The 68,983-nt window shown below is 50.0% G+C and overlaps 5 protein-coding genes and 1 long non-coding RNA gene across 6 annotated transcripts in view; 2 read left to right on the top strand and 4 right to left on the bottom strand.

Annotated features, from left to right (window-relative positions):
* Nucleotides 1-9,752: 9,752 nt before the first annotated feature.
* Nucleotides 9,753-11,120, bottom strand: LOC123600956 (histone H2A type 3). The gene has a single exon (XM_045483506.1). It carries the CDS (start codon nt 11,060-11,062, stop codon nt 10,670-10,672), a length of 393 nt encoding a protein of 130 aa, XP_045339462.1. The 5' UTR covers nt 11,063-11,120; the 3' UTR covers nt 9,753-10,669.
* LOC123600963 (histone H2B type 3-B) lies at nt 11,103-13,163 on the top strand. The gene has a single exon (XM_045483520.1). The coding sequence runs from the start codon at nt 11,375-11,377 to the stop codon at nt 11,753-11,755; it is 381 nt and encodes a 126-aa protein (XP_045339476.1). The 5' UTR covers nt 11,103-11,374; the 3' UTR covers nt 11,756-13,163.
* A 2,901-nt stretch (nt 13,164-16,064) lies between these two features.
* LOC123600953 (histone H2B type 3-B-like) lies at nt 16,065-17,603 on the bottom strand. Its single transcript, XM_045483494.1, has one exon. It carries the CDS (start codon nt 17,148-17,150, stop codon nt 16,503-16,505), a length of 648 nt encoding a protein of 215 aa, XP_045339450.1. The 5' UTR covers nt 17,151-17,603; the 3' UTR covers nt 16,065-16,502.
* A 30,227-nt stretch (nt 17,604-47,830) lies between these two features.
* RNF187 (ring finger protein 187) lies at nt 47,831-51,225 on the top strand. Its single transcript, XM_045483485.1, has 4 exons — nt 47,831-48,809; nt 50,244-50,336; nt 50,538-50,759; nt 50,901-51,225. Exons 1-4 carry the CDS (start codon nt 48,747-48,749, stop codon nt 50,901-50,903), a joined length of 381 nt encoding a protein of 126 aa, XP_045339441.1. The 5' UTR covers nt 47,831-48,746; the 3' UTR covers nt 50,904-51,225.
* A 3,522-nt stretch (nt 51,226-54,747) lies between these two features.
* Nucleotides 54,748-56,945, bottom strand: LOC123600937. The gene is made up of 2 exons (XR_006713889.1): nt 56,491-56,945; nt 54,748-55,429 (listed from the first exon to the last, which is right to left on the bottom strand). It is a non-coding gene; the product is annotated as an uncharacterized LOC123600937 (long non-coding RNA).
* A 10,154-nt stretch (nt 56,946-67,099) lies between these two features.
* Nucleotides 67,100-68,983, bottom strand: part of LOC123600930 (butyrophilin-like protein 10) — an 8,917-nt gene continuing 7,033 nt past the window's right edge. Inside the window, exon 6 of the mRNA XM_045483467.1 lies at nt 67,100-67,769. Within this exon, the coding sequence (XP_045339423.1) occupies nt 67,171-67,769 (599 nt within the window). The 3' untranslated portion in view covers nt 67,100-67,170. The remainder of the gene's footprint in view (nt 67,770-68,983) is intronic.

Genomic DNA, 68,983 nt, shown 5'->3' with positions numbered 1-68,983 from the left:
GTGTGTGTGTGTGTGTGTGTGTGTCTTAATCTCTTTTCAAAAGGGCACCAGTCATGGGGCTCCTGGGTGGCTCAGTCGGTTAAGCATCCAACTCTAGATTTCAGCTCAGCTCATGATCTCCCGGTTTGTGGGTTCAAGCCCTGCTTCAGGCTCTGTGCTGACGGTGCGGGGCCTCCTTGGGATTCTCTCTCTCTCCCTCTCTCCCTGACCCTTTCCTGCTCTCTTTCTCTCTCAAAACAAATAAAACAAAGGCACCAGGCATACGGGATTTGGACTCACCTTAGTGACCTCAGATTTCCTTTAGGCAGACCTATATTGTCAACTCTTTCCTGGGTCCCCAGCCTGCCCCATGGATTTCAGAGTCACCACTATCACAATTACGTGAGCCAATTCCTTAAAATAGATCTGTCTGTATATATCCTATAGCTTCTGTGTCTCTTAAGAATCCTGGATTATAAAACCTAGAATCAATGGTCTCTTTTGTCTTTCACCCCTACTAGTAAATAAGCCAAGATCTTTTCTGATCTTGTTATTATTATTAATATCCTGACTCACATGTTCCCTGTCTGGCATCGGGGAGCACTCTTCTCTGGGGCGTGTGGGTCTCTGGTGCAGGACAGGAGCACCTGGGTCGCTGCACCAGAAGCCCTTGCTCCAGAAATGGGGTGTGGTCCTTCCCCCCCCCCCAACCTGCCGGCAGCCAGGGGGAGCCCATGGTGGGTCAGCTTCCTGGAGCTGCCCTAAGGAACTACCACAACCTGGGGGGCTTACAACAGGGGCTCCCCTACCCTCCTGGGCTTGGGGGCCAGAAGCCCAACATCAAGGTGTCACAGAGCCACGCTCCCTCTGGAGGCTCTAGGGGTGAGCCCTTCCTGTCTCTTCCAGCTCCTCGGGGCTCCCTTGGCTTGTGCCCACATGACCCCAATCTCTGCCTCCATGTTCACCTTTCCACTTGTGTGTGTCCACACTCCCTCTGACTTTCTCCTACCAGGAGACATGTTGGGAGGTGCCTGGGTGGCTCAGTCAGTTGAGCATCTGACTCTTGATTTTGGCTCAGGTCATGATCTCATGGTTCATGAGTTCGAGAGCCCCGCATCGGGCTCTGTGCTGACAGTGAGGAGCCCGCTTGGGATTCTCTCTCTCCCTCTCTCTGCCCCTTCCCTGCTCTCTCTCTCAAAAAATAAATAAACTAAAGAAGAAGAAGAGGAAGAAGAAGAAGAAGAAGAAGAAGAAGAAGAAGAAGAAGAAGAAAAAGAAGAAGAAGAAGAAGGGAGACATGTGACTACATTGAGGCCCAGGATAATCTAGGGAAAGCCCCTCCTCTGGAGATCATTGATTTCCTCCCTTCTCCCACACAGGGTAATAATCGTGGATTCTTGATAAAGAGAATATTTGGCTGAGGGGCGGTTTTTTGGGCCTGCCACCCGTGGCCACACCCCAGGTCAGCGGAGCAGGGTGGCTGACTCCTGGGAGTGAGGCAGGGGTGGGGGGGGAAGGTTACATATGGGGGAACATTCGCTGAACTCAAAGCAGCACAGGGAGATTTAGCACAGGGTAGACCCACCTGCTGTCATGATCGGAAACTAAGTAAACAGCACATTGGTGACTTTTCTTGAATCTGTATTGCTAAATGGAGCGAATCTGAGGACACAATGTACACGCGAAAGGCCACATAAAAAGTCATGTGGAAGAAAGGAACGTTCTTTTTTTTTTTTTAAGTTTATTTATTTGAGAGAGACAGACAGTCGACTGGGGGAGGGACAGAGAGAGGGAGAGAGAGAAAATCCCAAGCAGGCTCCGCCCTGTCAGCACAGAGGCTAACTCAGGGCCCCACCTCATGAACCTTGAGATCATGCCTTGAGCAGGAAGACAGAGTCAGATGCTTAATTGCTGGAGCCACCCAGGCGCCCCAAGGACAGTTCTTGTCATTGTTGGTGGTTTTGTGTCAGGGAAAACTGCATGGGTGGCAGGAAAACAATGGCAAAGTGGCAGTGGTCTCCTGGTAATGACGAACATGTCCTTTCCCTTGAATCAGTGGTCATGCGCATGCGGACATGGCCTCCAGAACTGTGGGCATAGAACTATGTCTCCTTTGGGACGCCTGGGTGGCTCAGTCAGTTAAACGTTTGACTGTGGCTAAGGTCATGATCTCGCGGTTTGTGGTTTCGGGCCCCACATGGAGCTCTGTGCTGACAGCTCAGAGCCTGGAGCCTGCTTTGGTTCTGTGTCTCCCTCTCTCTCTGCTCCTCCTGCATTCAGGGTGTGTGTGTCTCTCTCTCAAAAATAAACATAAAAAAAAAAAAAGAAATATGTCTCCTTTGTTTCTACCCTGTGCTCACTTGGGTCGACCAGAGGTCTGGAAATTATAGAGGACCCCCCAGTGATTACAGGACTCTGGAGATCAATCTGTCTTCATAGGAGGGACATGCACGTCACCATGAGGAGAGGACAGTGAACAAGAGGAACAAGAATGGCCGAGTCAACATGCACACATATCATGGACCTGACAGACGCAGCACTTACTACTGCCCTGCCCCCAGAGCCACTGTCAGGTGTGCATCCAGCTCCTGGACGTCATCTGTGTTATTAATTGTCATGAAGGGGTGCCTGGGTGGCTCAGGCGGTTCAGGGTCCGACTTCGGCTCAGGTCCTGATCTCACGGTTTGTGGGTTCGAGCCTCTCGCTGGGCTCGACAGCTCAGAGCCTGGAGCCTGCTACGGATTCTGTGTCTCCCTCTCTGCCCCTCCCCAGCTTGCACTCTGTTTCTCTCGCTGTCAAGAATAAATAAACATTTTAAAAACTGAAAAAAAAAAAAAGTTAAACGATGTAAGAAGATTGTGTTGACTTGTTATCGATTTTGGTATAAAGGAAAGCGTTGATACATAAGCGTATTTGGTTCTTAAAAATGTGTGCATCCACAACGTTCAGCTGTGCACATGCGCGGATTCCTCCCGGGAAGGAACCAGGAAAACAAAATGCGCGCGGAGCATAGGGGAGGAGGAGGTAGATGCACGGGGGAAGCGGCGAGGGGACAGCCGACCTGCAGGGGGCGTGCTGGGGGCGCTCCATCCCTGCGCGCACTGGCGCAAAGGCCTCCGCCAGCCGTCCGGACCCGCCGACCCAGGCATCCCTTTCGGGGAGAACGCACCTAGTCATTTGCATCCATGGAATGCGCGCCCCTTCGAGAAATCAGAGACCTCCAGTCTGCACAATGCGGTCAGCATCCGGGATTCGGAGCCCAGAGGAGCAGCGGCGAGGCGGTCAGCATCCCAAGGCCACCAGGGCGAAATCGCCTCTAGGGCGGTTGGCCCCAGGGCTTTTGAAACGACCAACCGGGACACGTGCCCGAGCATAAACAGGGGCCTCAAAGGCTTCGGGTCTTCACCCAGAGACTAGGACCCGGAGCCTCCGAAGCCACTGTCAGCCTCGGCGCGCGCGCTCCAGCAGCAGTCCGCGACCGTCCCCTCCGCCCTCACGTGCAAGCAGCGCGGAATCCCCAGCTCCCTGCTCCCCTGCACCCCAGCATCCCGGTACCCCTGCATCCTTTGTGCCGTTGTATCCCCGCCCCTCTGCATCCCTGCCACCTGTCACCATCACCGCGGCTCCCCCGAGCCGCGCCACCCCCAGGAGTTCGCCAAGCCTCCCTATGGCGCGCTGTCTTCCAGGACCGAGGACCGCGAGCTCGAGCCTTACCGCTGTGGCACCACCGGCGGGAGGCGCTAGGCCGGCCAGGGTACCACCCCGCGCGGCGCGTCCCCGGCACGCCCGGGGACGCCCAGCGCATGCGCTGCATCCTCTGGGAGCCGCCAGGAGATGGCGACCCCGGCTTCCAACGACACCATCAAGCCCATGTCCCTTTTTGCATTTCAGCAAAAACACTGGAGTCCTCTCTCCCCGATGGCCTCTGAAGAGGCCGCGCCTTCTAAGTCCTTTTGCAAACCGCTCTGTCGCATCTGGGAGCCTGCAGGAGGGTGGCCCTCATTCCTGAGGCCCTGATGTTCTTTTCTGGGTGACTTCCACCCACACCCGGAGTCGGCTCCTGCTCTGGGCAGTGCACAGTCTCTGGATGGCTTCCGTGCAGTGACTGCTTTCAAGGGCTTTGTTCCCAGGGAGCTGGAGCTCTTCGGGCCACACACGTGGCGTTCTCAGATGGCATTTCACAAGCAGGAAGATGGCCATGTGTCACACGCGGACGCCTGCGCGCCTGGTACACCTGTTTGGGGACCGCGACACCCAAGTGCACGGGTGTCCTCGGGAATCAGGGCAGACAGGGTTTCTCCTGCTCTCGGGGGGCTCTGAGAGTCGCCCACACTATCCAGTGCAGTGAGGGGAGGAAACACAGCGCTTCCATTTAAGTGGCCTGTCGCGCTCACCTGCCTGGGGGTAGCCTCCAACCACTGTGGAGGGACACTGGAGACTAACGTGCTCCCCAGTTCCCTGCAGGGCTTAGCGTGGAAGAGCTCTCAGGCCTGTCAGAAACCTCAAACCAGGTGGTTTATTAAACCCATTTAAAAGACCCAGAAAAGAGGCGCCTGGGTGGCTCATTTGGTTGAGCGTTAGACTCTTGATTTCTGCTCAGGTCATGATATCACATGATGACATGGTTAAGGAGTTCAAGCTCTGCTTCGGGCTCTGCGCAGAGTGTACAGAGCCTCAGAACCTGCTTGGGATTCTCTCTCCCTTTCTTTCTGCCCCTCCCCATCTCGCATGCTCTCTCTCTCTCTCCAAATAAATAAATAAACTTAAAAAAAACAAAAAACAAAAAAACAAAAACTCCCAGCAGAAGCAAGGTAGAAGACATGGGGTGAGCTGACAAACTTAGGACAGATGTCAGGGAGCCACAGGAAGTCCTGTGTCCTGTCACTCCCTGCTGCCTCAGCCTTCTCGCTGATGGTGGGGTCGCCAGGACAGCTGGGCTGATGCACACAGGTGTGGTCCCCCAGGGACAGGCTCACCTGTGGAGAGCCCCAGATGTAGCTGATTAAGACCTAATGGAAACCGAGTGCCTCAGGGGTCCCGATTGCTGAGTGTCTACTAGTATACTTGGTGATCATGAATATTTAGTGCCTCACGTTTAACTACCTTGTGTCGTGGTCCTCCGGTCTCTATTATCCTTAAGATCCACTTACTCTACTCAGTTAAAAAAAAATTTTTTTTTTAACATTTATTTATTTTTGAAAGATAGAGATAGGGCACAAGCTGGGGAGGGACAGAGAGAGAGGGAAACACAGAATCCGAAGCAGGCTCCAGGCTCTGAGCTGTCAGCACAGAGCCCAACACAAGGCTCAAACCCACGAACTGTGAGATCAGGGCCCAAGCCGAAGTCGGACACTCAACTGACTGAGCCACCCAGGCGCCCCTCTACTCACTTTTATCTACACTTACATCTTAGGAAATTCATCCATCTCTCCCCACCCTGCCCTCCCCCCCCCCCCCCACTGCCACCTCTATTTCCTTGTCTTCTCCACCAGAATCGAAGATTCTACTATAACAAAAAGTCACTCCAGGAGGTGGCAGCCAGGCTGAGAGAATTAGGATGCAGGGAACAGGGTGAATGGCAAAAGAGGGGCCTGGCCTGTCCACAAATCAAAGAGTGATTTTTTCAGCGTGGAGTTCTGAGAGTTCTTTGCGTGGTCCAGATGACCACCTCATCTCAGGGCCCTTAAGTTACACTACAAAGACCCTTTCTCCAAATGAGATCACACTCACAAGTTCTGGACATTAGAACGGGGTCATATCTATTTTGGGGGAGGTGGCACTAGGGGTGGGACTCGGGACATGGAGACGAACTGCATCCCGAGACTCCCGGATTGCTGATGGTCTCCAACAGGGCATGTCTGCCTGGGGAAGACGAGGAGGTGCCGCCATGGGGGGTGAGGCAGAGTGCAGCCTGGCTGCCAGGAGAGGATGGAACTCCCAATCAGGAGGTGATAGCCTGTGGCTCCTGGAAGACAGCTGCTGTGACTTTCGGGCCCCACTGATGCCCTGGCTTGAGAGCAGGAGGAGAGAGGAAGCCTCGTAGCTGAGCCACAAAACCCGTGGTGGATGGCAGCGTGGCTCTTGATGTTCCCAGCACCGTGGAGTGAGACTTGTTGTGAACCCCAGCATGGGGTATGAGTCACAGTGTGCAGGCTGAGCCTCAGGGGTCCAGGGGACTCTGTCCTCCAGGGATGGTGTAAGGAAGCCCAAATTAGCCTTGGAAAGAGACTGTATACAAGAAGAAACAAGGTACCCAGCCATGTGAAGGAGGCCACCTGGACCAGTGTCTTCCCAGCTGACTCCACATTGACCTACCAGATTAACACCACCCCCCACCACTGACCCTTCCCCTGACCCCCTAGATAACCCCCTCAGATGATACCCTCCCAGCTGATCCCAAATTCCCACAATCTGGCCTTCAGCATGGTCACCAACCACCAGCTTTCCTGGGGAGCCCGGCTGTAACCACTGATTCTCAGACCAGCAGCTGGGACATTTTGGGCTGATCCATCATCCCACAGGAGAGAACGGGCAGATCAGGCCCCCAGAAGGGCTGCCGGGGGCTGTGGCAAGCTGAGGACAGGGCAATGGGTAAGAGAGGGTGTCCTGAAGGGCAGCACTGGCCGGAGGGGAGGTCATGGGCTCCACTGTCTTGGGGAGGAGGGAAGCATCAGGACCTGGCCTCCCCAGAGACCTGTCCCCCCAGAATCCTGCCTGGGACCAAATTACTCATGAGGAAGGAAGTGGGCAGAGAGAAGGATGCACTTTTCAAGCTTTTGCTGGGGTGGGGGGAGGGGCATGAGGGAAAAGCAGACCCTTGGCAAGGCTTGGTGAGCAATGCATGGAAACTGCCCTTCCTGGGAACATGAGGGTAAATTCTGATAACCAGGTCTGGGACCTCCATGTGACAGAGCAGCGTGCGGGCAGAACAGCTCAGGGCAGCCCGGACCTGACAGCTCTCAAGCTGGGTGACCCAGTCCACCTCAAGGCCTGTACCCAACGCTCTTACTCAGGCTCTAAGCCAACACAGAAATTGAGGGGGTCCTTCATGATTGCTCACTTGGAAGATTCTTGAAAACGTCGGTAAAAAGACGAGAATGAGGGGCGCCTGGGTGGCTCAGTCGGTTAAGCGTCCGACTTCAGCTCAGGTCACGATCTCGCGGTCAGTGAGTTCGAGCCCCGTGTCAGGCTCTGGGCTGTTGGCTCAGAGCCTGGAGCCTGCTTCCGATTCTGTGTCTCCCTCTCTCTCTGCCCCTCCCCCGTTCATGCTCTGTCTCTCTCTGTCTCAAAAATAAATAAACGTTAAAAAAAAATTAAAAAAAAAAAAAAGACGAGAATGATTGGATGTGGGGCTGGGGCTGGGGCCAGACCCTTGCCCAGGAGAGGGGCAAGTTGAATTATGGGACCTGGATGAGGTGAGTGGAGAATTCCGGAAGCTGGGAGCAGTTTACTGGCAGGGGGCATGGGTGTTTCTGCATTCTTCCTGTGGGACCTTGTACATCTTTGGTTCACCTTTCTCAGTAAACTGCTCATACCACAGGGACGTGGGGAGAATGACAGAGACGATCTGGGGATGGGGAAAGGGAGCATGTGACTTGACGCAGTGAGCATGGAGAAGGTGTTGAAGCTCTGTAGAGGCTGGCAGTCTCCCCGCCATCTTCCCCACTTCCCGAGAATCCTCTGGCCACCACTAATCTGCTTCCCATCTCTATGGCTCTGTCCATTCTGTTTCTGTAAAAAAAAAAAATTATTTTACATTTATTTATTTTTGAGAGACAGAGTGAGACAGAGCACGAGCAGAGGAGGGGCAGAGAGAGGAGACACAGAATCCAAAGCAGGCTCCAGGCTCTGAGCAAGTGTTTAGCACAGAGCCCGATGTGGGGCCCAAACCCATGAATTGTGAGATCATGACCTGAGCCAAAGTCAGACGATCAACCGACTAAGCCACCCAGGCGCCCCCGTTCTGTTTCTTATAAGTGCAATCATACCCTGTGTGACCTTTCTCTCTCACAGAACATCATGTCTTTGAAGGTCATCCACGTGGTAGCATGTACCAGTGCTGCACTCCATTTTATGGCTGAATGCTGTTCCACTGTGCGGACAGAGCACATTTTGTTCATCCATTTGCTTGGGCTGTCTCCACCTTTGGGACATGAGGAATAATGCCGCTGTAAATGTGCGTGTACAAGTAACTGAGTCCTTGTGTATACCTGGGAGTGCAATTGCTGGGCCATATGGCTCTTCCTTATTGAAGCGAGGGTCTGATGGGCTTTCTCCTGCATAGGCAGGCAGCTCTGGATATTGCATCACATTCCTGAACCAGATAACCCCCAAGAGACGATTAAACTTTAGACCAGAGCTGTCCACCTGACCTTTCCATGATGATGGAGCTTCTCCACCTGTGCTGTTCCATGCGTTGGCTGCTGGCCACACGTGGCTAGGGAGGCTAAGAAACTGCATCCTAGAATTTAATTTAATTTATTTAAAAAAATTTTTTTAACGTTTTATTTATTTTGAGAGAGTGTACATGCGTGAGAGAGGGGCAGAGAGAGAGAAAGGAGGGAGAGAATCCCAAGCAGGCTCTATGCTGTCAGAGCAGAGCCTGTCTTGGGGTTCCATCTCATGAACTGTGAGATCGCAACCTGAGCCGAAATCAAGAGTCTAAGGCTCAACCAACTGAGCCACCCAGGCACCCCTTGTATTTAATTTTAAATCATTGAAAATTGAATAGTCTTTTGGGCACCTGGGTGGTTCAGTCGGTTGAGTGTCCAACTTCAGCTCAGGCCATGATCTCACTGTGAGTTTGAGCTTTGCATCGGGCTCTGTGCTGGCAGCTCAGAGCCTGGAGCCTGTTTTGGATTCTGTGTCTCCCTTTCTCTCTGACCCTCCCCGGCTCACACTCTGTGCCTCTCTCTCAAAAATAAATAAACTTAAAAAAAAGATTGAATAGCTCTTGTTGCTTGATGTTATCTCCAGGGGACAGCTCAGCCTTAGAGATAACAGATGAAGGGCTGCTTCTGTGAGCACCACCCACCTCACTGCCTCCCTCTCAATGTCCCATTTAAGAAATTAAAAATTGGGAACTCCATGGATACGTGGCATACCTAACCTTGCTGGCCCTGAAAAAACATTTCCTAAATACCACTGAGGGGTTTGACGACATACAATGGCCTACATGAACATCAGTGCATAAACAAAAATTTATGCTACAATTGAACATAATGGATCCATCTCCAGAAGGCTCTATGGTCTCTTGGACAGTCCTTGCTTGTGTCACAGAAATGCTGCCCACTCAGCAATGTGGTCCACTACCTACCTCTGCTGCAGGAGACTCCTGTGTTTAGATGCACACCGTCAGAGCAGGGTTTGTAGATCCTTGGTGCGAATACTTTCACAGCACTAGGATATTTTCTCAAGACCAGCAGATGTGTGGTTAGCTCCAGATGGTGTCTAGGGAGCCCTGGTTTGAGTAGACCTAATTTTACTAAGTTTAATATAAATTATATAATATTCCTGAATTGTGTTACTGGCCTGCATTTATTGCGATAATAATAAAAAAATTAATGAAAATGGCAAAGATCTTGATACTAGGAATAACTAGCAGTTATCAAGCTCTGTGTGTGTGTGTGTGTGTGTGTGTGTGTGTGTGTGTGTGTATGTCGAGCACATGCCAGACATTGTTTTAAAGGAATTATTATGAATTAACCACTTAATCCCTCTCCCCCATGAGGTGGGTGCTATTAACATTTTGACGACTTCGCCAGGATCCTTGGGAATGTCCAACTCCCCTTTATTACAGAGTGAGGAGCTCGTGTAAACAGTCATCTTCTGAAATATCCACTCATATATTACATAATCTAATCCTAACAACCTGGTCTTCCTGACCAAACTCAATGTACAAATTATTTTATTCTCTAACTTTAGTTATCAGGTTAAGGGACTCGAATTAATGTTTGACCAACCCAGACTGAACAATTTAAATCCTTTTGGTCATTCTACTTACAGTAAGATTTTCTTTAAAAAGTTTACACTTCGTTTAAAAATACAATTTTCTTTCTGAATGTTGTAAACGCCTCTAGAACAGACTCTTTACAAGACTTCAATCTCCAGATCGTAATTCCCAACGACCTCATGTTTCCTAAAACTTTGCAATATCCACTCCCTCAAGCACCCATACGTTCTAGAATGTAAATCTTTAAGGGTTACCCATAAGAACCGCAAATAGCGCATTCTAACAACTAGACTTATTTTCAAAGGCAGGTGAATCTGCCCTGTTATCCAGGCCTGGGATAAGCAGACAGCCTGTACTTGGGTGTCTAAATGTGACCGAACGACACGTTGCAGAGTGCAAGGCAACTGGTCACCGATAACTACAGATACCTTCACGGTGAGCGAGTTAACTTAAGACCCCAGGCGCAGTTTAGGAGTGAGATTCAAACGCAAAGGGCGGCTACGTGTCCGGTAGCATTCCCTGCGGCAAACGAACACGGGAGGCCACGGTGCGCATACCCGCTCCCGGATTGTGCCTCGGGCCCGGCTCTCCGTGCGCCCGGGAGGACGCAGCCTTGGTAAGACAAAGCTGCGTGGTCAGTGTGGCTCTTTTCTTGAAACCGTGGGTGGCTCTGAAAAGAGCCTTTGGTGTCACAGGGCCCCCGGGGCACACGGCCGTTGCCGGCCCGCCTCCGCAGCCTCACTTGCCCTTGGCCTTGTGGTGGCTCTCCGTCTTCTTGGGCAGCAGCACGGCCTGGATGTTGGGCAGGACGCCGCCCTGCGCGATGGTCACGCGGCCCAGCAGCTTGTTGAGCTCCTCGTCGTTGCGGATGGCCAGCTGCAGGTGGCGCGGGATGATACGCGTCTTCTTGTTGTCGCGAGCCGCGTTGCCCGCCAGCTCCAAGATTTCAGCAGTCAGGTACTCCAGCACCGCCGCCAGGTACACCGGCGCGCCGGCCCCGACCCGCTCGGAGTAGTTCCCTTTGCGGAGCAGCCGGTGCACGCGGCCTACGGGGAACTGCAACCCCGCGCGAGAAGAGCGCGACTTGGCCTTGGCGCGCGCCTTACCGCCCTGTTTGCCTCGGCCGGACATTGCCAACTCGGGCGCGGAGAGAGAAGAAAGACGAGAAGACAGACCCAAAATAACGAGGCCGCCAGCCCCACTGAGCCCTTATATATGGTCCGGAGGTAGTGGAGCTGACCTCATCTGATTGGATAGTAATGGAGACCAATCAGAAAAGGAGTCCATCATCCCCTAATTTGCATGCACCTTTTCCAGTGATTACGTTAGGCGGCGTTCGAACCTATCAGATACGAGGACCTCTGGATCCTTCATTTGCATACGGGACGTATAAATACAGTTGCTCGGGCCGCACGCTCTTTTTGTTTGGAGAGACTTGCCATAATGCCTGATCCGTCTAAATCGGCACCCGCGCCCAAGAAGGGCTCCAAGAAGGCCGTCACCAAAGCGCAAAAGAAGGACGGCAAGAAGCGCAAGCGCAGCCGCAAGGAGAGCTACTCCATCTACGTGTACAAGGTGCTGAAGCAGGTGCACCCCGACACCGGCATCTCGTCCAAGGCCATGGGCATCATGAACTCGTTTGTCAACGACATCTTCGAGCGCATTGCCAGCGAGGCCTCCCGCCTGGCGCATTACAACAAGCGTTCTACCATCACGTCCCGCGAGGTGCAGACGGCCGTGCGCCTGCTGCTGCCAGGCGAACTGGCCAAGCACGCTGTGTCTGAGGGCACCAAGGCCGTCACCAAGTACACCAGCTCCAAGTGAGGCGCGCCGGGCGCCCTGGAACCCAAAGGCTCTTTTCAGAGCCACCCACATAATCGAAAAAGGGTTTTGAACACGGTGAAGGGTTGTCCTGTGAATCAGTTCCGTTCTGTGCACCTTAGTGGTTTCCTGGTTACTGGGTCCGTGTGTGTGTGTGTGTGTGTGTGTGTGTGTGTGTGTGTGCGCGCGCGCGCCATTGTGTATGTGCGTGGAAGGCGAGAATATGTAACTGCTTCTTATGGAGGTCTGGGATGGTAACCGGCCTGGCGGTCAAGGATCCGTGTCCACCCTCCCCGCTGCGGAGGGCTGTTGATGCATCGCCCCCCTAAGTAGACACCTTGAGTTCTTCGTCCTTTGGTGGCTGCAAGGGTGCATCCCCGGCGCTTGCGCGCGTAGACTCCAAGACCCAGGCCTGTCTGCGCGCGGCGTGCGTCTGTGGGTGAAGGGCGCGGGTCACCTCTTTCAGGAGGTGCCAATCCCCCCACCCCAGTGTCTCTGATGCATGGGCTTGGAAGTGAGGTCTCCGGTGTTGCGCGGCCCCAGGCGGTGTCGCCTGCAGCTGCATCCTTGCCTCGACCAGACATCTTGATCCTGAAGCAGTGAACATTTCTGGGAGAATGTTGGCGTGACTGGACCTTACAAAGGCAAAACGTTTGAAACGAAAGGGAAATGGAAGCGTCTGGTGTGCGCGAGCCACATGTAACAAGCCGATTTCTGCTGCGGGTAGCTTTAGCCTATGTGGGGATGGGGGAGATCAATTCAGGAGGAAAGTAATTCCCCTTTAATGTAATCCCCCCTTTTCTGGACAAATAGCTCCCTCTTTCAGCCACATCATTTTCTGTGAAGCATTAGTGACGCAGAATTACCTCTTTTTTCGAATTTATGGCATTTATTAAGGGAAGTGTCATCTTGGCTCAGGGAAAGCGCTTTGGCACGAAGAGCCTTTACTTGGAAAAGGACATCGCTTTGGCTTTTCTTCGTTGTAAATAGGGGATTCCTAACAAGCACTTCCTTGAGCCACTCTGAGATTTAGATGTACCGATTGGTCGTGTCATCCGCTCAGGCAAGGAACAAACATTTAATGAAAGGTATCAGTCATGTTTTGCAAATCATCACCAGAGGAAGCTGGTCGAAGCCGGGCTGGGCGGGAGGGTCTGAGAACGTCACAGTCGAAGCTCCCTCCGCCCCAGCGTCTGGAAGCCCACCCACCCTGTTCCTTCTCCTGCGTGGGTCCAATCTAAAGGAATTTAAAATCTGACACGTTTTTCAGTTGGCATCTAAAATATTTTTATCCTTAGTTGTTATAGTTACAAGGGCGCAATTCCCAACGTAGGACGTTGTAAAAAAGCAAAATGGTCACATCAAAGAAATTAAAATAAATTTTTAAATAAAGTTCTTGAGCTTTGACACATTTTCAAATAATGCTCTTATAAAAATCTTTCTTACTGAAATATGGGTGACACGATCACATCAATCTTTTAAAGGTATCTATTGGAATAGCAATTCGATACTGTCATCAATTCTTAGAACACATGATCAAATTCTTCCTTAACAGTGAGATAGTCTACATGATCCTTTTTTTCCTCCCTGAACTCACCCCCATTGTACTTCTTCCTGAGAATTTCATCCAAATGTAAGCTATATTTTTGAGTGTTTTTATCTATTACCTTTCGTTACACACACACACACACACACACACACACACACACACCAACGTAAATTGAAATTTAAAAATACTCGCAGGTGACAAAAAGTGTTTTAAAAGTCATCTGGGCAGTACACATTTATTGAAAACATAAGTTTTGATAGCTAGTTATCACAGATACATGATCATAAGTAATTCTCAGTTAGAATTTTAGTGAAACCTACCTCATTTATTGGGATTGATGGTGGTTCCTATTGCCTCACTTTATGCATCAGTGGACATATAGAGTATTGTCATGCTTACAATGATAGCAGTGTGCATCATTTCATTTCCATTATTAGTGTGTATCCATAGATACACACTGAAATATTTACAAAAACAACACAACACAACTCATAGATACGGAAGTTTTGCCACAGTTATTTTACTCAATTCTTTCCCTGCTAGTTATGATCCCCAGATTTGAAAACAGTAATCTACGTCAAAATCAACACCTTTAATCTTCTCAAGAGCTGTCTGATTCTTCTTGGAAACTACAGAATCCAGTCCTACACTATGAAACAGGGGCCTCCTGATTGGGTCTGAGCCCTCCTCTACCTATGGAAGGAAGGAGATTAGGCATCACGATCTTAATGAGCACTTCTGGTAACAGGAAACTAGTGTCCCAGATCCAGGTCATTCTCTGCTTTAATAATAAGCGTCACAGGGCGCCTGGGTGGCGCAGTCGGTTAAGCGTCCGACTTCAGCCAGGTCACGATCTCGCGGTCCGTGAGTTTGAGCCCCGCGTCGGGCTCTGGGCTGATGGCTCAGAGCCTGGAGCCTGTTTCCGATTCTGTGTCTCCCTCTCTCTGCCCCTCCCCTGTTCATGCTCTGTCTCTCTCTGTCCCAAAAATAAATAAACGTTGAAAAAAAAATTAAAAAAAAAATAATAAGCGTCAGACCTAGGTTTAATAAAATGCAACTTGTCTCCAGTAGTGTGGGACTGTGCTAGCAGTGAGAAACAACACAGTTTATTTAGTCCCTAAAATAAAATCAAGAAGCAGAATAAACATAATTCCCAAATACAGTTGCATGAAAATGTTTTGTTGTGGGTAATGTAAAATGTCGATTGATTTCTCAGTCCCTTCATTCCTCAGACACACAGAATTAGTGTGAAGTAAAAGAAGGAGGAGAAGGAGGAGGAGGAGGAAGGGAGGAGGCTGTCTCTATTTGCTGAACAGTGTGGAGGATGCTGAGGCAGCCCCAGGGGAAGAATGGGCCTGGTTGGGCCCTCTCCTACCACGGGAGTGAGAATCTATTAAGGACGATGCAGAGCAACAGAGTTCCTGCCCTTGAGAATTTATAATGAAGAAAATGGAGAGAATCTGAATACAGAGCCCAGTCAATAATACTACTACAACAAAGAGAAATGTTATTTGCATTAAGTTGGAGGCTGAAGGAAGGGGTTCACTGAGTATTTAAAAATGCTTAGACTCACAGAGTAAGGAATCAACACAATGGAAGACTTCTCTAGGCCTGAAATACCAAAAGTACAGGCCAAAGAGTAAGGCTCTGGAAAGCACTGGAGGGATTTTTGCAGGTATCCCATCTGAGATGTATTTGAGAGGGTCAAATACCTGGGTGGCTGAGTTGGTTAAGCCTCTGACTCTCGACTTTGGTCATGATCTCACGGTGAGTTTGAGCCCCACATTGGGCTCTATGCTGGCAGCGTGGAGCCTGCTTAGGATTCTGTCTCCCTCTCTCTCTCTCTGCCCCTCCCCTGCTTACTCTCTATCTCCCTCTCAAGATAAATAAAAATAAACTTTAAAAATAAAATGCATTGAAGAGACTCTCTCCTCCCCACATCTCAGCCAAAAATTTTAAGTCCAATTTGCTAATTACTATGGAGTAAACCAAAGATGGAGAGGGAAGGGCTATCTCTTTAATAAAAAAAGTACAAACGCAAAACAAAGAATTTAGTGTAGGAGGCTAAGATTTGATGAAAGCGTGACATCACCAGAGATGGACACCCCTAGGGGCCAGGAATCAGAAGGCCTCTGCCCACCTCTTGGGACTGAACTGGAAATCCAAATCCTGGGAAGTGTTTTGCTTTCAGACTGGGATGCTCTTGTGGTGGTTTTTGTAGTCTGGGGTATTTTTTTAGAGCGAGAGAAGCCTGGGCCACAGTCAAGCATGCTGCTTCATTATAAATAAAGTGGGCAAATTAAATCCACCTTGCATATGGTTTACTTGTGTGTATGTGTTTAAAGTGCTCCATTCGTTTTGTCAAAAAGGCTCTATCACCATTTACAAGGCTTTCGTTAAAAGTATATACCAAAAACAGACAAAAAACAAACAACCAAAATAGGGGCACCTGAGTGGCTCAGTCCGTTGGGCCTAGACTTTGGCCTAGGTTATGATCTCATGGTTCTTGTGGGTTGGAGCCCTGAGTGGCCTGGGACTCAGAGCCTGGATCCTGCTTCAGATTCTGTGTCTCCCTCTCTCTCTCTGCCCCTCCTCTGCTCACGCTCTCTCTCTCTCAAAAGTAAACATTAAAAATTAAAAAAAATCGATAAACCAATCTCCTAATATGAATGATTTTAACAGAGTATGATGATGGAGGCCACTACCTGTGCACCCGCTGTTCTGATTTTTCAAACAGGAACTGTGGTGCCCACAAAAAGCTGCTTAAACTGAACACTACTTTCGTGTATTTGACAACAGGCAAAGGAGGGAAGGACCAGCCCAAGTGTCACCGCCAAGACTGAGCCCAACACCCAGGGCCTCATCGAACCCCACATCCGTCCAGCGCACGCAGACCTAATCCATTAAGAGACACGGTGTGCTAGTAGGGAGGTTGGCCTGAGGCCTTCCTGGAGGTGACCGGGTCTCTGCCTAAAGCTAAGGCCGTGCCCTCTCTGGTTGCTGGCTGGGTAGATGCTGACTCAACGCGCCTTTGCGGGTCTGCGCCTTTGAAGGTCCAGTCTCGCTTTCCGTGGCGCATTGCAGCGCCCCCCAGAACCCTGCCGGAGCAGCACATCACAACCAGAGCGTCTGGCAGTCTCCTTTCTGAGCACAGAGGTGGCTCTGAAAATAGCCTTTGGGTTCCAGGGCGCCCGGCGCGCCTCACTTGGAGCTGGTGTACTTGGTGACGGCCTTGGTGCCCTCAGACACAGCGTGCTTGGCCAGTTCGCCCGGCAGCAGCAGGCGCACGGCCGTCTGCACCTCGCAGGACGTGATGGTCGAGGCAGGGGCCTCGCTGGCGATGTGCTCGAAGATGTCGTTGACAAACGAGTTCATGATGCCCATGATCTTAGACGAGATGCCGGTGTTGGGGTGCACCTGCTTCAGCACCTTGTACACGTAGATGGAGTAGCTCTCCTTGCGGCCGCTCTTTCTTCTGCGCTTTGGTGACGGCCTTCTTGGAGCCCTTCTTGGGCGGAGTGGGAAGGATCCGGCTTGGCCGGGCAGCGCCGGGGTGGGGGTGGGGCAACGCGGCGGTGGGGACTCCGGGCTCAGGCAGCGCGGGCACAGGGGCTCCAAGGGGGGCGCAGATGCCCGGGTGGGGGCGGCGGGGGCGTCGCAGGGACGCGGGCTCCGGGCTGGCGGGGTACGCAGGAACGCCAGGAGGCGGCTAGAGTGGAGGTAGCTGGGGTGCGAGTGTGCGGGCGAAGGGGCAGGGGGCCGCGGACCGGGCACCGGAACCCGGGCGGTGCGGTCGCAGGAACCGAGATGAGTGCGCCGAACGCAGGCAGCGCTATTTATTGTGTCCATATTCAAATGAAGCCTCCAAGTCGCGGGAATCTGATTGGACGGCAGGCTGTGAGCCTCTGGGACCGCTAGGAGTTTATGTAAATAGCAGATGCTTGCTCTTCTTTCCTATTGGATGGCAATCCCACCAATCCGAAGACGCAGGTGCCTCGTGCTGGGAGTCAGGTTGAGCATCTTTGTTCAAACCGGGAGAGGACGGGCCTTTGTGTGGTCACCGGTTCTGGATGGGGTAAATAATAATAATAATAAAAATAAACATAAACAATAACAACAATAATAATAAATAAGGAAATAAAAGTCGGTTTAACGCTGCATCTCCATCTTCTCCGGGCAAGGAGTAAACACGTTTCTGAGGCCCAAAGCTAGGGAGGACAAGCTGATGCTTATTCAGCAAAGGGGAATGGGAATAACTTAACTATTTATTTCCCATCATTCCCCCAACAAAAGGCTAATGTCAGAATTCAGGCGTAAATCCAAACGGCTGAACACTGAAAATCTGTGAAGGCACTCACATTGGAGGTGTAGCAACAGGGCAGACTTGCAAGTGGAAGGACTGATGAAGGGGCTTCTGGGGAAACAGTCCTTTGATTTCAATGCTGACTAATTTCTTTTGAAGTGATCGCTGCGTGCTAAGTACTCCGTATCTAGGGTCTCATCTTGTCTGTGAACGCATCAGAACACAGGCTTATAGAATTGTTAAAGGCTAAACTGAGGCCTACCAAAAATATTAAGAATCTATTGAACAAAAGTTGCTTAGAATCAGGCAACATCCAATTTAACAGATAGAGAAGATTTCCATGGAGTGGTACAAAATGAAAGACTTGTATCGGCAGAACAGAGAGGGAACAAAAAGTCACAGGAAAGGAAAAATTGCATTATTGCAAGGTCACTTTCTTTTAGAGAATGGAAGAGGCCTATCAGACTGATTACCTCACTAGTGCTGATCAGTGTTGTGACTGGCGCAACAAACACCGAGATCAGCGTCCTGAGGGTAGGGGAATGTAAGGAAAAAAAGAGAGAAGAGAAGACAGTTTGGGAACAGGACGGTCCCCCGGGCTGATGGCCCAAGTGAAGGCTTTATTGTTGCTGTACACAATCTTTTATATCAAGACTCATAAGGGTCAGGCCATTCGAAGAATAAACAGGTTTCACATAATCGCTGCCAACCAAAACATTTAGTTCTGTGTTCCTTGTGAATTTTCTAAACGGGTCACAGCAAGACCTTGTTGATAAGATTGCTAGCAAAACACAGTTCCCATGTTTGTTTCTATTTGACTCGGGGTAGATAAAGGGGAGGTAACATTACTGCCAACACCCACAGACCACAGGCTTCAGGAATTAACTTTCTCAGCCTTGACAAGGCTTTCGTATGCCCTTGAAAATGGGGGAATAGGAGGGGGAACCACTGGGTTGGCTGAGTCAGCAGGGAACCATTGCTCGACCTGGTCTCAGCCTGGCACCGGGGCCCGGCCTCCCACAATCAGGGGATTCCTGATTCACTGGAGCTTAATGCTCCACTTCTGGGACAGCTGACGCTTGCAATAAATTCAGTCTTGGTTCCGTGACATAGCACTTAGCATGAGGCACTCCATTTTGGATATGTTGTCTTGTTTTCACCAGAAGTTATCAGTCCCTGAGTTGCCTCCCCCATTAAATTAACTCCTATAGATATGAGTTAAGGTCTCCTATATGTTAAATGCCAAGATGGAAATATAAGGTGTTAAGAATTTACTTACTTGAGCATCACACCTGGGAAGCTCAGAAATGCAGACTCTTGGGGTGCCTGGGTGGCTCAGTGGGTTGAGAGTCCGACTCTTGATTTGGGCTCAGGTCATGATTTCATGGTCTTGAGATTGAGACCTGTGTTGGGTCACATTGAGCATGGAACCTGCTTGGGATTCTCTTCCAATCTTTGCTCCTACCCTGTGCAGTCTCTCTCTCTCTCTCTCTCTCTCTCTCTCTCTCTCTCTCTCAAAATAAATAAATAAACATAAGAAAAAATAGAAATGCAGAATCCTGGGCCCCATTTCAAAGGTATTGACTCAAAAGTTGTATTTTTTTCTTTTTTTAAAATTTTTAATGTTTATTTTTGACAGAGAGAGACAGACAAAGCATGAACGGGGGAGGGGCAGAGAGAGAGGGAGACACAGAATGGGAAACAGGCTCCAGGCTCTGAGCTGTCAGCACAGAGCCCGACGCGGGGCTCGAACTCACAAACTGCAAGATCATGACCTGAGCCGAAGTCGGATGCTCAACCGACTGAGCCACCCAGGCCCCACTTTTTCTTTTTTTTTTTAAGTTTATTTTTATTTATTTTGAGAGAGAGAGAGAGAGAGAGAGAGAGAGAAGGAGAGAGCAAGTGGGGAAGGGGCAGAGAGAAGAGGGAGACAGACTCCCAAGCAGGCTCCACACTGTCAGCACAGAGCCCGATGTGGGGTTCAATCTCAAGAACGGTGAGAGCATGACCTGAGCTCAAGTCAAAAATTGGACTTTTGGGTACCTGACTGGCTCAGTCAGTCAAGTGTCTGACTTTGGCTCCAGTCATGATCTCACAGTTTGTGGGTTTGAGCCCTGCACTGGGCTCTGTGCTGACAGGTCAGAGCCTGGAGCCTGCTTTGGATTCTGTGTTTCCCTCTCTCTCTATCCCTCCCCCACTCATGCTCTGTCTCCCCAAAATAAATAAACATTAAAAAAAAAGAGTTGGACACTTAACCAACTGAGCCACCCAGGTGCACCAGATGTATTTTAAACAGACTCAGATGCATATCACACTTTGAGAAGGTCTAAGGTCTGGTCTGGGTGTCACTTACCTGGCCACTGTAACCATCCAGAGCATTATCCAGAGGCCAGGAAACTTAACGGTGCCCCCAACAGACAAAATGGATCACAGCTTCAGAACAGTCAGCAAGATGCTTTCAAGATACCCACACAAATGCCCTCTATGTGCAAATACGTCTGTACAAACATGTCTTGTGTGTTCACACATGTCCTGTGAGATCCATGGGCCTCTTGAGATTGTGGGTGCCTTGAGGTGCTTTGGATATACTCAGCATTGACCATTTTATCTATTTACCTTAAAAAATGGAGTTGATTTAACGAACATTTCTATAGAGCTCATTATCATCTAGGTAACTATTTAATACATAATTCACATTAGTGCTGATAAGACCCTTTCCTGGTATGCACTATTATCAACTCCATTTTATGGATGGGTAGCAAAAGGCTGAAGAAAATATGTCTCGAGTTAAACACGTGGGAGGCAGGAGCTGACCCTGAAAATCAGGCTGATTGGTGCCAAGAAATTTTAAATATTTGGATAGTGAATTGCACTCAATTTTGAAGAAGGAACACTACTTATGATGTGGTGTGTAGAAGAAAAATAGTAAAACACCAATGCATCACTCTGTGTTTCAGTTTCTGACAAACAAAAGTCCAAAATCTTATAACTGGTCTCTCCTGGAAAGATGAAAGTATTGTAGATGAAATTGTACTGAATTCTACAATCGCTGACTCCATTAAAAGAATAAAGCCTTTGAATACAAGGTGCCTTAAGGAAATAGAAAAAAAGGCTTGTTTCTGGATCATTACCCCAAACCACTTTTGTAGCCATCATTATTTTTTTTCTGTGGGAGTTAATGAGTATAAAAATGATTAGTCTTGCTTCCCAGCACCAGTGGGAGACGTCAGAAGCCCGATCTTGCACACGAGGTGCACTCCAAGCAAGAATCTCTTTCCTTTTGCCTGCAGATTTCGTGAGCACAGACTTTTCTGACATAGTCTTGAAACTCACTGTTTGGAGAAGGTCTTTCTGTCTCAGTGAGGCTCACTTCCGGTGGATATTGAAGCTCTAACACATTTATAATGTTGGGGAGGAAATGCTTTCACTCCACCCTCCTGGCTTTGATAGCTGGTTCTGGGAAGTGAACCAACAACAGGCAGATTGACAGGAGAAAATGTGTATGAATTTATTAATTTTTATTATTACATGCATGGGGGACTCCCAGGGGAAAAGGGTGACTATCTCCCAAAGCGGTGAGATTGGAGAGCTTATATACCATCTTTTTTTTTGAATGTTTATTATCTTAGAGAGAGCACGCACACACGAGCAGAGGAGGGGCAGAGAGCAAAAGGGAGACACAGAATCCGAAACAGACTCCAGGCTCTGAGCAAGTGTTCAGCACAGAACCCAATGTGGGGCTCAAATCCACAAACTGTGAGATCATGACCTGAGCTGAAGCTGGACACTCAACCGACTGAGCCACCCAGACGCCCCTTGAGAGCTTATATACCATCTGAATTGGAGCAGGGGAGGGGGCTGTGGGCCTCTGAGGGGGACAGTGAATGGTGTTTAGGAAAGATGAGTGGGCCCTTTGGAGAATAGATAGCAGGTGTGATAGTCTGTGGCAATGTTTGTCTGGTTGTGGCGTTGACTTCTTTCTTCCCTCCTGTGATGAAACCCCAGGAGGGGATTGATGGCAGTTAGGGTCTTTTTTGGGGGGAGGACCTGTTTTTTGTTTTTTGTTTTTTTTTTACATTTGATTTATTTTTGAGAGACAGAGAGACAGAGCACAAGTGGGGGAGGGGCAGAGAGGGAATGAGACACAGAATCTGAAGTGGACTCTAGGCTCTGAGCTGTCAGCACAGAGCCCGACGCGGGGCTCGAGCCCACAAACTGTAAGATCATGACTTGGGCCGAAGTTGGACACTCAACCGACTGAGCCACCCAGGCGCCCTGGACCTGTCTTTTTTTTGAGAGAGGGAGTGAGCACTTGGGAGCATGGGAGGGTCAGAGGGAGAGAGAGAGAATCCCAAGCTGACCCCACACCCAGAGCACAGTCTGATGCAGGGCTCAATCTCACCAACCATGAGATCACAACCTAAACTAACATCAAGAGTTGGATGCTTATCCAACTGAGCCACCCAGGTGCCTCTAGAAGAATAATTTGAAAAGGGGGTCGGATGATAAAAAAATAAAAAATAAAAACTTTTTTTTTTTCTTAATGGTTTCAGTGCACAGTACCTGGTGCTGGTAGCAATTCCTTAACTATGTGGAACAAATGATGGAGCCAGTGAAAGGAGCCCATTTCATCATCCTGAATTCCTGTGCCCACCACGGACACCATCCTTTTTCTCTGCTGGGATAAAGATGCTGTGCAGTGTTTTTGCCCCACCCCAGCCTGGTGTCTTACACATTCCCACCAATGAGCATTGCTGTAGATGAAATGTTGCAAGCCCCCCGCCACCAACAGCTACAGCAGCACTCACTGCTTATGGATCCTGCAGGGGTGTGGGGTGGGGGGAGGGCTCTGCGGGGAGGCAGCACCCTGCAGATGCAGGAAGGGTGCCAGACCATAATGGTTGGGGCTGGGAGCTGCAGGTAGGTGGGTGCCTGCAGTGACAGTGCACGCACACTGGAGCTCTGCAGAGAAGAGGTAAACCTCCTTGCAGGCTTTGCAGGTTCACAAAGCAAAGAAGGAAGGCAGCTTGGCTGGCCTTTGTCCTGGAGACAGCCTCCAGCGTGCACCTGAGACAAAGGCTGTGGCGGGGGTGCTGGGGCTCCTGTGGCCGCCCTTGCGTACAAGACCCTGGAGGAGACAGGTGCTAACCCCGCACCCATGCAAGGTTTTGGGGTTGCTTCCCAGGCTGGGCCCGTCCTTTTCTTCCTGTGCTCATTTCCATGTTGTTTCAGCAGGCAGGAGAGAGGGGGTCTTCAGTCAAATCCCAGCTCCAGGTGGGAATGAAAGGCTGGAGACCACGGTGGAGGGGAGGTGGGGGGCGGGTCAGGGAACTGAATCTGGTGTTGGGTGAGCAGCTTGTGGGATGGATCATTGCCATCTCAGTGCGCACACAGACATGCAGACACAAAGGCCAGATGTGCTGGCCCCTCAGCCCCTGAGCTGCACAGCTACCCATTCCCCACGTAGGACAGGTTTCGGGTGCCCCCAGGGGCTGGGGTCAGGGGACAAAATGCTCTGGAGGCCACACAGGCCTTTCTGGTTACTTGTTCCTCCACGAGAGTGAGCTCCCGTCCTCATGCGTATATAGTATATTTCTCTTACTTCCTGTGTACATACAGATATGCAAAAATCGTGTGGGGAGCCTGGGTGGCTCCATGGGTTGAGTGTCTGACTTTGGCTCAGGTCGTGATCTCAACCGGTTCCTGAATTCAAACCCCGATGCGGGCTCAGTGCTGACAGCATGGAGCCTGGCTCATATCCCCTGTATCCCTCTCTCTCTGCTCAGCCCCTGCTCACACTCTCTCTCAAAAATAAACTAAAAAAAAAAAAAAAAAAGTAAAAATGTTGGGGCACCTGGTAAAAATGTAGGTTAAGTGTCCAACTTTGGCTCATGTCATGATCTCACAATTTGTGGGTTCGAGCCCCGTGTTGGGCTCTGCACTGACAGCGAGGAGCCTGCTCAGGATTCTCTGCTCTCTCTTTCTCTCTCTCTCTCTCTCTCTCTCAATCTCTCTCTCTCAAAATAAATAAATAAACTTAAAATGAAACAATCAGGAATCACCCTGTCCCACTAATCTGACTGATAGGCCCCTGCTGTCCCCTCCCTAAAGGAAAGTGACCTTGCAATAATCACCCACCTTTGGCCCCGTATGACTTCCTTGCTTCCCCCCTTTCTGCCTATAGAAGTCTTTCATTTTCAGCTCCTCCGAACACCTTCTTATCTGCAAGACTGGGTGCTGCCTGATTCAAATCAGTCTTTGCTGAAATACACTCTCACAATTTTCAATATACCTCAGTTTCTTTTTCAGCAGTGCTGGTATCAGAAGTGGGACCTCAGGGAAACCCCTGTCAGTCCCAGAGCAACCGGGAACCAGGCACAGGCACCTGCTGAGCCCCTCTGAGCCCATGGCTGTCTTGCCGCCTCCAGTGGTCATGGGTAAGTCCTGGTTGGTCCTTGTCCTCCTGTGTTATGAGCTTTCAGACTTTATCAGAGCATGTCTCTTTCCAGACTGGAAATCGGCTGAAGTCAGACTGGGTCCGACTTAGAAACTGGGCTAGGTCTGGGGTTGGATTGGGTCCTATGTGAGGCCTCAGGTAAATCAGATTTTGTTTAAAGGCTGAACAAGCAGTTTAACATTACCAGAGATAATCTTTTTCCTTTTAATTTTTAATTTTAATTCCAGTTAGTTAACATACAGTATAATATGAGTTGCAAGTGTAGAATTGATTCAACAACTCCCAGTGCTCATCACAACAGGTGTACTCCTTCATCCCTATCTCCCATTTAATACACCCCCGACCCATCTCCCTTCTGGTAACCATCAGTGTGTTCTTTATAGTTAAGAGTCAGTTTCTTGTTTTGCCTCTCTCTCTCTCTTATTTTCCCTTTGCTCATTTGCTTTGTTTCTTAAATTCCACATATGACTTAAATCATATGGTATTTTCTTTCTCTGACTGACTTATTTCACTTAGCACATAATACACTCTAGCTCCATTCATGTTGTTGCAAATGGCAATATTTCATTTTGTTTTCATCACCGAGTACTATTCCAATGCATGTATATACCACATCCTCTTTACCCATCATTGGTTGATGGACATTTGGGCTCTTTCCATAATTTGGCTATTGTTGATAGCACTGCTATAAACATTGGGGTGCATGTACCCCTTTGAAACAGCACACCTGTTTCCCTTGGATAAATACCTAGTAGTGCAATTGCTGGGTCATAGGGTAGTCCTATTTTTAGTTTTTTTGAGGAACCTCCATACTGTTTTCCAGAGTGGTCGCACCAGTTTGCATTCCCACTAGCAGTGCAAAAGAGATCCTCTTTGTCCATCATCAGTTGACAGACATTTGGGCTCTTTCCATAATTTGGCTATTGTTGATAGTGCTGCTATAAACATTGGGGTGTATGTGTCCCTTTGAATCAGCATTTTTTTATCCTTTGGGTAAATACCTAGTAGTGTAATTGCTGGGTCATAGGGTAGGTCTATTTTTAACTTTTTGAGGAACCTCCATACTGTTTTCCAGAGTGGCTGCACAAGTTTGCATTTGCACCAGCAGTGCAAGAAGGTTACCCTTTCTCCACACCCTTGCCAACATCTGTTGTTTCTTGAGTTGTTAGTTTTGGCCATTCTGATAGGTGTGAGAAGGTATCTCATCCTGGTTTTGATTTATATATCCTTGATGATGAGTGATGTTGAGCATCTTTTCATGTGTCTATTAGCCATCTGGATGTCCAAAGATAATCCTGAGACACAGTGGCTACAGTGGAGAACTTTTAACCTAGATGAAGAGGTGTCCCAGAGAAAAAGGGGGCTCAGCCAAGTAGTCACCATAAAGGCTCGATAGAAAATTGTTTTTCCTCCTTTACAGTTTCTGGTGACCAAGATGAGACCTGCTGGGACACCAGGCTCACTCCAGAACCTGCAGATGATGTCCTGGGAGTAAAAGCAGGAGCTGGCAAAGGGTGAGAAGTCTTAGCAGATCTCCATCTGTGGTGCCTGATGGAGAGAGGAAGGTAAAATCTCACGTTGTCCCTTTCTTTCCAAATTCGGACTGGCAGGAGAAAAACATTTTTAAAAATTAGATCTTTGTTTTTTTTTATTGAATTTTTTTAATGTGTATTTATTTTTGAGAGAGAGAGACACAGAGCATGAGCAGAGGAGGGGCAGAGAGAGAGGGAGACACAGAATCCAAAGCAGGCTCCAGTCTCTGAGCTGTCAGCACAAAGCCCGACATGGGGCTCAAACCCATGAACTACATGATCATGACCTGAGCCGAAATAGGATGCTTAACTAATTGAGCCACCCAGGCTCCCCTAAAAGGATTTTTTTTTAAACATGGCTCTATCATCACAGGTTGGCCAAACTGGAAGCTGATATTCAGAGCCTGCTAGGAACTTATTTTTAGGCCTCCTCTCCTAAGTTAAAATAAAGCTCTGTACACAGAGATAAAGGAAAACATTCTGAAGCCTTTTGTGCTGAAGCATGTACTGAAATATTCCAAAGACACACAGCTGTAAATCTAGAATATAGGAATCTTTTGCTTTCCATTGTAGTTGGAAATGTCCCTGATATCACGAAGCAAATTGAGCATAATATGGCTGGATGGCTGCATCAGCGCCTTGATATCACTCAGGCTCTAATATGATTCTTTGGGGGAATTAAAAGCCACTGTCCTTATCCCATAAGGCATTTTGCTTTGCAAAAGCAGAAATGCAGCTCTAGAAACGATTCAAAGTCCACCTGTCTTTACCATTCTCCAAATGTCCTGTATCCATTTCATGATGCTTGCAGATACCGTAAAAGATCAGGATTTTGGAGGGGCACCTGGGTGGCTCTTGGGTAAGGGGCTGACTTCAGCTCAGGTCATGATCTTGCTTTTGTGGGTTTGAGCCCCACATCGGCCTCTGTGCTGACAGCTCAGATCCTGGAGCCTGCTTCAGATTCTGTGTCTCCCTCTTTCTCTCTGCCCCTCCCCTGCTCATGTCTGTCTCTCAAGAAAAAATAATAATAATAAATAAAATTAAAAAATTAAAAAAAAAAAAAAACCTCACAGAGGACAGATGTCAGACACCAAATCAAAGACACATTTTCAGGGGCACCTGTGTGGCTCAGTCAGTAAAGCATCCAACTTTGGCTCAGGTCACCATCTCATGGTTTGTGAGTTTGAGCCCCATGTAGGGCTCTGTGCTGACAGCTCAGAGCCCACTTCAGATCCTCTATCCCTCTCTCTCTCTTCCCCTCCTCTGCTCATTCTCTCTCTGTCTCAAATAAATAACTAAACTTAAAAAAATAAGAAATTATAACCAGGATTTTTTTTAACATTTAAGTAATCTGCACAGACAGCAAAGGTTTTGTGTCCTACTAAAATACCTTACTGTGTTTCATGTTGTCTTTAGCAGGTCTTTGATTATGTAAGAAAATCCAGTTTTCTCATCTTAACGCCATACCACCCTGAATGCGCTTGATCTCATCTGATCTTGGAAGCTAAACAGGGTCGGGCCTTTAACATCTTCAATTGCCACTTTGGTCGAGTAAATGAGTAAGTATTATTTCATAATAATCTGTGATCCTATTTAATCAAATGTCCAAACCTTCTGACATTTTCCCCAAATCAAATTCTAAATGGAGCCTTAAATTTTTTTTAATGTTTATTTATTTTTGAGAGAGAGAGAGAGAGAGAGAGAGAGAGAGAGAGAGAGAGAGAATAAGCAGGGGAAGGGCAAAGAGAGAGGGAGACACAGAATCTGAAGTGGGCTCCAGGCTCTGAACCATCAGGATAGAGTCTGACGTGGGGCTCAAATCCATGGACCGTGAGATCATGACCTGAGCTGAAGTCGGACACTTAACTGATGAGCCACATAGGCTCCCCGTATTATCTTTAAACTTAAAAAAAAGCATGATCAGGGGAGGGACAGAGGGAGGGAGACATGGATCCGAAGCAGGTTCCAGGCTCTGAGCTGTCAGCACAGAGCCCGACGTGGGGCTCAAATCCATTGACTGTGAGATCATTACCTGAGCTGAAGTCGGTGGCTTAACCAACTGAGCCACCCAGGCGCCCCTGGAGCCTTTTGACCTCAAAATAACTTTGACATTTCCCAGAGGGATCCTGGAATATCTCAAAGGACGTGTGTCTCACCTTGTTAAAGAAAGACGTCAGACCAGTTAGCTTGATTTGATATGCAATTATGGTATACAAATCATGCAGCAAGCACCTTCAAACACGTTATGGTAAACCTTAAGTTGTATGTGTGGGTGTATGTTACTAATACACCATGAAATGCTCAAAGTACATAGAAATCTGTTGATACTCTCCTTGTCCAGCTAGCACCTTAAATTGTATGCCACAGAAACATCTACACTTCCTTATCAAAAGAACACTCACCAAATCTTTGAGCATGGGCATTTTTTAAAGTGTTTTTATTTATTTTTGAGGGAGAGAGAGACAGAGTGTGAGCTGGGGAGGGGCAGAGAGAGAGGGAGACACAGAATCTGAAGCAGGCTCCAGGCTCCAAGCTGTCAGCACAGAGCCTGGTGTGGGGCTCAAACTCGTGAACCACGAGATCATGACCTGAGCTGAAGCCGGGAGCCCAACTGACAGAGCCACCCAGGCACCCCTGACCATGGGCATTTTTAACTTTTGCCATTTACAGACTGTTGTTTTACTCTGACGTTCTTGCAAGAGCAAGATTCAGCAAAAGGACCCTGCTGAGTACTCTTGACCACGGACCCCACTGCCAAGCCACCAGGTGTCGAAACTTGGGTGCATATTCCAAACTGAGGAAGGCTCCTCTGCCATCTGGTCATTTGTAAACACCGGATAATGCCACTGGCCACAAATCTCGGGCCATTGCTGAGGGGGATAATCTAACCTCCAATGTCTGTTGGATTCTCCACGATGCGATGCTGGCAATCCTGTCATTCTGCCAGGCACAAACCTTCCCCTTGATTTCCAATGCCTCAGCACACACCTCCTTACTCAGTTAAGAGATAATCAAGACTGACTGTGGCCAGAGGCTCAAGGGGTTTTTGCTGGGCAGCTACTGGTTCAGTAGCAGAATCTGCAACATCAAGAGTGAAGGGGAGGGGGAGCCTGGGTGGCTTGGTCGGTTAAGCCTCAGATTTGGGCTCAGGGCATGATCTCCATGCTGCCAGCTCAGAGCCTGGAGCCTGCTTCAGATTCTGTCTCCTTTTCTCTCTGCCCTTCCCCTGCTTTGCTCTCTCTCATTCTGTCTCTCTGTCAAAAATAAATAAACATTTTTTTAAAAATGTAGGAGGGATTATTAAAACAAGACTCCAGACCCCAAATATGGAGTCACTTCTAAGCCCCAGCTCACCAAACTGAAAAAATCAATGACAGTGTTAGCTCTCCCAGAAATGGGAACTTCGACCAATCAGGATTCCCTGGTCAGCACTGGTGACAAAATCTGCCTGGTAGGCCCCTGCCGTCCTTTCCCCAAAGGAAGGTGGCCTTGCCATAAGCCACCTGCTTTCTTGCCTGGAATTACTTCCTCATTCTTGCACCCTTCTGCCTGGTTAAGTCTTTCATTTCCTACAGCTTCCTGGCACTCGCTGCTATCTGCTGGGAGACTGTGTGCTGCCTGATTTCAATCAAGTTTTGCTCAAATAAATTTGTAACATTTTTAAGAGGCCTCAGTTTACTTTTTTTTTAAATTTTTTAATGTTTATTTATTTTTGAGAGAGACAGAGACAGAGCATGAGCGGGGAAGGGGCAGAGAGAGACACACAGAATCCAAAGCAGGCTCCAGGTTCTGAGCCATCAGCACAGAGCCTCACGCAGGCCTGGAACCCATGAGCTGTGAGATTATGACCTGAGCTGAGTCAGATGCTTAACCCACTGAGCCACCCAAGCGCCCCAAGAGGCCTCAGTTTACTTTTTAACAGAGGAGATCTAGAAAACGGATCGCACATATGTCCGAAAACACAAAACTTGACATTTTACGAGAACGATTTTCCTATACTTGATGTATTTGATAGGTTTTGAGTTCTCAGGAGAGGTGGTCTGCATCTGGGAAGGGAGAGCTCTGGAGAGATGTGCACGAGGGTGTTGGGAAAGGAGGATGGGGCAGATGGAAGGGTGTAGGGAGGAGGCTGGGGGCTGGGGAGGCAGCAGGCCTCACCCACAGGACCGTGCCCTGGGGACACCCCAGGCCATGAGGTTTTCTCCAAGGTTCCCCCTCTTCCCCTCCAGGGCAGCCGCACTGCCATTGTCACCCGCATGCTAGGAAATCGCGAGGATGTCCAAAGACAGGGGTGAAAACATTAAGGCACAAACGTGGACAAAACACAACAGATTCCAAGCTCAGACACCAAACTGAGAGCGCAGCAAAGGCGATTGGGAAAGGGAAGCTTTGGAAAGCTCCAGAACGTGCCTCAGCCAATCGGGTAGGATTGTTTGAACCAATCCAGATGGGCTGTTCTGGTAAATACCAGAGGCTTGGCTCTTCCTGTTCATCTCAGGGGCCTCCTGAGACTGACTGTGTGCCCGAGGGGTGCCCCCCAGGCGGCTGTGGGCGTGAGGGAGCCCTGAGGCGAAGGTCCCGCACCCCCAGCCTCTGCGCATCCCGTCACCGCCTGCAGTATTGCGTCCCCGCGCCCCTGTGCTACACCTCTGCACATCCCCGCACCATCTGCAGTTCTGTGCGCCCCCTGTCTCCCCCCACCTCTACACCTCCCAGCACCCGCTGCAGTTCTGTGACACCCCCCCCCCCCCGCCTCCCATCAACTCTGCAGGTCCTGACACCTTCTGCAGTTCTGTTCCCCACCCCCCCCACCTCTGCACGTCCCGGCACCTTCTGCAGTTCTCCATCCCCGCGGCCCTTGTGCCCAGCACCCCTACACCTCCAGGCACCGTTTGCACTTCTGCGCTCCCACCCCAACCCCCTGCGACCTGCACCTCTGCACCCCTGTACCCACCCCCCGCTTCCACCCGGCCCACCCAGCGCGCTGGAAGGGCGGCCGGGGGAGGGGGAGGGGGTTCCGCGGTCCCCCACCTGTGCGCTGTCGTCGCCCCGCTCGCCCCGCCCGGGGACCCCGGGGGGCGGCGCGGGCCGACGATAGCCACGGGGGCCACCAGCAGTGCCAACTAAGTGACTTTGTGCGGGGTTTTCCGACGCCCTTGGCTCTCCGTTTGCGGTCTTGGGAGAGAGCCAGCTTTTCAGACTCGCTTGGGAGCGGAACTGTGGGAGGGGGGTGGCGACGGGAGGCTCGCGTTCAGAACTCCGCATCCACCAATCCGTGGTAGGCCTGCACTGGAATCCGGCTGCCCAGGGTCAGCCCCTCCAAGGCTCTGCCTCGTCTCCTCCTGCTGTGGGCTGTCTGCAGCCTCAAGCTGTCTCCGACCTCCGTGGCCAGCCCTCTTCTGGGACAGCAAACGCATCCTAGTATCTGAGAGAGGGAACCACCTCCAGTAATTTCTCCAAAGTGGGAATGGGCTCAAGAAATGCTTTTCCCAGGGGCTGGGGGAGGGGGGTGGTGGCGGGAGCTTTGGCTGCTGTTTCAGCCTCCTTATTCCGCGTACCCACGCGAGCCCCTTCACACCGCAGGCCTGCACCCCGGCTTCTCGCTCACCTCGCCTCCCCACCTGTGGTTTGGGTTCCCATCTGCATAACTCCCATGAGTTTTCTCTTGTTAGTTACACAGATTTTGTTGTTTGTCGGTTACTATTTGTTTCACAGCGTGTGATTCTGATATACACAGATTTATCTCGTGTTCCTTCAGGGAAAAGCTCCAGTTCTTTCCCAAAGCTACCAGCATACACTATTACTGAATTCAACTTGCCTCCGTGGGTTGATACTTTTTTTTCAGTGGCTTGTTTTTTTCCTACAATCAATGACTGGTCTTGACTTCAGAAGTCAGAGACCTGAATGCTTTTTGCAACTTCCACTCATCATAGAAAGTAGTTGCCTGCTGCTGTTCCCAGAAAAATAGATAACCTGGCCTCTGGCTTCGCTGCCTCCTGCAACTGGGCCCTGGGACCTTCTGGAGCCTAGTCACACCTCCTTCCTGCATAAGCATTGGCTATCTACATGGCCACCTAGCATCCACCCATAATGTGCCCCCCCTTCCGCCTCCCATGGCCACCCAACATCCACCCATAATGTGCCCCCCTCTGCCTCCCACAATCCACCCATAATCCTGAGCTTGCAGCCCGGCTGTGGCCTCTACTGCCTCTTGCTGTGGGTCATTTTTTGCTATTTTAAAATATAGGGGTCTTACTATTATTATTCAGGTATGCTGAGATGACCACCATCAGAGAGACAGCTTTTGGGGGCGCCTGGGGGACTCAGTCGGTTAAGCCATCTGCTCTTCATTTCGGCTCAGGTCATGGTCTCAAGATTTGTGGCATCGAGTCCCACATCAGGCTCTGTGCTGACAGCGTGGAGCCTGCTTGGTATTCTCTGTCACCCTCTGTCTCAAAAACAAATAAACATAAAAAAGAGAGCTAGAGAGTGCTGTGACAGTCAGTTACCCAGAGGAAGGGGCACGTGGCTGCACATGACTGCATGGGGAAGCCCTGGGTCTGCAGGACCTGCAGCCCTGGGTCTGCACTAAAGGTCTTGTGGGCAAGACCTTTAGTGCATCTCTGCAGGACAGGTGAGTGTTGGCCAGTTTGAGTGTTTCAGTGGGCTGTGAGGTGGAAGGGCTCTCCCATTGTCTGGCACCTGCCTGGGGCATGAGGGCACAGCTTGGTTAGAGGAGGCAGTGGGTAGGCCTGTGAGCTTTGGGTTGGTGAGTTTGCATATGAAAGGCACGCCTCTGGGTGAATTATTTCCTGTCTTAGGAACTGGTAGCCATGGCCTGGGCAGTCCTTGCTGGAGCCCCAAGGCCTCAGATGTCAGGGCTTCAGGATGCAGAAACTAGGAGGCCATGTGCTTCTAGGACTTTCTGCCCTTCCTTACAGGAGTCAAGTCTCCTTTCTTCCTCAGGGGGCTACTTCTGTGGGTTCCCAGGGCTGGGTCTGTTAGGGAACCAGGCTGGTACACTGGCGGAAAAACCAAGCGGCACTTGGAAATCTTGGTGGATCGGAGACTTATTTAACACCGGTGGGTCAGAGGAGACCATTTCTCCAAAGATCTGAGCCCTGAATGTGAGCGGGAAGGGTAATTTATAGTTATCAGCCTCCATATTTGTGCGGGGGTGGTTGGTGGTTTGCACATGCAGCAAACAAAGGAAGAAGAACCCGGAGGAGGGGTCTCTAAGCTAGAGACCAGAGTTTGCTTTAGCTCAATCAGCCATCTTTGGTGTACTTTATCCACTTCTCCAGCATTCCCCCCTTTGATGCCTTTTAAAAAAACTTTTAGTAGGCATCACCTTTCAGTTTTACGGGTTGGTACTCTCAGAAGGCTAAGATATGTGCAGTCGTTTGGCGAGGAACAGTGTTTTCAATAAAATGTACCATGGCATTCAGTATACAAGGGCCGATGGATATAAGTAAAATTATGGAGATGAGGGGACCCGCCAGGGCAGGAAGCCAGGATGCCCAATCTGTGAGATCCCATCCTTTCCATTGATACTTTCCTGTTGTCTAAATTGAATTCGTTCCTTGAGTTCCTTAACCTTAGTTGTAACTATTCCTGACTGGTTTAGGAAATAGCAACATTCCTTCCCCAGAGAGATACAAGTCCCTCCTTTTTCTGGAGTGAGGAGGTCGAGGGCTTGCCTATTTTGGAGGGTCACTGCCGCCAAGAGTTTATTTGGCTTTGTAAGGTTACCAGAGAATCTGCCACCTGTTCCACCCATTCATTTAGCTCTTGAGATAGTCTATGGTATAGTCCTATGGATGAACCTGTGCCCCCTATTCTGGTTCCTATTCCTGTCGCAATTCCTGCTCCTATCAGAATGGGTAACAGGACTGCCCATTTAGCCCGGGACTTGGGGCTAAAGGCTGTTAGGAGCTGATCTTAAGTGTATATGGATATATCTAGGGTTAGGAAGACGGAATAACATATCTGAGCCCAGGTGGCCTCTAAGCATCGGTAGGACAAATTAGAACACAGATAGAACACTCCAGGGGTTAAACACAGGGTTGCATTCCTCTTTAAGGTTATATTTCTTCTGCATAGAGAGGTACTGTTCATACCTTCAGGGACTGTACAGATTAGATTCTCAGCATTTGTGAGACAGACCCCAGTGGACAGGGATCCAATTAAGACAAAGGTGTTGGTTTTGAGATTTTCAGGAGCTTCCCAGGTCGAAGGGATAGGAGTGGCTAAGTAAGCCCTCTGGCTGAGGGGAAGCACATCCAGCAGGTTTGGGTGTGATTATCTATTTTGTGGAGGACTGGTAGAGTGGTGTTAGTCCAATGTTGGAGTGGGGAGTTGGTAAGCATCTGATTGAGGGCTGAAAGGTTCAAACCTTGGTAGGCTGCCGGGGGAGTGGTTGCCTTTATGGCTTGTATTACCCTATCCTGGGTATCCTTCATAACTGTTTGAAGGGACCTGTTGTGCACCTCTCTCCCATCCGAGATCCCTTATTGAGGAAGGTAAGTGTAGCAAGCTCTCTTCCCTCTCTGGAGGCCCTTGTTGTGACATGGGTTCCTGACATTTTGGGTTATCTCTATGGTCCAATACTTATCGTTGAGGCACCGGGTGACTGACAGAGTGGGTGTTTTCCCCTTGTAGCAAACTTTGTGGAGGGAGGTGAAGGCGCTGAATGCCCTTGACTCCCTTATTGTCATATAACAATCCTGGGGGCAAAGTGGGTAAGAGGCAGTTGTGAAGGTGAGAGAGGTTATCATAATATATAGGCAATACTTAATAATTCTCCCATTCAGAGGAGGTATGTGAGACCCAGCATGCATCTTTTGTCCCATGTCCAGCTTGTTGGTGCATTCTCTATCAGCCCAACAGTAAGAATTAAGATCAGGGCTATGGCACCAGTAAGGGGCAAGGGCTGGCAGAGTTGCATCAAACACCTGGGCTTGGTCCACATGTTGATTCCTCAAGCTTCTGTCATGCGCAGGCCAGCCAGCTTCCGGGGCGTGGCTGGAGCAGGGCTGGAGATCTCAGGAGCCAGTGTCTTTTTGAGGGTCAGTTTAAGCGGGTTGACTGGATCTGGATCACATTGCCAGGTTGAGGGTTCATCTGAGTTGGCCTTAACTCTGGAGTGATGGACCCATGGGGTGATACCTGAAACTGAATCCTCTATTTGGTTGTATATCTGTAAAGTCCACCTCCAAGTCCTTGAAAGGGGTGGGTTTCTGGTAACTGTCAGACCAGATTTAGGGAAGATATGGTTTGCATATTTAGAGATCCATCCTGTCCAGTTGCTTAAATAATCATATGCCCATGGGGTCTTATTATTATCCACATAGTATAACAAGCACAGAAGATTGCCTATATATGAAATACTGTAACAATTTTCTGAAGTTTACCTCAAGTTGTCTAGTTTAGGCAAACAACAAACATTTAAAGACAATCATAACTAGCATTTAACATCCATAACTGTGCATTCTTGAAATTTAGTTGTTCTCTCTAAAACCCACCCTCTCCAGAGATAGCCAAATTGAGACCAATGCATTTGCAGAACAAATCCAGTCTTAACAAATCTGGCCTAATTATTTACATAAGCTCAGCAAGAATAGTGATTGGTCATGAGGATCTTTTAAAGCTTGCTTTGCTGGAAACTTTTATAAGGAATCTCCGGGTTGAACTTTTAATAGCCTCTCCAGGCCAGAAGCCAAGCCAAATGCTTGCCATCAGACAGGCTGCAATACCTGTAGAATTGGGCAAATTCCTCTTCATGAGGTCTCAAAGATATCCTGAGGTTCCTGCACCTGCCAGGAAATGACCTTCTTTACTCATCTGGTGAGGTTGCAGTCATGTGAGATTACGGGAGAGACCCCCCAGAGGAAGTGCCCTCCCAGGCCACCCTCCCTCCTTCTCCATACAGCCTTGCTCATCTTAACATCTGACAGCTCTTCTGTTCTTGTCGGTCTAGTAAAGGTGCAAACTGGTCTCACGTTGTTGCCAAACAATATTTAGACCTTTATTGTTTTTTCTCATTGGGGTCCATTCAACGTATAGCATTACATTAGTTTCAGGTATACAGTATCTCGGTTTGATATTTGGATATATCGTGAAATGATTACCGCAGTAAGTCTGGTTAATGTCCACCACCCCACATGGTCACAAGATTTTTAAGATCTATCCTCTTAGCAACTTTCGAATATGAAATACAGTATCACTAAGAAAATAGTTGTTCTTAACTCTGCTATAATTTCCATTTCACTGATTTTGCCTTAAATTCTGTACTTTTTTAGTTTTGTTGAAGAAGTCCTTCTGTGCCTCTGGGTGACAAATGTATTTTCCTACGTTTTTGTCTGTTAACATCATGGTATTGGCTGTGCACTTTCTAAGACCGGTGATTGCTTCAATTCTCACTTCAGCTCACCTGATATGTGTCCGTCCATCTGTGTGATCTCTCTGTGTCCTTCTGCAAAGTTTGGCTTTCTGTGTTGTAGTTTGTTGAATACTTCAAGGAGGCTTTCAAATATGTTATTTGAAAAGTGAAAGTATAAGTGTTCATAAATCTCTAATTAAAATTTTTGGGTTATAACTTGACTTATTAACACTTTAGTACAAGACCTTTACAATGCTGTTTCCTTCTGTATCTAAGTGCTGAGATTTTTCCTTGTTAAAAAAAAAATCACAATAAATGGAGAACTTATACAACCTTTCACCCTGCATTAGATGAATATAATCGTAGATTTAAAGAGTTTGCTTTGTAGTTTATTTCTTATTTTTTGGCTTAATAATTTCTGCTTTTATATCTACTTTTTTACTTCGTGTTTACTTTGGTTTCCTCTGTTTTTCCTTTAGCATACTGAGTTGAACGGTGTATTCAGTGTCCACAGCAAATTACCACAAAGTGGGCACCCTGAAGTAATAACAGACCTTTATTGTGTCATGGTTCTGGGGGCTCCAAATCTGAGGTTCCCTCTGAGCGTTCTGTGCCTCCATGTAGCTTCTTCTCCTGGTCGCTAGTGCTCCCTGGCAGTCCTTGGCTTGTAGACGCATCACCCCAATCTGTCCCCATCTTCATGTGGCTTTCTGCATGGGTGTGTGGCCCAATTTCCCTGTTTTTCATAAGGACACCAGCCATTGGCTTAGGGCCACATGAGTCAAGTATGACCTCATCTTAACCTGATTGCATCCATAAAGACCTTCCTTCCAAATAAGGTCACATTAACAGGCTCCAGGGGTAGGACCTCAACATTTCCAGTTATCTTTTTGTTGGATGCAATCAGCCTCCCCCCCACCCCAAAATATATGAGCTAATTTTTTTAAGTTTATTCATTTATTTTGAAAGAGAGAGCAAGAGTGGGGGAGGAGCAGAAAGAGAGGGAGACAGAATCCCAAGCAGGCTCTATACTGTCAGCACAGAGCCCAGCATGGGGTTTGAACTCATGAACCAAGAGATCATGACCTGAGCCGAAATCAAGAGTTGGTCGCTTGACTGATTGAGCCACCCAGGTGCCCCCCAATATAGGAGTTTAAAGAAACACAATTTTCCTTTTTTTAAAATGTTTATTTATTTTTGAGAGAAAGAGAGAGAAAAGAGAGAGCGGGAGAGGGACAGAGAGAGAGGGAGACACAGAATCCGAAGCAGGCTCCAGGCTCCAGGCTCCGAGCTTCCATCACAGAGCCCGATGCAGGGCTCAAACTCACGAACTGTGAGATCATGACCTGAGCCGGAGTCAGACGTTCAAACGACTGAGCCACCCAGGAGCCCCGAAACACATTTCCTTTTAAGTAGAGCTTATCTGGTCCCACACATTTTAGCATGCAGTAGCTCCCATATATATCACGTCTAGATATTTCCAGTATCTCTCATTTTTTCTACCATGTTTACATCTTAAGTTCTAGCAAGGTAGAATGTAAAGTAAAATGGATCAAAAACGTGAAAGAAGGACATTACTTTCTAGTGCAAGGAACTCTAGATCAACATAATCATTGTTAGCACAAGCAGGGAACTCACTTGTCATTTGAACGCATGAGAAACCTTTATCATCTGTTTAGTCATGTGAAAGGGCTCATTACATTCTAAACTGTCGTGTTCTGCATTCCTAGTGTGCTATGGTTTCAAGTCACTAACCAAAATCAGGTATAAATTTGATATATATGGACACTAAATAGGATATAACCTGGTCACATTTGGGTTAAAAACGGACTTGTATGGGGTATTAAGAGCATTTATTTATTTATTTATTTATTTAGCAAACATGCTTTTATTGTAGTCTAATTGAAATTCTGGCAATATAGAATTATAGATTTTCTTTTTTTCTCCTAAAACTTAATTTTTTTTAATTTTTAAAATATAATTTATTGACAAATTGATTTTTTATGTTTATTTTTGAGACAGAGAGAGTGAGAGCAGGGGAGGGCCAGAGAGAGAGAGGGAGACACAGAATCCAAAGCAGGCTCCAGGTTCTGAGCTGTCGGCACAGAGCCCGACTCAAGGGCTCAAACCCACAATCTGCAAGATCATGACCTGAGCTGAAGTCAGACGCTTAATCACTTAACCGACCGAACCACCCAGGTACCCCTTTGTTTTTATTTTAATGTTTATTTGTTTATTTTGAGCAATAGCGAGAGCATGAGCAAGGGAGGGACAGAGAGAGAGAGGGAGAGAGAGAATCCCAAGCAGGCTAAGCTGTCAGCACAGAGCCTGATGCGGGGCTCAATCCCACGAACCATGAGATCATGACCTGAGCTGAAGTCGGATGCGTAACTGTGACAGACTGAGCCACACAGATGCTCCAGAAATATTTACATTGTAATAAAAAGAAATAAATACTACCTGCAAGAGTGATTGAGCTTAGCTGTATTTTAGACTGAATACAGCTTTAAATACACACATCACGATGGAAAACAGGTTGAAAGATGACTTTTCAAGTGTCCTGTTCTGAAACCCTAAGAAATCCTGGAAAATGATTCCCACAGATCACACTGTAACTGCAGGTTATGTTTCCATGTTTCCTATCCACCGTTTTCTTTTTCTCAGTACTTGCAATTTGTTTAATCATCAATATTCCTATCCTCATCCCTACCCCACTTTTCGACCCCGAAGTGAAGACAGTAAGTGGAAAAGTCCAAAGGGAAATAAATAAGGAAGAGTCTAGTTTAGGAAGTCTACCAGTTTGGGGGACGTATCAGCCTGATGGGTGTGATTTTCAGAATCTCTTACAAACCCAGAGAAAACATTGTACTTGCTTGATTATCAGCTTATTATAAAAGGATCTGATTCCGGGACAGCCAGATGGGAGAGTTGCATAGGGTGAGGCACTGGGGAAGGGGTCACTGTCTCCTGCAACCTGAAGGTTACGTGACATGTAACACCTGTGGGGGTGAAGCTGCAATGTAGATGTATTACAATGAAGTTGTGGGTCACTTGGGGGCAGTAGATACTGGGGAGACTGCATGCGTAGTGTCTGGAACTTTCCCTGGCTGTCCCCAACTTCTGCTCTGCTTGCAGTGGGGTAGTTGATGGTCTCCAACATCTGGTAAGTCAGGTTCCCTGCTCACACCTGGGTAGTTGCCTCCTCCATCACTCCCCACTCAAGGACTTTAGGACTGAAATCTGAGGGGCTTGAGGGGGGCAGCGGAGGCCTTTTGTGTGACTATTTTCTGCTGTGAAGGGGTGATGCTCCTGAGTCAAAGTTCCTTGCTTTCTGTCAGGATTGGTCTCTCTAGTGTGGAATGTGTGTCCAGCGTTACTCCAAGGGACTGTCCGACGAATCAGGAAGGGAGCGAGTGAAAGAGGAGGCTAAGAAGGTGTGGGCCAAGGGCTAGGCCCAGGACACTTGGAAGGATGAGCTGAGGCCCCAGGACAGAGAGCAACAAGGGTTTCCCTTCTTTGAGGGAATGGCCCCGTTCTTCAGTTTTGTCTGCCTGGTGGAGGACGGAGGACATTTTGGGTGTTTTCCTGGACTTTTGCCTGACTGGTTAACATGGAAAAACAACACTGTTCCTTTACATATAGACAGGTACCTCCTTGGTCTGCAGTTAGTAGGTCTAGGGCCCTGTGATTTGGGAAGACCACGGTGATGAAGTTTTGGGGTGATGGGGGTTTGTGGGGTCCAGAGCCGATGGCCAAGAAAGGATTCTTGAAGACATCTTTGGTGCCAAAAGGTGATTTTATTAAAGCACAAGGACAGGACCCGTGGGCAGGAAGAGCTGTACTGGGGTCATGACAGGGTAACTGATTATACACCCTCAGGTTGGGAGGCAGTCAGGGATAGAGTAAGTCTCTAAGGAATTTTGGAAGCAAGGTTTCCAGGACCTTGAGAGGGGCTGGTTGTTGTTAGGGAAACACCATTTATTACCGTTTAATAAAACCTCAGTAATGAGAGCCTTGAGATATATATTGGGGGCCATAAGCTTGGAGTATGATTGCCAGCATCTATCTTGGGGGACTTGTGATAAAGGAAGTAGACTTACAGGGTCCTGGGGGGTCAGGATAATGTTAAGCCAAGATTCCCTTTTGCCCCCAGCAAAGTGTCCTCATACAGGCAGCTGAGTTCCTAGAGGGAGGTCACTTTGCCTATGTCAAGGACTTTTCAATGGGCTGTAGGCAGTAAGGGAATTTCATTTTTAAAACCCCTTTCCTTTGTTCTTGGGCAGCCAGGAGTGTCTGAGGAATATCACACATTCCACCAGGGGGTGGAGGGTGGGGAGTGGAGTTTGTAACCTGTCAGCTTGTCCTATGCTCCCTCACTATTACTTGTCTCCTTGAGGGTTGTTGGGGTTTCACTGCAAAGGAGGAGGTTTCACCCATGTGGAAACTGAGAATTTACCTACTTATTTTAGGCACTTGAGATGCCTTAGACTCTGGGAAAATAAATAGGGAAGGATGGGGCGCCTGGGTGACTCAGTCAGTTAAGTCTCTGACTCTTGGTTTTGGCCCAGTTCACGATCTCATAGTTTGTGAGTTCAAGCCCTGTGTCGGGCTCTGAGCTGACAGTCTGGAGCTTGCTTGGGATTCCCTCTCTCTCTCTCTCTCTCTGCCCCTCCCCTGCTTGAGTGCTCTCTCCTTCTGAAAAGAAATAAACTCTAACAAAATTAAAAAAAAAAAGCAGATAAGGACACAGAGGTATCATAGCAAGAGCAGAAATGCTACAGGAAAATCAGTGCTGTCCATGCAATCAGAGCGCTCCTGGACAGAGGAGATACTCTCAGAGTCCTGACAACTGGGCAACACAGACCCAGGGGATGGACAGAGAAGATACTCCCAGAGTCCTGACAGCTGAGCAACGCAGACCCCAGCGAGAAGAGACAGGCCCTGAGGAGGTTAGGACCCAGTAATTAATTGGCCTCCGCATCCAACAGGAATTGAAGTCTTACCTGCCACTTCCAGGGTCACCTAGTAATCTCCTGCTCAGGAGCTGGAAGGGGCATAGGGTCTCCTTGTTGCAGGGCCATCCATGGAGAAGGGGCAGTCCCGGGGGGAAGTCCCTCCTCCAGTGTCCCATTGCTTTGCAAAGTGGATAGCTTCTCCCTCTGGGGACACAAGTGTATCCCCAGTGTCTGGGTTTCCCTAAAGTGTAGCAGTTTCCAGTAGCGGCCATTGTTCCAGGGGACTGAGACCATAGAAGCTAAAGTGGCCAGGTCACAGGGCAGCCGGCAGTGTGCTGGTGTCTTGCCCTTCATTTCCCCTTCTCTTTCTCTATCCTGGTCTTCCTCCTCTAAATCCCACTGATAAAACATGGAAGAGGCCACCTGCATTTGGGCAGGGGAGCCTCTCAAGTTGTCTTCTGGTGTCAGTGGCTGACCGGGCGAGGAATCAGTTGGCTAGCCTCGGATTCGGGGCCCAAATGGGTACGGGTAGAGCATCCCTGAGCCTTTCTAGAAAGGATTTTTCTGGCAGCCTGTAGTGTACCTTAGCCATGTTAATTTGTGGGTTTAGATCCATTGTTTCACGCCTTCCAGTAGGCAAAGAGTTGTGATCTCCTGTCCACCTAGAGGAAAGACAAAGACAGTAACAATCCTTTGGGGCTACAGGTGTCCCCGCTGAACCCTAAGAGCCATCTGGATAGCCTGGGGCCCAGAGACATCTCTCTGGAAGCCCCAACTACGGTTCCTGGGTCAGGGGAGCATCCTCGATCCGTGGACCTCTTGGTCTGGTGAGCCTCCCCAAGAGGGACCCCTGTCCACCCTAGTCGATGTGTCTTTCCTCAGGAGATGGGGGAACCGTCTTCCCTGTACTGAGACACCATCTAGTTTGGCAAACCAGTGTTGGGTCATTTCTTTCGCCCTGCCTCCCTCCATCCTCCCCAGACCAAAGATTTGGTCAAACATCCTCCCTCCCACGCCTCAGGCAAAATGTAGAAAACACAAGTGATGAGAGCAGAGCAAGAGGATTTGAAAATGGTGGGGTTTCTGTGCACAGGGCTTTGGGAAGTAATGTAGAAATTGCTGAGGTTCAGAGCCGACCGCCAAGAAAGAATTCTTGACACGTCATCAGTGCCAAAAGGTGGTTTTATTAGAGGGCGGCGACAGCACCAGTGGGCAGAGGCAGCACGGGCGTTGTGAGGAGTGACTGATCCTATCAGACTTTCTCCCCTACAGCGGGAGGAAGACATCAGGGACCCGGAAAACGGAATCTATAGGTTTCTGGAAGTTTGGCTAGTGATTAGATTGCTTTTTTCCTTGTAAATGATTGAGACAGTTACAAACTGATGGAGGCTCCAGTCAGGCATGACTGCGATCCGGTCAGATAACCACTTGTCCCCCCAACAAAGCATGAAGAGGACTAGGTCTTCCTTGAGGAATGTTACACTCGCCCTAGTCAGGGACTCCTCAGTGGGCTGTAAGTTGTAAGGAGATTTAGTTTTTTTTTTCCTTTTGCCTCTGTTTCCCACCTCAGAAAGCACAGGCGATGCAAGATGGCGGGGGGGGGGGGGGGGGTGGTCAGCGTCCCAGCTGCACAGAGGTCACTGGGGCGGCGAGGCCCCTCCTTCACGCCGTCCTTGGGGATCCGCCCGGCCCCAACAACACGCCAGCGGAAGCCCTGTCCTCGCCCTCGGAGTTCAGACCCAGACTCTTATGGACGCACGCGTTTCCTGGCAGTGAACGCAGAGAAGGGTGGAGCGGGAACTCAGGGAAGAGCGCGCCCAGAAAGGTCCCGCCTTCGCCTTAGTATTTCCACATTCTCCGGCTCCTCTGGTCCCGCCTCCGTCCTCCCGGTCCCCGCAGGGCCTCTTCCCGGTGCGCCATTTTGGATCTTTCCCAGCCAACACCGAGAAACCGCTATGCAAATATAGTCTAATGAGGCCGTGGGTTACTTTGGGGCAGTAGTTCCGGGGAGGGCGCATGCGCGGTCTGCGGGGCTCAGCTGGCATTTGGAAACTTCTACTCTGCTTCTGGGAGAAGTTGGTGATTTTCGTCCTTTTCCTAACAGCTGGGAGGTACTGTTCCCTGCTCCCACCAGGCCCACCCCGCCAGCTGTTGCTTGAGGGGCAATGACAGTTAACCACCTCTGATTGCTTTTGCGCCTGCCAAATGTGACATTTGCGCAGTCAGGATTTTTTAAATTTTCATTTTATTTATCTTATTATTACTTTTTTTAATGTTTATTTTTGAGAGAGAGAGAGACAGAGTGCGAGCGAGGGACAGAGAGACGAAGACACAGAATCTGAAGTAGGATCCGGGCTCCGAGCTGTCAGCACAGAGCCCCACGTGGGGCTCGAACTCACTAACCTTGAGATCATGACCTGAGCTGAAGTCGGATGCTCAACCGACGAAGCCACCCAGGCGCTCCTTATTTTATTTTATTTTGAGAGAAAGGGAGCGAGAGCATGAGCAGGGGAGGAGCAGAGAGAGAGTGAGACACAGAATCCTTAGCAGGCTCTCGGCTCTTAACTGTCAGCACAGAGCCCAACGCAGGACTCGCACCCACTGACCGAGTGATCTGAGCCAAAGAAGTTCAATCTTCAACTGACTGAGTCACCCAAGCGCTCCAGACTTTCTTTTAAAGCAAACTCTAGGGGCGCCTGGGTGGCTCAGTCGGTTAGGTCGCCCACTTGGGCTCAGGTCATGATCTCGCGGTCTGTGGGTTCGAGCCCCGTCGGGCTCTGTGCTGACAGCTCAGAGCCTGGAGCCTGTTTTGGATTATGTGTCTCCCTCTCTCTGACCCTCCCCCGTTCATGCTCTGTCTCCCTCTGTCTCAAAAATAAACGTTAAAAAAAATTAATAAAAAATAAAAAAAACCCAAAACACTCATGTCACTTAAAAAAAAAAAAAAAAAAAAGCAAACTCTGTGGCGAACGTGTGTCTTGAATTCACGACCCTGAGATCAAGAATTGCAGACTCTAACGACTGATCCAGCCAGGCGCTGTCCCGAGTCTGCTTTTTTTTTTTTTTTTTAATTTTAATGTTTATTTATTTTTGAGAGAGAGACAAGAGTGTGAGCAGGGGAGGGGCAGAGAAAGAGGGAGACATAGACTCCGAAGCAGACTCCAGGCTCTGAGCTCTCAGCACAGAGCCCGACATGGGGCTCGAACTCATGAGCAGTAAGATCATGACCTGAGCTGAAGTTGGACCCTTAACTGACTGAGCCACCCAGATGCCCCTATTTTTAAAACATTTTTAAAAATACTTGCTTTTAGACAGAGAGGGTGGGGAGGGGCAGAGAGAGAGAGAGAGAGAATCCTAAGCAGACCCTACGCCTGATGCAGGGCTTAGTTTCATAACCCTGGGATTATGACCTGAGTGGAAATCAAAAGTGGGGTGCTCAACCCCCTGAGACCCCCCAGGACCCCTTCCCCCCCAATCATCACTTCTTTTTTTTAAATATTTTTTTCCCAACATTTTTATTTTATTTTTGGGACAGAGAGAGACAGAGCATGAACGGGGGAGGGGCAGAGAGAGGGAGACACAGAATCGGAAACAGGCTCCAGGCTCTGAGCCATCAGCCCAGAGCCTGACGCCGGGCTCGAACTCACGGACCACGAGATCGTGACCTGGCTGAAGTCGGACGCTTAACCGACTGCGCCACCCAGGCACCCCGACCCAATCATCTCTTCTTAAACACCTGGTGTCTTCAATCATTTCCCCAGGTGTATAGCTGACCACATGGTTACCGTCCCTCTGGACAGCCTGGTTTATGAGAACAGAACTTAATGTAGGGTGACCCCAAATGCTATAAAACAGATCAAATACACAAGGCAGACATGGGGTAACTATTTCCTGTAATGAAAAGTGTAGGGGAGGAAAAACCTTTTTCCTTTACCCTTCTTTGGTTCATTGGCTGGGGCCCCCAGAATTAGACTGACAAGAGAAAAACAGATTGAGAGAAAAAGTTTATTAATGTCTATGGGGCACAGCACTTACAGGAGAGGGACGATGGGACAGTGTGATTGGAACCTCTGATCTATAGCCATTCCTTCAGAAGCACCAGTGACACCTGCACTTGCAGCTGGCGTCTGGATTTGGGAGCAGTCTTGTAGGACTGAGCCCTTCACCTGTGGGGTCTGCCCCTGTCCGTGGGTAAAACTGAGTTAAAAATGTACAGCACCCAGCTGATGTCACAGAGAATTACTTGATGTTGGGGAAAAGCCCGCATTGGAATTTGGAGCAGATCTAGGGGGTTATGAAACAATGTTTGTGATTTCTCATTACCCCAAGTCTCTCATGCACACATTTTCAAATGGATAGCTACTACGATTTGCTCATTCTCTGTTATTGGAACTTGGAGGTTTTTGTTTTTTTCCTCAAGTAGGGATGGACAAACATTTCTCCAAAGCAAACCAAATCAGGAAAGGCTTTATTTCCATTTTGGGCTATTTTAATAGAACGTATTTTTTAAAAAAGGAATTCCAATGTTAAGAAAAATTTGAAGGTGCTTACTACATATTACTACACTGTCTCACAGAAGCAATATTTGCAAAATCAGGGTTTTGGGGGGGTCTGCTAGCTTAGTGAAAAAAGTCTTATTTTATGTTCCTATTTCTTTTTTTTTTTAAATGTTTATTTATTTAATTTTGAGAGAGAGCTTGAGCAGAGAGAAAAGGAGAGAGAGAATCCCAAGCAGGTCAGTGCTGTCAGTGCAGAGCCTGACTCAGGGGCTGGAACTCATGACCCGTGAGATCATGACCTGAGTTGAAATCAAGAGTCAGACGTTTAACCGACCGAGGCTTCCAGGTGTACCTGTTCCTATTTCTTAATAACTGGTCAGAGTAGTGTATTTCCCCCCCCCCCACCCCCACATCTATTCAGCAATGCTGAGTGTGTGAACTGACAAATCCCAGGGGGGTAGGGCAGTATTTCTCCACTGTATTTTTCTGTACTAAATTTTATGAACCCTGTATTATTTGTGGCTGAAAACTTCCTAGCTTGGCTACTTACCTTTATTGTTCTTGATTATTGTTCCACTTTATCGTGGAGTTTGCTCAATTTCTTTCTTTGTCTCTCTCTTCCTTCCGTCCTTTCTTTTTTCTCTCCTTTCCTTTCCTTCCTTCCTTCCTTCCTTCCTCCCTCCCTCCCTCCCTCCCTCCCTTCCTTCCTTCCTTCCTTCCTTCTCTTTTCTCTCCATTAAGTTCTTAATTTACCCAACAAATCAGGTATGCTAGGCTTGAAGCCCTCTTTTGATGATTACTCCACAGAACTAACCGGCATTTACTTCCCACTGCCCATTTACCGTATTCTCAAGTCTGTGACATGTTTTTACAAACATACAAAAATGGAAACCATTGTAATTCGGAAGACTTTGCACTCATATGGAATAACAGGCTAATTTTTTAACATTTAAAAGTAATGTTAAAATTAACAAGAAACAATAGGTGTTGCTGAAGATTTGGAGAAAGGGGAACCCTCTTGCATTGTTGGTGGGAATGCAAACTGGTGCAGCCACTCTGGAGAACAGTATGGAGGTTCCTCAAAGAGTTTAAAAATAGAACTACCCTACGGACCCAGCAATTACGCTAGGAATTTATCCAAAGGATACAAAAGTACAGATTCAAAGGGTACATGCTCCCCCATGTTTACAGCAGCATTGTCAGCAATAGTAAAATTATGGAAATAGCTCATGTCCAACCAGAGATGAATGGATGAAGAAAGTGTGGTATGTATACATAAACAGACACATACATACTTATGCATACAATGGGATATTACTCAGCCACAAAAAAGAATGAAACCTAGCCATTAGCAACAACATGAATGGAGGTAGAATATATTATGCTGAATGAAACACGACAGAGAAAAACAAATATTATTTCACTCATATGTGGAATTTAAGAAAAAAACAACAACAGATGAACATATGGGAAAGGGGTTTGTTGAAAAATAACCCACAAGAGATTCTTAAATACAGAGAACAAACTGAGGGTTGGTGGAGGGAGGTGGGTGGGAGATGGGTTAAATGGATGATGGGTATTGAGGGCACTTGGGGTAAGCAGTGGATGTTGTATGTAAGTGGTGAATCACTAAATTCTACTCCTGAAACCAAAATTGCACTGTATATTAACTAAAATTTAGATAAATTAAAAGAACAAAAATTATGTAGTGGTAAATTACAGTAACTTTTTTTTTTTTTTTTTTTAAACTGCATGCTTGGTTGTTTTTAATACAACAACAAAACAGATTGCTCCTCCTCCCGACCCCCCCTCCCCCAGTCCTAAAGAAATTCTAACAAATGTCCTGGGGCCTGTAGCTCTGGGTCATTTGGGATCTCTTTGGTCTGAATCTGTGAACTCCTGGCTCTGGATTCCTCCAGGCCACGGGATGCCCAGGAGAATGGACCACAGACTCTGCGGGAGGGTTCACGTGGAGCGGTGCATGCCCAGCGGCTGCACGTCTGCACAGGGAAAGGGCCCACACTGGGCGGCGTGTGCCCAGCTCTTTCACGGGGAAAGGGCCCACACGGGGCCGGCCGTGCAGAGGGATTACATGGGGGTAGGTCCGCGCGTGGCGGTTGCACGAGGAAAGGGCCCACGCGGTGCGTGTAGAGCGGTTGCTTGGGGGTAGGTCAGCGCGTGGCGGTTGCACGAGGAAAGGGCCCACGCGGGACGGCGCATGCCCAGCGGCTGCACGGGGAAAAGACCCACCCGACAAGGCGCGTGCAGGGCGGTTGCATGCGGCAGGGTCCGCGCGTGGCAGTTGCACAAGGAAAAGGCCCACGCAGGACCGCGCGTACCCAGCCGTTGCAGGAGGGGAGGGCCCCACCAAGGCCTTTTCCAGCCCCGCCCCGACAGAGCAGGGGCGGGGTGCTCGCCGCCCAGGTCCTGGCAGCTTACAAAAAAAATTTAGAAATTAGTTTTCATATACTAATATGACACCTCTCCCTATTGTTTACGAGTAATTTAAGGGGAAATGACCATCCTGGTAAGACTTCAGGGTGCGAGGACGTGGGCCGGCCGACGGACGGGAGAGTGAGGCGCACCGCTGCCAGGACCTGAGAGGGGTGGAGTACATCGCTGCCAGGACCCGGGAGGGGACGCGCGCACCGCTGCCTGGACCTTCCCTGGAAGAGCGTTGCTGCCGGGACTCCGAAGGAGGAGCGCGGACCCCTGCCAGGACTTTGTAACGGGAGCACGGCTGCCAGGATCCCAAGGAGTGAAGCACACCTCTGCCAGGACCCTGCGTGGAGCGCACCGCTGCCAGGACCCTGCGTGGGGCGCCCCGCCGTCCCCGCCCCGCGCGTCCCAGTCGCCATCCTGGTCCACGTCCTAGGCTCTCCGGCTGTGTTCTCCATCCCCGTCCCCGGTCTCCGCCGCGTCTCGGGCCGGCCTCGCCCGCACTCCCTGGTCACCGTCCCTCCGCCCGCGCCCTTCCCGAGGGCCTCCGCCGCCGCCGCCCTGGCGCTGCCCGCCGAGGCCGCCTGCGCCCTGTGCCAGCGCGCGCCGCGAGAGCCGGTGCGCGCCGATTGCGGCCACCGCTTCTGCCGGGCGTGCGTGGTGCGCTTCTGGGCCGAGGAGGACGGGCCCTTCCCGTGCCCCGAGTGCGCCGACGACTGCTGGCAGCGCGCCGTGGAGCCCGGCCGCCCGCCGCTCAGCCGCCGGCTGCTGGCGCTCGAGGAGGCGGCCGCTGCGCCCGCGCGCGACGGCCCGGCCTCCGAAGCGGCGCTGCAGCTGCTGTGCCGTGCCGACGGGGGCCCGCTGTGCGCCGCCTGCCGCATGGCCGCGGGGCCCGAGCCGCCAGAGTGGGAGCCGCGCTGGAGGAAGGCGCTGCGCGGCAAGGTGCGCGCGGGCGGTGACCTGTGCGCGGCCCGTCCCTGGCCTGCGTCCCGCCCCCCCCCCTCCCCCCCACTCCCCGGGCTGCTCTGACTTCCCCTCCCCAGCTGTCCGTCCTACACCCTCAGCGGGTGTTCTGTTTCCCATCCTGAACCCTGAACCCCGGCGGCTCCCCGCCCCCACACCTCGGCCGGTGTCGGAACCCCCCCCCCCCCCCCGCTTGGTGTCCTGTTCCCCATCCGTGCTTTCTGGCCTTGGACAGTGCAGTCTCCATCCTCCGAGCGGGGCCCAGTCCTCCAGTCATCCCCGGTCCCCAACCCGATGACGGTACCCTGTCCTGTTTCCAATCCGGATCCCTTATTCTGAAGTGTGCTCGGTTACCCCTCATTTGCCGGACGGTGCCCTCTCCCCCCTTCTCTCCTGGACGGTGCCTTCTCCCCTTATCCCCCAGCCCTGTAAGGCGGCTGTGCCCGCCCCATCCCTGGACCGTATTTTTTCTCCACCTCCGACACTCCTCTCCCAGCTAGGATTCAGACAGTTCCGCCCCTCCCTGCACCGTACTGAAGACAGTGACCATCTGCTGACCCCACCCCCGTATTTCACCTACCGCACCTCATTCCCCTCCTCCAGGCGTGACGTCACCCTGTGGCAGTGCCCCCTGCTCCCCCCGAGGTTCTGTCTAGTGGACCAGGCAGTCGGCCTGGGCTGTCACCTACTGTGGTCCAGTGCGGCCCCGCCCCCCCGCCTTTACCTGGACCATTTTCATACTGGCGCTCCATGACCCCCATCCACTTGGTTCTGAAACCTTGGCTGTGCCGTGGACCATTGCGTGGGGCACCTGACCCTGGGGAGAAACCTGCCATTGGAGAGTCTGGGTGCAGGTGGGCCCAGGGGACCACCTCCCCCCCCCCCCCGCCAAGAGCTGGGGGCAGTGCTATTTCCGAGAGTAAAGACGGATCCTTTCTTGGTGCTGAGACATGGTGGTCCATGCCCACCTGAGAGGAGGGAGGAGAGAGCATGGCAGCAAATTGTCAGGGGTGGGTCCTGGGGTTCCTGTGAGCCCCGGGCGGTGGCACTGGTGGGTGGTGGCTAGGGGCTGCACTGCTGCTAGCAGGTGGACAGGAGCTGGGCTCTGCTTCTGCTAGGGAACCCTAGGTCTAGATCAGGGCACTCTTGAAAAGCCGTGCTCCATCCCTCCCATCGGTGACGGTAACACTGGGCCCCCCGCCCCTCCCCCAAGGGGTGGCATTATGTCTGGTTACCTGGTTATATTCTTATCAGACCCTTTCCTATCAGAGTTCTTTCTGGGGAGAGCTTAGAGGGGTTGCTGAGACCCCCCTCTGGTCCCTGCAGTCCGTTTTTGCTGAGTCTGCCCCTGGACCAGGTGAGGGGGACCCTGGACCTCTGACTGCACCCATCAGTAACCATGTATCTTTCCAGGAGAACAAGGGTTCTGTGGAGATCATGCGGAAAGACCTGAATGACGCCCGGGACCTGCACGGCCAGGCTGAGTCTGCTGCTGCCGTTTGGAAGGCAAGTGTCCTCCAGCCTGGGGTCTGCCCAGGGAGAGGGTGTGGGTGTGAGCCCTGACCCCATTTGGCAGGGATGCAGCGGAGTGATGCTGGCTGTGCAGCCAACCCTTCTCCCCAGGTGGGCAGAGGTGAGGCGGGAGGCCCCAGGGTTAGCCCTGGGACACAGGTGTCCCTCCGTGCCGTCCACCTGCCTGCCCTGCAGGGACACGTGATGGACCGCAGGAAGAAGGCCCTGACCGACTACAAGAAGCTTCGGGTCTTCTTTGCCGAGGAGGAGGAGCGTTTCCTGCAGGAGGCGGATAAAGAGGAGGGGTCCGCAGAGGACGAGGACACAGACCCGGCCGAGCGCTTTGGGTCACTGCTGCAGGCTGTCTCGGAGCTGGAGAGGAGGCACCGCAACCTGGGGCTCAGCATGCTGCTTCAGGTGGGCCCCCCGTTGTGTCCGAGCCCCAGAGGAGGGTGCCAAGGCCCTGCGGGGTTGGGGGCAGGCATCAGCAGGTGGCTGGGGCGCCTCTGGCCTGGGTGTTCTCACAGCAGCTTCCTCTCCCTCCACACCCTCCTGCAGTGATGTCCTGCCCTCTGCTGGCTCCAGACGGTAACAGCTCCATCCACCCTGGCCTGTTGCCCAGCAGTTCCTCCATCACCTCCTCCTGGACCCGCAATGACCTTCACCCATGAGGGTCTGCACCGAGGTGCACACGCAGGACGCATACCACGGGTGGCCACCTTGGGTGGGCCAAGACTGCCCCTAGCAGTGTCCCTGTTCCCTTTCCCTGTGGGTATTCGTGGTCCCCAGGCTGTAACCGTTTTACCGTAGAGACCTGTAGCTACTGGTGGGTACTGTTGACCCCAATGTATCACGACTCTTCATAAAATTCTCGTCACTGTCACAGAGTCTCATTTGCCTGGGGTCTCCGTGGCCCATGGCGGTTGCCAGGCAGCCCAGATTGTGCAGGCCTGGCACCCACCCCATTTAAATTCCACCCATGATGGGGCCGCTCTGTTGGACATGCAGACCAGGCCCCTGCACATGTGTGGGGCATCCAGTTAGGGTGCAGGGAAGAGAAGGCTCACGGCACCTGGAGGGGAGGGCGGGCAGGCAGGTCGACTGTTTGTGGCTAGAGCTCCCTACAGCATGTGTCCTGGGGCAGAGGACCAGTGCGGGTGCAGGTCACCCCCAGGCCTGCACGTGGACGCCATGTTCCCTCTCGCTCTGCCTCTGGCTCCCTTTGCTTCAGGTTTTCTCCAACAGACAAATGTGGCAGAGTTGTGACTTAGTGGTAGCATCATCATGTACATTAGGGCAGGCAATAGTGACGCAGCACAGAGATGGGGATGTGGGGTCCTAGAATGTTGACAAGGGGCCATTAAAGATGGCTGAGGCTGGGAGTCTTACCAGATGGTGCAGACTTAAGGCCTGTAGGTGCATTCGCACATTCCCAGATGAGGCCTCAGCACTATTGCCCCTCTGTTTCTGAGAGTTTGGGTGTGGCTGGTGTTCATGGAGCCCAGTAGAGAGGGCTTGCTCCAGCCGGTTTGCCTGGCATCCCTCCTCCCATCTGCCTCCTCCCCCGCCCAGAGGGTCTCCAGGGACGTGCTGTATCCACACTGCTGCAGGAAGAGGGCTCCCGCAGATGGGACTTCTCTCTGATGGGCTCTCTGCCTCCGCTGAGTGACCCTGGCCAGCTGCCTGCCTGCCTTCTCTGTGGAGATGTGCTGGACAAACCGTGAGACCATGGCCAAGTAACAATAATCCTGACTCCTCAGACCCAGGGACGGTGCTAGAAGCGTCCCACTCTAGATGTGGGGTGGACATAGGGCACTGTAGGGAGCCTGTGTCCAGCAAGCCAGGAACATTCTAGTGTGGATGGCCTGCAGTTGCAGCCAGGCCCACTGCCCACTTGGTAGTTTCTCGAAGTGCCCCACTGGCCTCCAGGGCCTCGTGACCCACCCCAACTGCCTGTTCCCTGCTGGCACCCCCCCCACCCTCGCACCCCTATTCAGCCCTGTGGAATAGTGTTGCTCCTCCAGATTTGTGCGGCCGGCCAGTCCCCTGCCTTCGAGTCCGCGCTCAAATGACATCTTACAGAAACTGTACAATATCTTCACAAGCTCCTGCGTGTGAGGACAAGCAAAGCAAGGTCTCGTGTGGGCTCTCAGCAGTCCTCGTGTGCGCCCCTCCGTGTGATCCAGGTCCGTGCAGGGGCAGGAGCCCGAGGAGAGCAGGCAGGGCTCTGCACGGAGGCCCCGAAGTGGAAGTTTGTCTGCTAGAAGACCGGGGGCACTTTGAGGAACCTGTTTCCTTTGTGCAGGGCCCAAATGCCTTTCCCTCCGATCCCCCTTATCTATCCCAGGCGGACCTGCTTGTTTCCAGTTTCAGGGATGTTGAGTCTGGCGATCCCCCTTATCTATCCCAGGCGGACCTGCTTGTTTCCAGTTTCAGGGATGTTGAGTCTGGCGGGCAGAGAGACACACTGGGGGGCCCTTTGCACTCTGCGGAGTGCTGATTGACCAGGTGCAGGACAGCAGCACGGCAGGAGAGGCCCACACCATTGGTCAGACAGGCTCCGGGAAGGGCCGGGGAGGTGGCGCCCCAGTTCTCTGTTAGGGCTGGAAACAAGGAACCCGGATGATGTGGGTCAGGACGCCCTGAGGGGTTGTGAGCCAGCACCGCTGCTTTGAACAGCCGCCTGAGAGAGTAAGCTCCATAAACAGGAGAGGCAGGCTGGCTGGGAGGTCGGTGGGGGGGGAGGGGGGGGGACATGCCCGGGACCTGCCCCCAGCCCCCCAGACTTGGTGATTTGCCAGAAAAGCTCCCAGAGCTCATTGAAGGCTGTGGTGCTCACAGTGACCGTTTATCACAGGGTGAGGAGACAGGTAAAGGTCAGCTGAAGGGAGAAGTGGGGAGCAGCAGAGTCCAGTAAAAGTGCCCAACACAGGTGCCGTGAAGTCCAGCCGCAGACCAGAGACCCTGCCCTGTGTCACGTGGTCAGGCCACCTGGAGTGGCCCAGGGCCCCTGGGCACACAGACATTCCTAGCAGGGTGCCCTGGGGGTTAGGTTCAGAGATTGCCTCCCAGCCAACTACACCCTGGGCCGGGTGCTACCCTGTACCCTGTGTCACCGCACTCCAGCGTGCCTTGGATGACAGCATCTTCTGGCCCTGGTGCACCTCGGACAGTTACGGAACCTTGTTTGTAGTGTTGAGAGGTTGGGTGTGACCTGGGTCCCCGTTACAGTGTGGGGGCTGTGTGGTGGAGCTGGTCCTGCAGAGATGTGCACACAGGGTTCCCCGACCGGATGTGCTTGCCTAAGACCAGCAGAGGTGTCCGGGGAGAGGCTGGTCTGCCGATGGTGTCCTGGATGCAGGTGCAGCTCCTCCCAAGGGGCAGAGCTCTGTAGACCTGGGCACTGACACCCACCCTCTCACCGTGGGGGTGGGGGTCCTGTGGTGGGGTGGGGTCACAGCAAGAGAATACTGTCAATCCTTGCCTGTCAGTGGGGCCACCCAGTGCTTGGAACTGTCCCTTCAGGTAAAATACAAAGGCTTGTACAAAATGCCTGTTTTGCTCAGCCAGGCGGCCCGCGGCCAGAGTTAACGCAGGCTGGCATGTCACAACTGACATGGGTCATACTAAGACCATGCAGGAAACTCCTGAAGATCAGGAAGAGCCCAGAGCAATGGGGTTCAAGACCCACAGCCAAGGCTAGTGCAGAAGAGGAGCCAGAAGGCTCAGAAGCCCAGGGAGAAATGCTCAAAGTTAGTAGTGCCTGGAAGTCACAATGTCCGGATGGAGATGGGGCAGTGGACAGCAATCCCCCCTTCCCCTGCACCCTTACCCCAAGCCCCTGCTCTCCTGCTGCGTTATGGAGTTCAAGCTGCCAGATGTCCTGGCATTTAGGGTGTAGTGACCCTGGACCCAGCAACCCTGCTTACAAATGTCCTATTGCAAAGATGTCCTCCCCAGGCCCACAGGGTGATGCACATGCCAGCATTCAAGGCTCTGTTGTCATGGAGGAGGGGGTGGGCAGGGCAGACTCCAGTGCCCCACAAGGGGGAGGTGGGAAGTCAAATGGGGGATGGAGGCCACGGAGTAGGCCGCAGCCCTGGGGACACAGGAACTAGACACAGGGGAACTTGGACTGTCTAAGGGCACCATGCTGAGTCACAAAAATAAAGAAGTATAAGATGGCACTATTTGGGACACTTGGGTGGCTCAGTCCATTCCAACAATGGCTCAGGTCATGGTCTCACTGCTCAGGAGTTCGAGCACAGCATTGGGCTCTGTGCTGACAGCTTGGAGCCTAGAGCCTACTTCAGATTCTGCCTCTGTCTCTCTGCCCTTCCCCTGCTTGCACTCAGTCTCTCAAATATAAGATATTAAAAAAACTAAACTAAAAAAAACACAAAACAACAGGACGGACTTTACTGAAACTTAAAATGTGTGCACGCCGAACAATTCAAGGTTGCAGGACACTCCAAAAACTGGTGAGTGGTACCTGTCTGAGTAGGTGCCTTTGGGGAGGGCAATGAAGATAAAGGAAGTGACAGCAAAGCAGAAGAAAAGGCACCAAGGTGACCCAGCAGACTCTGGGGGTCCCTACCTAACACAGGACTTCACGCCTGGGAAGGAAGTCAGTTCCAGGGTGGCGTAAGTCACTCGGATTTCTGTAACTGGCTCCTCATCAAGTGTGTGGGTGCCTGTGCGTGTTTGGGGGGGAAAATCCTGAGAAGCTTTTGGAATATGACAGTGGTGCACATCCTGGAAGGTGTTGGGGGCTGCAATAAATGAACAGAGAACATGGACTCTAATGTGCATGTATACTGGTCCAGACCTACAGACTCCACGGGTCTCTGGCCCACCACGCACCATGCAGATTTCTGGGGACCTTCCTCTGCCCATCCTCTTTGGAATGTCTTCTTTTTCCTTCTTTCCTGTCTTGAAGACTCCAAGCCAGGCAAGGGTCCCCAGCGGCAGCTGCTTCCAGAAGCCCCCTGCCCTGGGCCTCCCTGGGCTACCAGAGCCGCTGTCCCCAGAGCATCCAAAGACCTGGCACAGTGCGTGCCCAGCATCTTCTCAGGGAAGGCTAGTTCCTGGAAGGGCACGAAAGACCACAAACTGGGTAACAGCTGGAACTCGTCAGAAAGTGACATTTGTTTGGGCAGAAGAAAGCAGTAAAGGGATGCCTGAGTGGCTTAGTCGGTTAAGCATCTGACTCCTGATTTCAGCTCAGGTCACCATCTTGAGGTTTGTGAGCTCCAGCCCTGCCTCTGGCTCCTCCAGGACAGTAGTGAGCCTGCTTGGGATTCTCTCTGCTTTTCTCTCTGCCCCTCCCCCGCTCTGGAGCATGCTCTCAAAATAAATACGTTGAAAAAAAAAAAGCAGTAAAGTAGCTGCCAGGCGCTCGCGAGTCCCCTCAGTCAGATGGCTTATCAAAGTTGAGGTGTTTCATTCATTTCCTAACAGGAATCTTACTCTGGAGTCATGATTTATTAAATATTTTTTAAAAATTTATTTTGAGAGCGAGAGTGTGAGTGGGGGAGGTGCAGAGGTTTGCATTGGGCTGTGCAGTAATAGCAGAGCCTGATGTGGGGCTCACACCCATGAACTGTGAGTTGGTGACCTGAGCTGAAGAGGACTGAGCCACCCGGGCGTCCCTGAAGACCTAATTTAAATGAGACAAATACACTGAAATCCACCCCGACCCCCCTTTTGAAGATAATCTTTTGGACTCTGAGGTTTATTAAACATTCCTCCGCGAAGCGATGTGCTAGTGAGCCAAGTAAGTATGAAACCACTTAGAAAGGAAAAAATGTCAGTTAAAACATCATCAGCACAACAAATGGTCAAGTAGGTCAACCAGTCAGAATGAAACTTTCAAAGGACACGACAACCATCTCCACAGTCTTGTTTCTTCAGGTCGGTTTTGCGCCAACGAGTGGGCAAATTTACATAAAAAGCAACAGAAAACGCAACACGTGGGTCATGGATACAAACTCATGTCTCCTTCTGGGCAGAACAATCATCTTGTAAACGGTCTCAATCCCACAGCAAAACCACCACTGACCTCGTTCCGTGACCAAGGATGGGGTCTCCTTTTGCACAGGCAACCTCTCCCGGTCGCTCTTGCGCGCAGCCTCCTTTCTTTCCTTACCTTGAGGAATTTTATTCTGACTGCGAGGCTCCGAAGCGCCACCTCTTCGCCTCCTGTGACCGAGCGGGCCCTCGTACCCCGGTGGAGGGGAGCGCACAGCTGGGGCGCAGCGCCTGGCCGGTGCCATGGCGACCAGGATGTAGGCGACACTCTGGGAAGTCCAGCCCAGCCGCTCTAGTGCTCCTTGTTTCTGTGCTCGCTGCAGGCCTCCTCTTGCCGCGGGCTTGCGGGGTCACCGCGCACCCCGCCTGCCAGCCGGGGTCAGCAACTTCGGAGGAAACCGGAGCGTGAACGGGGGCCTGAGGAGTGTGCCCGAGCCAAAAGGCCCATTCCTATGCCAGACAAGCCCGCAGGGGCGACCGGGAGGCTGGAGAGCCGCAGGCATCTCCAAAGCACGCGCCTTCAGAGCGCGCTAGCCCAGCCGGGAGCTCAGCTAGGACCCCACTCCCGGGCTGTATGCAAATGAAGCGACTTTCCAGATCTCGTCTGATTGGACAAAGCGCAGGACATGGCGTCGCACAGCAGCCAATGAGGATCCAGGGCCGCAAGTCCCCACACCCCATGGATGAATACAGCATCCAGTGGCGGCGCTCCCGGAATATAAAGCTCTCTGGCCGGCGACTGACTGGGAGGCATGTAACCAAGACTTGCAGGGCTGCAAGGTGCACGCAGGCAAGAGGGCGCGCATCATCCAGTCAGCCTGCAACTGGCCACCCGCTACGACCCCCAGCTGCACAAGCTGCTGGGCGGCGCGACCATCGTCCGGGCCGTGCTGCTGCAACACCGAACGCAGCCAGAAGACCTACTGCTGTCTCTTCCCGTCTCGTCTGTCCTTGTCCTTCCTTGTCTTTGTGCGGCTGAAGTCCTACAGCCAAGGTTGGCACACAGGCTGGTAATGGCCCAGGCCCTTAACGCCTTATCTCCGAATACGGGGAACCCCAAGGCAGGCCTTGCTGAGCTCCTCGCCTGGGTGCAACGCTAACCCCAGGCTCTTAATCCTGTTCCTCCAGGGCTGTGCACTCTTCTTGAGCCTAGCCTTCAATACTCCAGTCTGTCTCCTAGGAAGGTTGTCTGTCTCCCTTAAAGCTTCTATTGAATGAGGTCGTAGGCTTTTCTCCTGTGACACTGCCTCTGTCGGTTTCATTTTCAGACGCGGCCAGGACTTCTAAGAGGGTTGAGGAAAACTTCCCCCTTCCCCCACCCCTCCCCCGCCGCTCACCCCCTTTTTACCATCTAGTGTTGTACTCTCGGCTCCTCCGCAGCTAAGACCCTACTTAGGTTCTTCCAAGTGCCCATGGCCTGAAACAGTCTGGCGCAGAGGACTCCAGAGGTGAGCCTTAATCTAGCCTCCCGGAGTCTGGCCCAGCCGGCCCTGGATGGGGGGAGGCAGAGAAAGTAAGGAGGCAGAGAAAGTAAAATGTGTGAGCTTCCAAGGTAGTGGTTTTTGTTTTTTTTAATTTATTTTTTTTAACTAACTTTTTTAATGTTTATTTTTGAGACAGAGAGAGAGAGAGAGAGAGAGAGAGAGAGAGAGAGAGAGAATGAGTGGGGGAAGGGCAGGGAAAGAGGGAGACACAGAGTCTGAAGCAGGCTCCAGGCTCTGAGCTGTCATCACAGAGACCAATGCGGGGCTGGAAGCCACCATCCTCGAGATCATGACCTGAGCCCAAGTCGGAGGTCCAACTGAGGGGGCCACCCAGGCGCCACTGCAGGATGGTTTTCAGTCCCCAAAGGCCACAACTGATTTTAGCAGGAAGCAGAAACTGCAGGTGCCTTCCTCTGTACTGCTGACTTCTGGTCCCCCCGCGCCCCCCCTCCCCCCAGACAGGGTCTGAGCTCTTCCAGAATCTCCCAGTCACGTGGGTCCCGTATTGGCCCGTTCTGAACCAGAACAAAAGTGGAGAAGTCTAGAGGTGCCTGTTAGCTGAGTTAGCAAAGAAACCTAGGTCAACAGGTCAACCTGGCAGCCTGCAAGAAAAGCAGGTTTGAAAAAAAAAACAAACCCAAATAGTTCTGGGGCCTTGTTACACTGCCTCCTCCCTCTGGCCTCCTGGGCTTCTTATGTCCTGGCTGCTCTTACCCCTTCTGCACCCTGCAGGCAGGTACCTGGACCCCAAGCTTTCTGAAAAGTTTGTGCTGACCTGTGTGTGTTTCATCTGCAGGCAGTGGACTGCCCTGAGCAGATTGGTTTTGACTGACTTTTTTTTTTCCTTGTGAAAGTTGCTTAATTTTTTATCTGTGTGTTGTTTGTTTTGTTTTGTTTTGTTTTGTTTTGTTTTTTCACCTGGCTGCCACTGGTCCTGGTTTGGCAATCTGCTTATGTTCCTCCTGACAGTGTAATGATACTGCCTTCCCTGTGAATTGTAGTTCACTGCTCCCAGAACAGTTGCAAATAGTTATGCTTTCCAGTGGCACCGTGGAGTGACACTTCCAAGCATTTCAGAAGAGGCTATTGGAGCTTAGAGATGTTATATGACCCGTCAAAGCAGCAGAGGCTGGTGGGCGACATGTATCAACTGAACCTGCTTGTCCCTGGGGAGTGTATCACTGAGTTCTGGGCAGCACTGTGGATTTCTTATCATCAGTGATCCCACTGGATCCTCCAACCACCTTACACTCTAGGGTCATGGGACCACAGACTCTTGTCTACCAGAAATGGAGTTGAGTACCCATGGGAGATTTTGACAGAGACCAGAATCTCTGGGAAGGTACGTGGTCTGGATGCAGGATATCAGAAGCCCCTGCCACATATGTGCACAGAATTCCAGAGGATGGTGGCTTCTTACAGGCTCATGCCCTAGTGAATCTGGGGAGGAATGCTCTGTAGACAGGCAGAGGCGGTGGGACCATTGGAGCATCTCCAGTCCCTCTACTTGGTGGACAAGGATCCCAAGAGGAGGGGTTGGTTGGAAAGGCTCAGGGCAGCAGACACAGTCCAGAACATTGCTGAGCGTGAGAGGTCCTGCTAGTGCAAAATGCAGAAAAGTGCCGCATGGGGGACACAGACACCCAGTCACAGCATGTGGAAAACCTGGATGTGTCTGAACTTGAAGCCTGGAGGCATCTACATGGATGGAAGGACTTATGGCCAATTGGCCATCCTGTAAATGTTCCCAAGTTGAACTCTGGAGTAAGGGATTGCCATAGTGTGTGTGTGTGTGTGTGTGTGTGTGTGTGTGTGCGCACGCGCACGTGTGCACGTGTGCATGTGTGCGTATGTGTGTGTTTTAATTGGAGTGAAATTCACATAACAAAGTTCATCACTTCACTTCTGAACTCTTATGTGGCTCCTGAGAAACTTAACAGAAGACCATAGGGGAGGGAAAGGAAAAAAAAATTAGGGATGGAGCCAAACCATAAGAGACTCTTAAAAAACTGAGAATACACTGAGAGTTGATGGGGGGTGTGAGGGAGGGGAAGGTTGGTGATGGCATTGAGGAGGGCACCTGTTGGGATGAGCACTGGGTGTTGTATGGAAACCAATTTGACACTAAATTTCATATTAAAAAAAAAAAGAATAGAAGGAGAGATAAAGGTTTTCCCAAATAAAAACTGAAGGAATTCATCATCACTACAGCAGCCCTACAAAGGATTTTAAGGGGGACTCTGTAAGTGAAATGTTGCAAGGAACATAAAGACCAGAGACACCACTACAAGCATGAAACCTACAGATATCACAATGACTCTAAACTCATATCTTTCAATAATAACACTGAATGTAAATGGACTAAATGCTCCAACCAAAAGACATAGAGTATCACAATGGGTAAAATACAAGACCCATCTATTTGCTGTCTACAAGAGACTCATTTTAGACATGAGGACATCTTCAAATCAAAAGTGAGGGCATGGAGAACTATGTATCATGCCACTGAAAGTCAAAAGAAACCTGGAGTAGCCATACTTATATCAGACAAACTAGACTTTAATTAAAGGCTGTAACAAGAGATGAAGAAGGGCATTACATAACAATTACAGGGTCTATCCATCAGGAAGAGCTAACATAAATGTCTATGTACTAAATACGGTAGCCCCCCAAAATATAAAACAATCACAAACATACGAAACCTTATTGATAAGAATGTGGTAATTGCAGGGGATTTTAATACTCCACTTACAACAATGGATAGATCATCTAGACACAGGATCAATAAAGAAACAAGGGCCCTGCATGATACATTGGACCAGATGGACTTGACAGATATATTTAGAACTCTGCATCCCAAAGTAACAGAATATACTTTCTTCTCAAGTACACATGGAACATTCGTCAAGATAGATCACATACTGGGTCACAAAACAGCCCTTCATAAGTAAAAAAGAGTTGAGATCATACCATGCACACTTTCAGACAACAATGCTATGAAACTTGAAATCAACCACAGGAAAAAGTCTGGAAAACCTCCAAAAGCATGGAGGTTAAAGAACACCCTACTAAAGAATTAATGGGTCAACCAGGCAATTAGAGAAGAAATTAAAAAAATATATGGAAACAAATGAAAATGAAAATACAACAATCCAAATGCTTTGGGAAGCAGCGAAGGCAGTCCTGAGAGGAGAATACATTACAATGCGGGCCTATCTCAAGAAAGAAGAAAAATCCCAAATACAAAATCTAACAGCACACCTAAAGGAAATAGAAGCAGAGCAGCAAAGACACACCAAACCCAGTAGGAGTAGAGAAATAATAAAGATCAGAGAAAAAATAAACAATATAGAATCTAAAAAAAACTGTAGAGGAGATCAATGAAACCAAGAGTTGGTTTTTTGAAAAAATAAACAAAATTGATAAACCTTTAGCCAGACTTCTCAAAAAGAAAAGATGACCCAAATAGATAAAATCATGAATGAAAATGGAATTATTACAACCAATCCCTCAGAGATACAAGCAATTATCAGGGAATACTATGAAGAATTATATGGCAACAAACTGGACAACCTGGAAGAAATGGACAAACTCCTAAGCACCCACACACTTCGAAAACTCAAACAGGAAGAAATAGAAAATTTGAACAGACCCATAATCAGCAAAAACATTGAATCAGTTATCAAAAATCTCCCAACAAATAAGAGTCTGGGACTAGAGGGCTTCCATGGGGGAATTCTACCAGACATTTAAAGCAGAGATAATACCTATCCTTCTCAAGCTGTTCCAAAAAATAGAAAGGGAAGGAAATCTTCCAGACTCATTCTATGAAGCCAGCATTACTTTAATTCCTAAACCAGACAGAGATCCAGCAAAAAACCAGAACTACAGGCCAATATCCCTAATGAATATGGATGTAAAAATTCTCAACAAGATACTAGCAAATCGAGTTTAACAGTATGTAAAAAGAATTATTCATCATGATTAAGTTGGATTCATTCCTGGGCTGCAGGGCTGGTTCAACATTCGCAAATCAATCAATGTGATACATCACATTAATAAAACAAAAGAAAAGAACCATATGATCCTGTCAATCAATGCAGAAAAAGCATTTGACAAAATTCAGCATCATTTCTTAATAAAAACCCTCAAGAAAGTTGGGATAGAAGGAACATACTTAAACATCATGAAAGCCATTTATGAAAAGCTCACAGCTAATATCATCCTCAATGGGGAAAAACTGAGAGGTTTCTCCCTGAGATCAGGAACATGACAGGGATATCCACTCTCACTGCTGTTGTTTGACATAGTGTTGGAAGTTCTAGCATCAGCAATCAGACAACAAAAGGAAATCAAAGGCATCCAAATTGGCAAAGATGAAGTCAAGCTTTCACTTTTTGCAGGTGACATGATACTGTACATGGAAAACCCAGCAGACTCCACCAAAAGTCTGCTAGAACTGATACATGAATTCAGCAAAGTCGCAGGATACAAAATGAATGTACAGAAATCAGCTGCATGTTTATACACCAATAATGAAGCAACAGAAAGACAAACAAAGAAACTGATCCTGTTCACAATTGCTCCAAGAATCATAAAATATGGGCAGAAATGGGCAGAAAACATGAATAGACACTTCTCCCTTCTATTCTGAATGACAGACTTGCTGGGTAAAGGATTCTTGGCTGCATATTTTCCTGTTCATCACATTGAAGATTTCCTGCCATTCCTTTCTGGCCTGCCAAGTTTCAGTAGATAGGTCTGCTACCACCCTTATGTGTCTACCTTTGTATGTTAAGGCCCGTTTATCCCTAGCTGCTTTCAGAATTTTCTCTTTATCCTTGTATTTTTCCAGTTTCCCTATGATATGTCATGCAGAGGATTGATTCAAGTTACATCTGAAAGGAGTTCTCTATGCCTCTTGGATTTCAATGCCTGTTTCCTTCCCCAGATCTGGGAAGTACTCAGCTATGATATGTTCAAGTACACCTTCAGCCCCTTTCTCTCTCTTTTCTTCTGGAATTCCTATGATAGGGATATTGTTCTGCTTGATTGCATCACTTAGTTCTCTAATTCTCCCTCATAATCCTGGATTTTTTTATCTCTCTTTTTCTCAGCTTCCTCTTTTTCCATAATTTTATATTCTAATTCACCTATTCTCTCCTCTGCCTCTTCAATCCATGCTGTGGCTACCTCTATTTAATTTCCACCTCATTTATAGCATTTTTTAATTTATCATGACTATTTTTTAGTCCCTTAATCTCTGTAGCAATTGATTCTCTGCTGTCCTCTATGCTTTTTTCAAGCCAAGCAATTAATTTTATGACTATTACTCTGAATTCTTGTTCGGTTATATTGCTTAAAAGGTTTTGATCAATATATTAGCTGTCACTACTTCCTGGAATTTCTTTTGAGGAACATTCTTCCATTTCATCATTTTGTCTCATTTTCTGTCCCTTATACATTTTAAAAGCTTTTTGTCTGCTCTGCACCTGCAAGCACTTCTATATTAAAGGAGGGTCATACACTGTCCAGGTCCTGGCCCTTCAGGAGGTGTTTTTTTGGAGATTGTTACATGCTGTCTATTGTTGTGACTTTGATTATTTTATTACCCTACTCATAGTGATATTTTGGACCCTCCACCAGGTGTGCTTTGATTTGTTCCTTGGAGTAGTCGTATCTTTTTTCCAGCTTTCCCATTTTCTTCCTAGTAGATTCTGTCTTTTTTCCTCCCAGGCTCTGGTTTTCAAAGTCCTTTGGCTTCTGAACTTCTTTGTTTGACAGATGTGGGAAGTATGGATCCCCCTACTTCTCCACCATGTTGACCCCTTGCTAACAGATGCACAATATAAATCAAGATAAAGCACAGATGCTCATAGATAGTTCAAATTTCTGGCGGCTGGATGCTGAGATGCTAAGTGTGGTTCCCGGGGAAGGAGCTGGGTGGTGCCACTCTCACTGGTCTGCTGTGCGCTGCCTCTGGACAGATTGCTGCAATCAAATGCTGAATCCTATCTTTGCTTTTCACCTTTTTAGTAAAAGCAAAAGTCCTCTTCAGATTTCTTTCAGTTAGTAAAAGCCTCTGTATATCTTATAGACACTGTTACATTCACTCTTTCAGGACAAAATTGCTAATTTTCTCTATTACTGGAGGTGTGGTTTTGAGTCATATCACAGCCGGAATAAGACTTGTATGCTTCTTGGAGATGAGATGGGGCATGCCACCCTAAAACATGGGACTGCGGCATAATTATTTTCAGTTTAAGGCCTTTGAGATCCTGAAATCCTACATCAGCCTAAGGCAGGGCCGCCTGAAAAAAGGAAACTTCAGGGGTCCTAAATATGCCCCAAGAACAATCCTAATCTCTTCTTGGAGGAGGGAAGCCAGCCTCAATCCCAGATGAACTTGGTCCCAAACGGGCACATCTCTGGTCTATTTCCTGAGGGCTCATTCATCTTTCCAAAAAGACATTTGCTTTTCCATAAGCTCCCTACCTACTCCCACTTTCCTGTCTTAAGTGAGTTTTTAGACCCAAGTTCCAAGCAGTCCTGCAAGTCCCCCACGTGTATGCATCATGCACATGCTAATCAGTTTCTGTTTGTTTTTCTCCTGTTGTGTCTCTGGTTAGTCAAATTTACAGGGAAAACAGTCTTCCTCCTCTCCCAGTGTTACCTTCCTTGCTGCATTTCTGGGGTCATCCTTGAAACAAACATTTCCAGGCTCTGGGCCTGGCTTTGACCTTATGATGCAAATCTGTGTCAAGCCTAAAAAACACTCTTTCCATAAGTAGGAGAATAAACGTGGCCCAAGGAACTGACTGCCTCACCTTGCTTCCTGTTGACAGGTAAAATGTGGCATGGGAAGGTGTGTCTTCCCAGGAAGCAGTGTGGGACAAGGAGGCAGGGTACACATCCAGGGCCCCATCTAGTGGACATAGGAGAAACCACCACAATGACTTTATTTGGAAAGGTAACAGCTTCAAAAAACCTTCTCAGGCTAGCAGGAACCTGGGTTCCACTCTGTGTGTCCTGTGCTCAAAGGACAGTCCCTGCTGTGGACAGGTCCCATTCCTCCTGCATAATTTGGGCTCAAAGATATAAGTATTAGCCTCTCTGGCTGCCCTGAGACTACCTTAAACCAGTGGTTTACAATGACAGAAATGCGTTTTCTCAGGGCTGTGGAGGCCAGGAGTCTGAAGTCAAGATGTCACAGGGCTGTGCTCCCTCTGAAGGCTCAGGAGGGTCCCTTCTGCCTCTCCCAGCTGCCGAGCTCCCAGGCGTTGTGGATTTGTGGCCTCCATCACCACATGGCTGTCTCAACCCTCCTCCCTTGTCTCATAAAGATCCTCCCTGATCCAGGATGCTCTCACCTCAAGATCCACCCCCCACCTTATCACCTTTGCAAAGACCCCATTTTCACATGAGGCCACATTCTGAGGTCCTGGGTGGGCAAATCCTCTAGGGGCTACAACTGAACTCACTGCAGTTTCTCAGGAGCTGCAAGTGTTTGCCTGGACATCTGCTCTGAAGACATCTGCTCCAAGTTTCCCCAAGTTTTCTTCCTTCCTTCTTCTTTTCCAACACAAGTGCATCCTTCACCATGACCCATGCTGTCCCTACATTGTGATGTTGACCTGTGACTGCCTGATGCCCTTTGAACCCAGGAGGAGCTGGAGGCCCACGTGGACCCCCACAGCTGCCTCTCCACTTTGTGACCCCTCTGTAGGGCACCCTTCTGCCCCCAAGAGCCCTGTAGGTGGGCACTGGGAGGCCTGTGCCCCATGGCAGAAGGGCATCATGGGACCATGGGTAGGCTTGGGAGAAATCGGAGGGCATTCCCGGAGGGATGCAGGTGCATCATGGCCACCATGGGGCCCTTACTGTGCACATCCTGGGTCCCCATCTCTAGGGAGCAGCAACACAGCCCTCTGGGGTGGGGGGCATTGGGATGAAATGAGACATTCCCATGTTATGTGCAAATGCACACAACTTGCTTAAGGTAGAATCTCTCTTTCATGTCTGGGTGTGAGCACACACACTAACCAACAGAATGTGCACAGAGTGAGTGTTGAGTTACCCTCAAGGTCACATGGGGTCACAGCCCAGGGACCCTCCTTGGGAGAAAGACCCCTTCCATGTCTGGGGGGCAAGCCTTCACTCTACATCAGATCTGGCAGCTGCAGCCAGGGGAGGCACATGATGGACCATCCCAATCCTGCTCATGCCCCCATTGGCCTCTCCTAGCACTCAGGGGACCAGCCTCACTGGGGAGCCCTAAGCGCTCTCCCCAGGAGCTCCCGGGCTCCTTCCAGCTTCCCTCCATCATCATACCCGTAAGTAGGGTGGAAGCAGCTTCTGGCAGTGGTTTGAGTCTCATCTTCCCTCCATGCTCATGCCTTGTTTGATTCCACATCCACACTTGTGTCTAGGCTACTCTCTCTACCCACATGCCCTGATTCAACCCTGACCAACCTCAGGGAGCCCTGGAATCTTTGGCTTGGCCTCAATGTAGCTCTGTCTGCACCGACATGCTATGGTGAGGTGGGAAGACAGAGGCATCCAAGGTAGACCAGATGACAAGGACTTTGTGAGTGTCAGAGAGTGGAGGAGAAGGGGAAGTGGGTAGGTAGGAGAGGGGTGTGGACAGGAAGAAGGTGGGAGAGGAGGGAATGAGCAAGGCTAGCATTTACGGAGCAACTACTTCATGTCTGGCACTAGGCTCAACATTAAACATATGCCCCAAATTCATTTCAGAAAATCACCACACAGCATGTAATGATATGGTGTAACAGTCAGCTTGGTCTCTGTAACAAATACCACAGACTGGGAGGTTTAAACAACACATTTATTTTTTTCCCAGTCCTGGGAACTGGAAGCATGAGATCCAGGTGTGGGCAGGGCTGGTTCCTCCTGAGGCCTCTCTCCTTGGCGTCCACACACCATCTCTTCCCCGTGTCCTTACACGGTTGTCCCCTATGTGTGTCTATGCCCTGATCCCCTCTTCTATTAAGGACCCCAGTCACATGGGATCAGATGGGATCAGGGCCTACCCTAGTGACTTCCTTTTACCTGAAGCACCTCTGTAAAGACCCCATCTCCAAATATAGCCCCATTCTGAGGCCCTGGGGGTTGGAGCTTCAACATGTGAACTGGAGGGGACATGATTCAGCCCATAATATACTGCCACTTTTTACAGGGAAGGAAAATGAAGGTAATAGGGGATTATTCAGAAAGGTTCACCCTTGTATGTGATCTAGCTGGGACTTAGAATGGATACATCTCCCCCAAATTGGTGACAGGCTGGAGCAGAGAGATCATGGGTCTTGCTGGAGGAGGGTTCCCACCCTGTCCTGTCCCTCACCCTGAGGAGGCCCCAAGGCCTCTGGGGGCTGCCGTTCTGAGCAGATGGTCAGGGGGCTGGGGTCATGTGTCCAGAGGCAGAAGAATGGCCTCAGGGGTGCCGAGAAGGACAGTCCGGAGAACGCGTAGATGAGGGATCCATTGCTCACGCTGTAGAAGGAGATTCTGCCTGCATCACAGTCCAGGAAAACGCCCACACGATGCAGGGGCTCCGAAGGGTGCAGGCGAACTCTTGGGAAGGCAAGTGCCCAGAACCCCTTCTTGTACAGCTCCAGGGCCCAGAGTCCGTGCTGAGGGGACTTGGGGATCCTTCCCTTCCGATCCAAGCTCTCCAGACACACGCCCAGGTTCCAGGCCTTCCTGTGCCCCACCTGGACCTCCCAGTAATACCTCCCAGCTGAGAACTGCTCCAGGCCCAGCACACAGGGGTCCCGGTCGAATCTGCTGGGGGCGTTGGGCAGCTCTTGTTCAAAGAACAGCCGCCTCACAGTCTTCCTGTCCTCAGAGAGAGCGAGCTTGGGGCTTGCAGTGCCAGGGTCCAGGGATGGGCTCACTGCAGGAAGAGGAGAGGATCAGGTTTAGGGGTTGGGGTCCCCAACCTGTGCTCCTGCATGGAGGTGGAACCATGCCTCCCTGGGAATCCCTGTGCGTCCCCGTTCTCTGTCCAGGACCCTGTGCACACAGGCCATCCCAGAGCAGCAGAGGCGGCTCCAGGGGGAGCCAGGGAGAGCCAGGGGGGATTCCTATGAGGGGACAGGGGGGCACACTGTGAGATAGGCATTGCTCCCAGGGCCCCGTGTGTCAGGATGGATGTGGATGTGCATGTGCGTGTGCATATGCACTTGTGTGTGTGGGGGCTATGTGGGCGTGCATGTGAGAGACAGAGACAGGGACAGACAGACACAGGTAGACATAGAGAGAGAGATAGAGAGACAAAGACAGAGAGAGGCAAGGAAAGAGAGAGACAGAGACAGAGAGACAAGGAGAACAAGGAGAGATACACATAGGGAGACACAGGAAGAGAGATAGAGGGAGACTGAGAAAGGTATGGACACAGACAGAGACAGAGGAAGAGAGACACAGAGAAAGACACAGGGAGACAGAGATAGAGAGAAAGACATAGGAGGACACGTGAAGAGACAGGGTGACATGAAATGAGGTCACAGGTGCATTGATGCCATTGGACAGCTCTGGGGTCAACCACTGAAGGGGAGATCCCATCTGGAAAACCCTGAGAGACACTTTAGCAGCCTCACAAACTGAGATGAACACCTTCCAAAACAGATCCCTTCTCTCCTGTCCCACCATCCTTCTCAGAGCCCTCAGGCCCTCATCATGTCACCTGGGGGAGGGTCTGTCTACACCTGAGAGGCAGGGAGGGTGGGGATCAGTTGGGAGCCCCAGCTGCCTGTGCAGGCACCTTCACGACAACAGAAACCTCCTGGCTGGTGTCCACTCTTGCCCATTCAGTAGGCATGCTGCTGGTTGCTGGGGTCTGCATACGATGCCCCAGACACTCATGTTTCCTGACCATCCATCCCTGTCACCTGGACAGCACACACGCTCTCCTCCTAAAAGAACCACAACTTTCTCCCCGGTCTCTACTTCCTTCTGGAAGGAACCCTGCTCCCTTTCGCTTTCCAGCAAAGACTAAATGTTCTCCCCGATTTCTCATTGCTGCTTCCTGAAGTCTTCACCCTCTGCTCCATGCAAACCCTTTCCCTGTAGAGTCTGGGCCATGCAGATTGAGCCCACCCATGTTCATAT

This window comes from Leopardus geoffroyi, chromosome A1 (genome assembly GCF_018350155.1).
Source record: "Leopardus geoffroyi isolate Oge1 chromosome A1, O.geoffroyi_Oge1_pat1.0, whole genome shotgun sequence".
NCBI lineage: Eukaryota > Metazoa > Chordata > Mammalia > Carnivora > Felidae > Leopardus > Leopardus geoffroyi.
The sequence above is the reverse complement of the archived record's forward strand: the minus strand, read 5'-3'. Positions and strand labels throughout refer to the sequence as shown.

Bases quoted from the DNA above. Each gene is read 5' to 3' on its own strand.
- RNF187 (XM_045483485.1), top strand. From the start codon at position 48,747: ATGGCCGCGGGGCCCGAGCCGCCAGAGTGGGAGCCGCGCTGGAGGAAG. The intron at 48,810-50,243 runs GTGCGCGCGGGC...GTATCTTTCCAG, and splicing joins GGAAGGCGCTGCGCGGCAAG to GAGAACAAGGGTTCTGTGGA. The intron at 50,337-50,537 runs GCAAGTGTCCTC...CCTGCCCTGCAG, and splicing joins CTGCTGCTGCCGTTTGGAAG to GGACACGTGATGGACCGCAG.
- LOC123600963 (XM_045483520.1), top strand. From the start codon at position 11,375: ATGCCTGATCCGTCTAAATCGGCACCCGCGCCCAAGAAGGGCTCCAAG.
- LOC123600956 (XM_045483506.1), bottom strand. From the start codon at position 11,062: ATGTCCGGCCGAGGCAAACAGGGCGGTAAGGCGCGCGCCAAGGCCAAG.
- LOC123600953 (XM_045483494.1), bottom strand. From the start codon at position 17,150: ATGGACACAATAAATAGCGCTGCCTGCGTTCGGCGCACTCATCTCGGT.